Source organism: Budorcas taxicolor, chromosome 14, assembly GCF_023091745.1.
Source record: "Budorcas taxicolor isolate Tak-1 chromosome 14, Takin1.1, whole genome shotgun sequence".
Lineage (NCBI taxonomy): Eukaryota > Metazoa > Chordata > Mammalia > Artiodactyla > Bovidae > Budorcas > Budorcas taxicolor.
Genome location: NC_068923.1, coordinates 61,629,098 through 61,701,186, shown reverse-complemented (window position 1 = coordinate 61,701,186; position 72,089 = coordinate 61,629,098).

Below are 72,089 nucleotides of genomic sequence, written 5' to 3'. Positions count from 1 at the left end.
AAGCTTATAAATTTGAAAAGTTCCTAGCCTCTAATTTCTCAAAGGTATTCTTCTCCTTCTTATCTATTTTTAAAATTATTATTCCCAGAGAATAAATACAATGGAAGCCATTATTCCTTCTTTATTCACAGATTTCCTTCTTAATCTCCAAGATTTACTATCAACTTTGTTATGATAATCATCTGCCCCAGTGATTCCTGAACTTTGGAATTTTACCTAAGAGAAATCACTTCATACATAAATAAAAATTGGAAAGCAACATAAGATTAACAATCTTTTATTTTGCAAATTCACATATTACAAAAAGTCTGAGTAATGTCATTTTTTCATGAATCAAAAGACAGTTTTATACCCCCATTAAATCAATATTCTTGTCATGAAAAGTTTGCCACATTTTCCTTACTTTTCACATTCTGTTATTCTTTCAAAAACCAGCACAAATCCATGTACCGATCTATAAGAACTCTTTTCTACTATATGATCACATAATATTCTTTAGTTACCTTGTTAATTTCATACTATATCCTATTTAGCATACTTTGAAATACATTTGAAATGCTCTTATGTGTGTAAGGGCATTCCTTTCAGTGAGTCAGTCTCTTGCCTTCTAATGTATGTCTAAGTGGAGAAGCAGCTCCAAATGAATGAATAAAATGCAAAGATGGAAGTATCTCCCAATCCTCTTTACATAAAAGGAGAATCTCCTCTACTTGATAGAAAAATTATTACAACTAAACAGTGCTGTACATAGTTGTTAATTTTCTCATCAATATGCACACTTATTCATGGACAAGGAGGACTTGCTAAGGTGGCAGTCTGCTGTTTGAATTAGCCTCTTTCCTTTAGAAACACTGGATGCTCACTCAAGGTAGCTCTAGTTGGGGGGTACTTATGGTAAGGATTGGGAGTTTGAAATTGTCAGGTACAAACTAGCATATATAGGAAGGATAAACATCAAAGTCTTATAGTACAGCACAGGGAACTATATTTAATATCCTATGATAAACCAGAATGGAAAAGAATATGAAAATTTGTGCTGTGGCATGTGTGTGGTCAGTCATGTCTGACTCTTTACGACCCCATGGACTGTAGCCTGTCAGGCTCCTCTGTCCATCGAATTTTCCAGGCAAGAAATACTGAAGCAGGTTGCCATTTTCTTCTCCAGGGGATCTTACTGACCCAGAAATCAAGACTTCATCTCTCGTGTCTCCTGCACTGACAGGCAGATTCTTTAGCACTTGTACCAACCAAGAAGCCATATAGCAACCTGGCTTCCCTGGTGGCTCAGAGGTTAAAGCGTCTGCCTCTAATGCGGGAGACCTAGGTTCGATCCCTGGGTCAGGAAGATCCTCTGGAGAAGGAAATGGCAACCCGCTCCAGTATTCTTGCCTGGAGAATCCCATGGATGGAGGAGCCTGGTGGGCAACAGTCCACGGGGTTGCAGAGTCGGACACGACTGAGCGACTTAATTTTCAACTAACTATAACTATATAACTGAGTCATGTTGCTGTACACCAGAGATTAGTACAACACTATAAATCAACCATAGTTCAATAAAATGAAAAAAATGTGGGAAATTCCCTTAGAAATGCTTCAGAGGGACAATTGAGGGATAGAATCTTACCATCACCCCATAGGAAAGCTGTAGAAGGATCTTTCCTCAAGAGAACAGGATATCGGAGGCAATAAAATCTGGACTTCTAAAATAGTGACCCATAAGTTAACATAACTGTCTACCCTATAGCTTTAATTTTCTCTCAATACCTATTGGCATATTTTTTTTTTTTTTTTGCTTTGCTATGTATCAGTTAAACTTCTGCTTCTTCATCGTTTCTGTTTCTTTGCAATTCCAGTTCACAATATAGCATAATAATAAAGATCATGGGTTCTGTACTGATATAGATCTGGATTTGACTGCAACCTCTATAAATAGTCAACAGCTCAGACATATGTAATAAAATTTACCTCATTAAATTTTTAAAAATAATAATTAATTTAAATTAAAAGAAGAGATAATGCTAGTAAAATAGCTTCTCTCTTGCACTGGTCAATACTATTGATCATTATCTTATTACTCTTTTATTAGTTCCATATTGTGTGCATGCTAAAGTCGCTTCAGTCATGTCCAACTGTTTGTAACCCTATTGACTGTAGTCCACCAGGCTCCTCTGTCCATGGAATTCTCCAGGCAAGAATACTGGACTGGGTTGCCATGCTCTCCTCCAGGGGATCTTCCCGGCCCAGGGATCAAACCTGCATCTCCTGCGGCTCCTGCATTCCAGGCAGATTCTTTACCACTGAGCCACTGGGGAAACTGTATTTCCATATTACTAATTTAAATTCCAAAGGAAACTATCTTTTCACTGTCACCTCCCATAGCAAGACACTTCATGGGTATATAGCGAGCCTATAAATTGGCTGTCTTAGGGTAAGTTACCCAGTCTTCTCCTAATCATTATGGAAGGGACATAAAGTTAAGGTTCTAATAACTAATGTAAAATATAGTCCCATAGATTTACCCTCTAGCAGAAACCTAAGACAAGGCTGTTTTGCTTAGAAGAGCTGTGGGTATAATAGATTTATGGTATAATTGACACACTGAGTTCATTTACCAAGAAAGAATTCAGAAGATACTCTTTTGTGAAATAAGTGCACCTTATCCTATGATTAGCTATTTATGTAATATTGGGATTTGAGAGATCCTGGTATCTTACTAGTATTTCACTGGTATATACATATGACATGCTGAAACTAAGAAATGGAAACCAACCAAAGGGAACTAAATAAACAGGCAGTGCATGTAGTTAGAGGGTTTTGAACCTGTAGACATGTTTAGACCAGGTTCATTTCAACATACGGGCAGAACATTTGGTTAGTTTATTCTTACTGTATCCAAACCCATGATAACGCCCTACTTTGAAAGACAGAGATATAGAAACAGTATAATTACCGATGGAAAACTAGTGCAGATAAAATAAGAATAACCTAAGCTTTAATTCAAACCTCAAACCATAAGCCCAGCCCAAGACTTTTTTTAGGTTCTTATAGGTTCAGATAACTTTGGACTTTCAGAAAACTTTTTCTCAAAGTGACACTTCTTACTCTGTACCCACAAGAATAAGTGGGGCAAAAATAGAGTACAGGACAACTCCTGTTCAGAGCTTGAGTTCCTGGCTGGGCTTTTACAATTGCTTGCCAGCTGATGAACAAAAATGAAGAGAGAATGTAAGGGATATATGTAGGTAATCCAATTTAACATTCATTATTGACTCCCTGGAAGGCCCTAAAATGCTATCAGATGACACAGAATTTAATCTTAAAAATTAAGACTATGATTACATAATATCTAATCAACAAGAGCAAGTACAGAGTAAAATTCCCCGTCTGTATACATCTTTATCTTTCTTGGTATTCTACTTCCTGCCAAATCTCAGTGACTTTATGACAATAGGATTTTCTTTTTACCGACTTCTTATTTTTTTTCCCCTATTTTTTCTATATATCCTTTTCTTGTTTTATCTTTTTTCCTTTCTTTCCCTCTCCTGTTTTATTTCCTTTCTTATGTATTATATAAGGACTGAATGCACAGTACTCTACTAGAAAAGCTAGGGGAGAATTATAAGACCACTTCTGTGATCCCAGGAAGTATGTCACCATCTATCTGTTCCCTGAACAGAGGGGCTGCAGAAGACTTATCCAACACCTTTCTAATTTGACTTTAAATTGAAATAGTCTGTATCACTTTCCTTTTCCTTTCATTTTTTATCTATTAATACAAAATTGTATTACCAAAGCATCCTTCCTGATGAGACTGTAATGGAAAGTGTACTGTTTGCCTGCCTAGGCCCCTCCTTCCCTTAGGAACCTGTTTCTTCCCCACATCCTCCATGCGGTTCTGATGAGATTGCTATGCAAGCCACAGCTGACAGGTCCATATGCAGGCCCAGGCAGAGGTGGCTAGTCATGTCTTGTTTATCAAATGAGCCTAAATGAAGAGAGGCAGTCCCTTTCCAGTGGCCATGTTCCTTGTAATAGGGAGGAAGCCAGTCTGAGAATGAAACCAACTATCCACAGAAAAGGGGGTATGAAAGCAGAGGAGAGGGTCCCGATGGAAGTATTCCTTGCCTCAAATTGAGCCTGAGACAGAGGAGAAACCCTAACTTGCCACACTTGACTCTGGAAACTTATGGGACATTCATAAAGAGGCAGCAATAATTCAAGTCATGACCAAGCAGAGTTTGAAGCACTTTTAATTCTTTTTTCAGTTTGATTAGTTCAGTACAGTTGCTGTCATTATCATGAAGGCATCCTGAATGAGATAAAAGTTGAACGACAGACAGTTCAAGAGGGTGCTAAGTCTAAGAGAAAAGCTGCAATTTGTTGAGATGAAGAGGACTTCATTGTCCCAAGAGATGTGCCTGTTGGAGATTCTCAAAGAAAAAAGACAGGTGATTTTAAACCCTGAATTAATCTAGTGTCAAACAGAATTCCATTCAAATTCCAACTCTGTCTTTTAAGAACTGACTGACATTGGGTGAGTTACTTGACCTTTGTATTTCTGTGTCTTGATGTTTAAAATGAGACAAAAATACAACCCAAATTGCAAACTTATTTTAGGATTAAAAACACCACTTGTGTACAGCTCTCATGAAAGTAGGTGATACACAGTAGACGCTAAATAAATGGTAGTCACTGTTATTGACAAACATTTCTGAGAGAGCCATGCCAGGGCAAGCTCCTCTGGTCAATTTCATTCTCTTCAAATGAGCAGAAATAGTTTTAGATCCTGTGGTCTCCTGCTGGCTGAAGGGAGGAGTAGCTGCAATGAAACCACTCCTTCAGGGAGAGTGTTACAGCTGAAGTCACCTAACGTGAGACAGCAGTGGGGTGGTTTCAGGGAGATCATGGACCAGAGAGGAAGGGACATTTTTGAAATGGATTAATCAGACTTTGATTTGTCATCTTCTCTGGTTATAAGAGTGAGGTAACTATGTTTAGAGTGAACCCTTATAAATTGATATCCTTCAAATTATATGCACTGCAATTTTATGTAGGAACACCGGATCCTTCGTAGGAACAGTCCAAAAAATGACCTCCTGTTTAATGCTGCTTATTTATTCAATATGTATTCATTGGTCCCCTATTACAGGTCAGACATTATGTTTGGTACCATGATAAAAAGAGTTAAGATCCTCTGCCTTCATAGAGTTTCCTGTCAAATCTGTTTCTTTAATCCTTTGTTAGGACTGATACTCATTTCCAGGGAGTTCCCATCTATGACCTCTGTAACTATTTTATGACTAATTTTTCCCCAAGGAATACATTGTGTAATTGGATACTGGCCAGCTGCATTTATATCATCACAGGTTGAATACAATGGAAGAATCATTTCTAATGTGAGCCATTTCTGCTCTGTTTTTCGTCATAACTTTGGTAAGAACCTGGAAAATGGCCTGATGCTTCTATAATGCTTATTTTGATGTCTACTTTTGCTGTCAACTCTTCCAAATACCGTGTAACACTGGCACTTATTCTCAGTGGTTTGGCACAAAGCTCAGAAGCGATTAAATCAAAGTATATCATCCCCCCCAAAAACTGTTTTTGTACATTTTTGTCCTTCAAGTTTCTGGCCATATATCAGCACTACTCTTTTTGTCTTTTTACTCTTATTTTTATTTTTTCAAAAAAAGACATGATCACCATGTCTTTTTACCAAACTTATTTTAGAGTAAGATAGAGTAAAATATTAGAGGGAGGCAGTACACAGAATGAGAGACAGGTGATTTTTACTGTACATTTGAAATGCTCAAAATGTGATTTTGAATTGGTACTAGGGATCTCCAACTGGGGAAGAGAACAAGTATTCTGATTTCTATTTTGAAGATAAGAAATGGACACACCTCAGTTATAGTCATATGACAAATCAGTAGTGCTGTCCAGGAGGGAGTGTAGTCAAGATTTCTAGTCAAATGTACCATTTACTTCATCAAATGAAATTGAAATATATGAACACAATAATGTCAATTCAATGAATCACTTGCTTCATTATCTTTGAGTTCTGCCTCCCATGATCTATGTAGGCTATTAAGCCAGGTTAAATAATGAGTCACCTACTGAACTTTACAACAATTCAGGCATAAAACAGACTCTGCTTTGCCCCAAACTTACTTTACCCATTGCCGGCAGGAAGAAATACAGAGAATGGTAGTTTCTACCTGCACATAGGCATATACATACACACACACAGGTATATGAACATTCACACATGAAAGAAGAGAAAAAGTTAAGAAGTGGATGGTTAAAAAATCAGTCTTTCAAAGGACTGAGACTGACTCCATGAAATGAATGCCCTTTCTCTGCAGAGCTTATTTTGGAAAAAAAAAAAAAAAAAGGCTTGAGATACAGAGGAAAAACGAAGGACTAACAAAGAAGCACCAACTCTATTCCAGAACTTGAGGCAGGCTTGTTATACAGGTTATCATAGTGTAACCTCTCAGACACTTTGATGCAGCTCTTATATTCATTATGTTTACAAAAAATGTTTACAAATAAGGAAGATCACGTAGTTGCTAAAATCCACGTAGTGAGTGAGCGATATCTGTTATGCACACCGCATGTCGAACTGACTCCATAGCCCATGCTTCCCCTTTTCTACCATACTGTGTAATGGGGACTAACTATTAGGACAAAATAGTAAGGTTTTGTTTTTGCACTTGTTGAATAGGTGGGGGTTGACTATCAGCTTAAAAATGAAAGAATGCTTCAGAAATATGTTATATCTCTAGTAGTTTATCTATAACATGGCATCCAAAAGAAAATTCTTTGAGGATTTTTTCTGGATCTTTTAAAATTCTTTGGCTTTCTCACTGTGGAATAAATTGTGGGCTTCTTCTTTGCGTCTATTTTATGGTTAAAGTCCCTTGTGGAAAATTTATTTATATGCTTTATTATTTCATTTATATTTTTGTTTTTCTCCACTGAGACTTCAAAATATAACATTTTTATGCTAATTACTAAAAGAATATGGAAATACAGAACTAATTGATGCGTTACTATATTCACTAGTATTTCTTCTGATACGTGTGCTCACTTTGCCTTTTTCCTCTTATTAGTCAAATGTGATTATCTCTTACTCTGTATCCTAGGATGTTTGCACATATAAATTAGGAATATTGGGGTTAACTTCTATGTGTAATAAAGAGTAATGATTCATATACAATGGGCTAATCAGTCCAACTTTTGCTTCAAGGAGTTAAAATGTTATAGGCACCATTCAATTCCATATTGTTCATTTTCTCAGATGTTGTACTAATGAAAATATTGTCATTTTTTTAAACAATTTCATGACTTTCATACATCTTATTTTGTCAATTGGTTTTACAAAGGGCACACAATAGCATCATCTTAGCATGGTTGGGTCAGGCCAAATGAGGTGCTGGAAAAGGAAGAAGCCATGCAGGAATGCTGCCTCCTGGCTCTTTTAATTAGGTACAAGCTGAAATACCCAACGTTCCAGGAAAGAGGCTGCGTGAGTGAGTCATGTGTATATCAAGACTTCCCTTCAAACCCCTGCATTCTTTTCTACCATGTCTAGTGTACACTATGTTCTTCTATAATTATAAATGTATGTTTCCCATCACCACAAAGACTTCTCATTCCTTGAAGGAAATGCAGCTTCAAAAGGCTTACATTGTGAAGGGCAGGCCCCCTTCTGAGAGCTACCACTGCTTCGGGGTGATTTCTCCTCTAACTCATCCACAGTAATACCCCTGGCCAGCTTGGTGGCTGCATCTTACCATGTTGAGATTGGCCTGAGGCTTCGGCAGTTTCGACTTTTGAAAAGAGCATCTTTGAATTTTGATAGTGAAAAATCTCAGTATTGTCTAAAAATATACTTATATAGCATGCTCCCTTACTATCTAAAGAAAGAAAGGGTTCCAGGCTTTCGTGATTCCAAACCTCACACATAAAGGATTTTAAAGGAGAACAGGCACTTTAATTAGAGGATAAACTTCACATTGAGACTGTTTCAGTTTTTAGTTGCTGAGAGTCAAAAGCAAAGTGACATCCAACAGAAGAAAGGATCTAGAAATATAAGTTTAAAATGTGATGATCTAAAAACACATGTAACATACTTTAAGACAGTAGCAGTTGGAGAGGAAAATATGTTCTATTTTTAACCAACTTTTTAAAAACTCTAACAATTACACTTTTTGAAAGTTTCTCCAGATAGCAGCTTCCAAGTATGAAGTCATGTCTGTCAATAATTATAACAGCTTACACAAACTTGTGCCAGGCACGGTGCTAAGCTCTTTTTAGGAGTAATCTTTCGTAATCTTTTCAATTAACCTATAGAATTACTAGTATTATCTCATTTAACATATGAAGAATCTGAGGTGCACAAAGGTTGAGAAAGTTGCCCAGAATCACACAGTTCCAAGGTTGTGTAACTAGGTTTAGACACCAGACTGTAAGACTTTATCACTTGTGCTTATAACATGTATGCTATGCTCTCACAAATATTTAAGGCACACAATGCAAAAATTGAAATCTGCCTCTACAGATTTGTGGTGGTGCCCAACCAAATAATATCCCCCCAAGTGTGTTCTCACAGTGGCGTATCAGAACTGACTTATGGCAGTCCCTCCACCTTATCGACCGTTTTGCTTTCTGCGGTTTCAGTTACCTGTGCTCAACCATGGTCTGACATTATTAGATGGAGAATTTCAGAAATAAAAATTGTTAAATTTTAAGTTGTCTGCTAAGTCACATGAGGAAATTTTGTGCTGTTTTGTTCTGTCTGGCCCAGGATCCCCAACCATTGACATCTTCTGCTCCTGACATCCAACCATGGACATAACGGCTCGATGATTCAGGGTCACCTGCAGGAAATGATCCCCACAATGTAGCTCATCGCGAACGTAGGTATTTTATCATCTTACCTCCTCACAAGAAGCACGCACAGCACAATAAAATATTTTGAGAGAGAGCGAGCTATCACATTCACATAACTTTTATTGCAGTATATTGTTCTATTATTAGTTATTATTGTTAACTGTTACTAATCCCTTACTGTGCCTAATTGACGAGATAAATTTTATCATAGGAAATATGTATTAAAAAATACAGTACATAAAGGGTTTGGTACTATCTGTTGTTTCAGGTATCCACTTGGGGTCTTGGAACATATCCTCCACAAAATCCAACAGAGAAATAATCTTTCCTAAATGAGGATAATAATAAAAGAGGTATCATTTAATGAGTGTTTACCATATCCTAGGTAGTGCTAAGTGCTTTAGAGAAATGTTCTCATCTTAATCCTCTCATAGCTCTATCAGTCAGGGGTTATTATTTCCATTTTGAGTATGTGGTGATTTTGGCTTAAAGAAATTGTTTAACTTGCTCAGAGGCACATGGTAAGGTGTGGAGCAAGAACGGAATGGGCACCTGCTTGTTTTGATTCCAAATTCCATGCTCTTGAATTGTAGCACTAAATTGCTTTCACACAGAAGGACACAAACATACACAGATCCATTTACTGAACATACACATTGAAGCAGACATTCTACTGGGAAGTTTATATATGGAATTTCTTGACCTTACATACCCCTTTTATCAGTTTTCATTGTATTCATTTTTCAGATGAAAGGATAATCCTCAATCACTGGATTTTTTTTCCCCCACATAAAGTTTGGAGAAAACAAGAGGTAAGGTCCAAAGACCAGAGAGAGGAGACTCCAGTGCTGGTCTGACTGGGGCCAGTTCTCCTTTATCTATTCTATAACGCTAGTTGGGCAAAGGAGGCCCCTGCAATCGCACACCCACGAGCAACTAAAATTGACAACCTCCTTTGAGAATTCATGGAAATTTTCACACATCAACCTTCACCATCAGGAAGGTCACATTGAAACTTTAATGTAAATAATACACACTTCTCTCTTTAGAACTCTGACAACCACAGCAACTTTCACCCAATAGTCAGTAGTCAGTAGTAGTTATAATAATAATAATGGATTTTTATTATCCTTTCACTGTTCAAAATACGATTTTCACAGTGCTGCTGAAAGGCAGTATTCTCTCTTCTGCTTCACTAATGTGCTTGGTACTGAACTGGTTTTAGCACAAACTGCTTTTATGACCTTATACTATGCCATTGGCTAGGGATGAGAAGTTTTTATTGGCCTCACCACCGAATCTGCAATGTCCAGATAAGTAGAATCATTTTTTATGGTATCAGATGTTTTTTAGACACTCCTTCTGATACACTCTTATTGATGAATTTGCTTCCAAAAATACAAATGCAAGGAAAAATGCAGAAAAATTATGAAGTGTTTTTCCAATTCTGTGTAGCTTGAAGAAGATGGAAGCCATGTTGTGAGTGACAGCAAAAGTTTCAAAGATGTTTCTTTCTCTTCAGTAGCTAAGTCATGTCCGACGCTTGTGACCCGATGATGTTTATCACTTCCCAAAAGCTGAAACCCACCAATGACTATGCTGACTTAAACTCTAAGAAGGCAGAGGATTAAACAGTAGAAATGGAGATACAAAATATCAATCAGGAAGACCCATAAAACCTGGGAAGACAAGCACAGCCCAACATGCCAACATGACAGGAGCCTCCAGATAAAGTGAAGAATCCAAGCTCCCACATGTGGGTGTGTTTGAACCAGCCATCAATGTCAAATAGAGTATCCTGAGTCATTTTATCTCAGTGATTCACAAGCAGGTCTGGGCCATCCCAAGGAGACTTTGCTTGATGCGCAAAATAAGATAATGAACCTCAAAGCAGCCTGAGATCTAGGCTTTACTCTAATCTTGGCTTAGATTCTGGCCTCATCTGTGATAACTTGCCCATCCTGAAATGATGAGGTTGGCACTGCCAAGCCCTGCCCAGCTCACCCTGGATGGTGAGACAGTGGTCAAAACCACCAACTGTAGGCTGAAAAAGACCCCCTCATCCTGCCCACCTCTGAACTGATTTTTACCCCAGGCAATTGGAATTAAGAAACATCATTCTAAGGTTGTCAAACTTAATCTCAAGTCACTCTCACTGCCATTTCAGCCTTGACCTTGGAATCTCAGTCTCCATCCACGTTGTTATCCAATTCAGGTGATTAGATCTGTGCCTGAGTCTCACATTTAATAACTTCTCCAATCCCCTAAGATCGATAAGCCTAGGAACCCCCTTAAATTTTCAGACAAGAGAGTTATGCTCTTAAATACCATTAGGTACTGTTGGCCTGCTGTCGATTGAATTCTTTATCAACATGTCCCACCAGCCTGACTAGAGCAATAAACCCACTCAGTTCTGGATAGCAGGTCTGACCTTTAAATATCACCTGCCTTACTGCACAGGTATCTATGGATCACAGCACAGGTTCTGGGTTCAGACTCTGTGGGCTTGCAGTTTCCCCATTTCCTGGCAGGTGACTTGGGAAAATTCATTTCCTTTCTATAACTTAGTATCTTTGGCTAGAAGAAAATTAAGGGTAATAATAACTGTGCCCATCTCATAAAGCTGGTGTGATTAATGAACTGATGTCATCAAAGTACATAATTATTCATTTTCAATAAATAGTCATCATTCATTTCTCATTAGAAATTATGCTACAAATGGGTGTAAAATTCCATTCGGATTTAAGCATTTGATCATGTTAGATGTTGTTCTGTTGTTCTTTTCCTTCCTATACCATGTTCTTTCTCCTATGTCTTATTGCCTTCTAGAATTGACGCTTCTGTATTTAGGACAGGTCCAGATTCCTCCTCTTCTATGCCTGTCTCATTCTACTGTAATCAGTGTTGTCTGGCCCAATAAAAGCTGAAGAATTGAAGAGATTAGGCCTTAGAATAGAGCAGGATAATATCCTAGGATTGATTTCTGAAGACTTTTTACTTATGTGGTTCTGGAATGGAGAAATTGATGAATTATTGATAAATGATGTTTGATGAGTTAAAGGTGTGCTTTGCCAAAGTTACTTGAAAATAATGCCCTCTTCTAAATATTATTATTATTTTATTTTATTTTCTTGGGCTTTATTTTATTTTCTTGGATTTTATTTTCTTGGGCTCCAAAATCACTGCAGATGGTGACTGCAGCCATGAAATTAAAAGATTTGCTCCTTGGAAGCAAAGCTATGACCAATTTAGACAGCGTATTAAAAAGCAGGGACCTTTGCCCAAAAAAGGTCCGTCTAGTCAAGGCTATGGTTTTTCCAGTATGGATGAGAGAGTTGGACTATAAAGAAAGCTGTGTTGAAGAATTGATGCTTTTGGACTATAGTGTTGGAGAAGACTCTTGAAAGTCCCTTGGATTGCAAGGAGATCCAACCAGTCCATCCTAAAGGAAATCAGTCCCGAATATTCATTGGAAGGACTGATGCTGAAGCTGGAGCTCCAATACTTTGGCCACCTGATGTGAAGAACTGACTCATTTGAAAAGACCCTGATGCAGGGAAAGTTTGAAGGCAGGAGGAGAAGGGGACGTCAGAGGACAAGAAGGTTGGATGGCATCACCAACTCGATGGACATGAGTTTGAGCAAGCTTTGGGAGTTGGTGATGGACAGGGAAGCCTGGCATTCTGCAGTTCATGGAGTTGCAAAGAGTTGGACATGACTGAGCAATTGAGCTGAACTGAACTATTATTCAGTCCTGTGTGCTTTCAAGTGCTATCAGAAGAAGGGGAGAGAAAACAGTCATGTACCATTTCTTCATATTTTCCAAGAAAATTTTATCTTCAGACATACTTGCCCTTCTTAAGTTTAGCCAAAAGCAGCTGATACACTGGCTAGATCATGATTCCTGTCAGTCGATCAGACACAAGTCACTGCCTCATGTCTTAGACACTGACTTTTCAAAGCAGCAATATAGCAACTCTGTTAGACTCAAAGAAACAGGGAATGGTATCTTCTTAATGCTTTTTGATTCAAAAGAAGTTGCCATTCTTACCTGCTGACATAGGAATAAATCTATAGGAAGCAAGTCAAGAAAACTTATGTGCAATTTCCATTAATAGGATCTCTGTGGCAGGGAAGAAAGAAACAAAGCCAAGAAGAGCCATCAATAAATTTTTCAGTGTTGCTGAATCAGGAATTGGTAGTCTGAAGGGTTTACTTAGCTCAATTTCTGATTGAGGATTATGGCATTATGGTTCAACTGGATAAAGCTTAAAGACTTCCTTTTATACTATGTTTAGTTTCCATTTTTTTCTTGTGTTTTCTGCCTATTTTCTTTAATGTTCAAATATTCTTCCTTACAACACGAAAGTTTCTTATTGATGGAAGATTGATTCATTACTTTATGGTCTTATGAAAGCTATTTCTTCTGAACAGAAAAAAAAAGGTATAAATGTATATATTCACTACTTCTAGTGTATTGAAATCACAAAAACATTGTATATTCCCTCAACTTAATCCAATTTCAGTAAGTGATAGATAAGCTGTCTAGGTTTTGGTGGGCAGAAAGCTTTATCACAATTTGATTCAGGGACCAGGCTTTGTAAAAACAATGACAGAACAAAAAGAAATGGCAGCTATAAGAACATTTTTAAAAATCGAGATTGCTTAACTTGGAGAGAGAAAATGATAACAATGCTTAAATATATCAGAGTGAAGATAACCAGTTTCCTTTTCTGTTTTCCCCAGAAAAGATAAAACTTGAAGAGAATGTTTAGATTTTAGTAAGAATGTGGGTTGACATATGGAAGAATTTCTTCACTTAGAAAAATTGAATTCTAACTCATGGTCATGGGCTCTTGATCTCCAAAGACACTGAAACAGCCTTCCACGTCGGATATTATTTATATAAGATTATAAGATGGCAAGAGGCCAGATCATGTATTTTCTCAGTGTTTGTCTAATTTTGTAGTAAAAGTCATGGCTACGAAGCTTCGAGCCCTTTCCAGGTGCCAAGTACTTTTTATTCATTATTTCATTCAATTCTCAGGGTGACCCTAGGAGGTTAGTATCAGTAGCCTTTTCAGACAAAGGAATAGGTTCAAATAGGCTGACTAAACTGCCCAAGGTATCAGGGGATGGAGCTGAAACTTGATCACAGATCACCTGTGTCCCAACCTTAAATTTTTAACCATTAAGTGTAAATGTACTGTCATTATTGTTACCAAAAACCCAGCCTCTCTGTACACCAGTGCCCAATCAAATCCCAGAGACAAGAGTTTTATGTGAAGTAGAAAAGGACAAAGACAGTAAAGAATTCACCTGCAATGCTAGAGACCTGGGTTCAGTCCCTAGGTTGGGAAGATCCTCTGGAGAAGGGAATGGCTACCAGCTCCAGTAGTCTTGCCTAGAGAATTTTATGGACAGAGGGGCCTGGTGAGCTATACCCCATGGGGTTGCAAAGTGTTGGACATGACTGAGCGACTAACACTTAGAAAAAGAGAGCTTTATTGCTTTGCCAGGCAAAGGAAGACACATCAGGTTTCTGCCTCAAGAACTATGTGTCTCCACCCTGGAGGGTTTTTATAACAGTGTTCAAAGGCAGGGAGTCTGACAAGATTAGGGTGTGAGAAGGGTGTGCACTCACTTAATCTCACCTCAGGTGGTCTGGTCTCCTAATCTCATCTCCTGATGAGCTTCCCTGGGCCCTTTAATCTTGCCTCAGGTCCTTTCTTGGCTGCTCCTCCTTGATTAGCAACTGTTACAATACACCCTTTGGAACTCAGGAAAGGTCAGGGAGGCTGGAGTTCTGCCTACAAGAAATGAGGGACAGAAAAGCCTCCATGCCTGGGAGCCCCAAAAGGTCCCATTCAGTCTCACTGTAACACTGACCACCATATTGAAAAATGTCAGAGTTTAATTTTGAAACATAATTTTGAAAACCTGTTTCACAATCAAGTTTTTTCCTACCCTCTGTCCATACTCAGCTTCACTCTGAATTTCAGTTGTTGTTTTTTTAAACAATGCCTTTTTTTTTTCAATTCCTATTTCAGATGTCAAGATTAGAATCTGCCATTGAATCAACCTTTTCAGCCCTATCAATATTTCATATTTGAAATGTAACTCAGCTGGATACTGAAAGGATAGGTGTGTCATGGCCAATTCAATCACTGAGACATAGAAACTGTAGAAATAAAGCTCAAAGCCTTTGGTTAAGAATAACCAGCTTGTTCCTGATAGCTACACCCCAGGCTTTTCTGTCTACTTTTACTTCCCTGTGAAACAGGCTTAAGCCACAGCATCTCAGATTAGAAATATTTTTCAGGCAAATGCCTGTCTGTAGCATAAGCAGGGCTGGCCTGAGAAAAATCATAAAGTAGGTCAACTTCAGTTTGATCCCCACCCAACTGTTTTCTCAGCATCCTTGTCCATGATCCATTTCAGGTTCTGCTTCTATTCTTCCTACCCCAGTGACCAGTGTTTAAAGGCTTGAGATGCTTGATACAGTCTCACCTTTGGTTTCCTTCGATGCCACTTCATATCCATATCAATGCCTGTTTGGGTTTCTGTTTCTCCTGTTGGCTTCACTATTAGGAAAAGTTAAAATTAGTTGAAAGTTAAGTCGCTCAGTCGTGTCCAACTCTTTGCAACCCCGTGGACTGTAGCCCACCAGGCTCCTCCATCCGTGGGATTCTCCAGGCAAGAATACTGGAGGGGGTTGCCATTTCCTTCTCCAGGGGATCTTCCTGACCCAGGGATCGAACCCAGGTCTCCCACATTAGAGGCAGACTCTTTAACCTCTGAGCCACCAGGGAAGCCAGGCTGCCATATAAGGAATCTCCTACCAGCAGGTTCAGAATCACATTGTACCTATTGCCTGTTATTCCCGACAAAAAGAAGATGATCTCTTTAGAAGAGGCTGTATGTCAAATTAACTTAACATCTGCAACATACCTATCTCCAAAGCAATTCTACTTGTTAGGGAAACAGAGGATCCTGGTTGGTTGACCCTAGGTCATGCCTCATTCCCCTAGCAGGGAATGGGTAGAAATATACTGGTAGATTCACCTGAAGTATACAGAAGAAGTTTTACAATAAAAATAGATTTCTATCACTGAAATAAGTGATAAATGTCACCATAAAGGGGAAAAAAACCCCTTCTGTTTTGCATAACCTTGGCTATTTTTCCTGATTTGGGAAGATCTTTTATGTCTTATTTCACTCTTGGTTTGTAGAGTAATATATTGGACATGATATTTTAGTCAAGGATGAGTCAATTGTAATAAAAATGGAAACAATCTAGTTTTGATGCATCATTCAACCTTCCTTTCATTTGGAAGTCAATGTCAGATTATGTCTTTATTTAATATTATTAATAAACCATTCTATTTTATTCATGAAAATTCAGATTTTGAATTTCAAGTATACAAGTACATATTTTAAAATATTTGAAAGTCAAAACTGATCATTTCTGTTTAGAAAGTGAAAGTGAAGTTGCTGAGTCATGTCCGACTGTTTGCGACCCTATGACTGGAGCCTTCCAGGCTCCTCCATCCATGAAATTTTCCAGGCAGGATACTGGAGTGGGTTGCTATCTCCACCTCCAGGGGATCTTCCTGTCCCAGGGACTGAATCTAGGTTTCCCACACTGCAGACAGACTTTTTACCATCTGAGCCACCAGGGAAGCCCAAATCCCACAAATATTAGATTGAACCAGCTGAAGTTACTGATATTTGACTATTTTTGACCTATACATAGGGCAGTCTCTTATGGATCAACCTGATACATATTTACCATCTGGCTGGGTATATAGGTATATTTTTTATATGCTCCATGTGTTGCCATATTGTAGTCATTAAATGTGTGACAGTTTTTGGAGAAAAGAATAATCAGATTAAAATGATTGTTGGTTTGATGATGAGTCACTTGTTAATCAATTCAATGATTAGTACAGATTAAGTGATGAGTAGCCAAACAACTGTGCAAAGAAGTACTATTGTTATTTGATCATTGAAAATAATCAAAATATAACTTGGCACCAAGGCTTTTTTTCTCTCTTTCTCTCCCCTAACAGCAATGTGAGAGTAATCAATTAAAAATTTAATCTACTGTTTAGCACTTCGTTATTGTAATAATTAAAATGAAATAATTCTATGTACTGTATAAAACAAAGCAAGTGGTTTCCTGAAATTTTAGATACAGATGGTTTCTGTAACATATCTATTTCGTTCATACCTAAAGTAGGCTTTCCTAGGGCAACTGGGCAGAAACAAATATTCTCATTCCCCAATGTTTTCAGCTGTGGGTATGGGCTATATGTGAATGTTATAAATGACAGGTAGTGGCATATACTTCTGAATTGCATGATATTGTGATAAAAGAGATAAAACAAATTCTTTTAATATGCTTTAAATAATGCATTATTTTACTAGGTTTTCTTCAACAGTATTAGTAAATTCAAACTCTCTACCAACATTCGGTAGCGTTTGAAACTGTCTGACTATTCTATGAATATCTTAGGAGAAAGAGATGCTATGTATTTTTGATATGCCATGTACATTAAAGGCTGGCGGCATTTCAATATGTGAAAGTATATGTAAATCTTCAATTATAGAATGATAGATACCTTAAGAAACAATAACATTTTCTGAACTGATATAGATTTGTTTGACATAGGGAAGAGAAATAATTGTTTTAATGAAATTTTAGGCAATAATGCTGGTGAAGGAATTGTATTAAATTTCAAAGGAAAACATTTGTATTTTGGCCAGATCATATGTCATAGAGCATTCAAATTTTTACAGATAGAAGCTGTTTCAAACTGTACCATGTTGCTCTATTATATCAATTGGTGGTTTCATTTATGTAAAACTTGAGCTCCTCATATCTTGATAAATCACAGATGACTAACACTTGCCTCCACTGACATTTCTACCATTCTCTGCTGCCATACTTATTTACACTATGACTTATTCAGAACATGTAGGCCAAACAGTGTTGCCATGAAAGACGAAGAAAAGAAAAGCTAATTCACTATTCAATGCTTGTCAACATACACAAACGAGATCCATTCCGGATTTTGTAGAGAAAAGGCTATGTAGATCAACTCAAGCTTTGGCATATAGCCATGTTATTTCTGCCAAATTAGATAATTAATGAATTTGAGTGGAATACATCAACATTTTTACAGAAAAGTACTTCTATTAGAGGGGGTGATATATCTTTTTATTTTCATAAGCACTTACATCACACTAAATAGGTACTGGATATTGTTCTAAATGACTTACATATAATAATTCACTCGATATTCATAACTACTGTATGTAGTAAATATTATTTTTATCTCCATCTTGTAGATGGAAGAACTAAGGCACCGAAAGGGTAAGTAACTTGACCAAAGTGACACCATTAACAATGTCATCTGATTAAGAAAATACTCTCAAGTACTTCCTTGGCCAAACCTAATGGAACTTGGTTTTAGTTGCTACTTTCTGCTTGTTTCTTCCTAACACTGAATCTAAGCTCTAACAGCTAAATATCGGGTTGTGTCCTTATATATGGATTTCTAGTACTCTGGTGGAGGCTGAGCTAAAGTTCTTTCTCATCCGGTCCATTGTCACCATCCATGAAACGGATTTCTACTCTTGACTTAGATTCAGCTGGGTGGCAGTTACCTGATGGGTGACTGGTTTGGTCTCTGCACCCATCACTTAGACCTCTAAGCACTACCTGTTCGTGAAGACTTCTGGTCAGTAACTTCCTATTAATATTCTACCTTGATGGCCTACCTGAACTCCCATCTGTTCACTTTCTTTCTTTAGATGTAATGATAAAAATTGCAATTATTCAGAATGATGTAAATTGTAATTACAGTGGATTTTTAACATCTTGCCATATTTGATTAAAGCTATTCTAAAATAAATTATTGTACATAAAATTAGAACCCTTTGCATATTTTTTCCTAATTGTATTCTTTTCCCTCTCCAGTGATAAATAACCACTAACTTGAAATAGATGTACAATATTTCCATGTATGTATTCTTTTCCTTAAATGTGGGTGTATCCACAAAAAAATTCATGGAATTGCTCTAAGTATGTGTTAGCTTCGAATAAATAGCATCACACTGCATATATCATTTGACTTGTTTTTATCTATGGAACTTTTTTTCAAATTTAATTCTGTTGATGATACAATTCTATTTCATTTTTGTTAATTGATGTATACTACTGATTATCCAATTTTACTAATATTTATTTGTTCATTATAACATTGGTAAGTAGTGAAGGCACTTCCAGAATGTCTCTATTAAAATTCACATTCAAATTAATAAAAAACTTTATATCTACTTGTATGCATGTGAAATTTTTCATGTGATCAATTGTCTTTAAGGGTTTCGACTTTATGCCCCCCACCAAGAATTTTTAATCTTTTTGAATCTCATACACTTTTTAAAAACTAAACTCCAGACTGTGTTTGGATTTCACCTATTGCTCCACTGGTCCTCTTGTGTGTGTGTGTGGGGGGGGGGTGCATGTGTATGTGTGTGGGTGTGTGTGTATGTGCCATATCCAGGCTTCCACACTGCATTTTGTTGTCATGTTGCCCCAGTTTCCTTTGGTGTGCGATAGTTTCTCAGTCTTTCCTATTTTTCATGATTTTAAAAACATGGAGGAATATTGGCTAAATAGTCTGTAAAACTCAGATTTTCCTGATGATCTTCCTCATGATTAGCCAGGTTTAAGGGTTTTAGAAAAGACTGAAACAAGGGTGATATGAACTTCTTATCAAATCAGCTAGTACATGATAGCCATATGATAGCATGGTAACGTTAACCTTCATCACTTGATTAAGCTAGTGTCTGTCAGGTTTCTCCACTGTAAAGTTATTTCCCCCATTCTATACTTTTGAATCAAGTTCCAAGTCTAGCCCACCCTCAATGGAGCCAAGGAAGATGTAGCTCCAACAATAGATGAGGGAATATTTACATATAATAAACTGAAAGTTAAAGTGAAGCCACCCAGTCATGTCTGACTCTGTGATCCCATGGACTGTGGCTACCAGGCTCCTCCATCCATGGAATTTTCCAGGCAGGAGTATTAAAGTGGGTTGCCACTTTCTTCTCCAGGATATCTTCCCGACCCAGGGATCAACCCAGGTCTCCTGCATTGCAGGCAGATGCTTTACCCTCTGAGCCACCAGGGACTCTTCTTAGAAATCTTAAGAATGGTATCTAAAATTGTTCATCTACAGATTTAAATAGTTAAGAAACTCAGTTTTCACCATTTCATAATACTGACATCCTTAAATAAAATGGCTACATCAATAGAATCCAGTAGAATTTAACTGCCATGGCCATTTGATATTGATTATAATGCATTTTATAATATCACATTAAAGAGTTCTTTTTTAGCAATCAGAAATTTTACATTGTTCTTTTTTTCCTTTGACTTCATACTCCCATTCCTATCTCCTTGGAGAAGAATTTAATTAATCTAATTCTTGAAGTATTTTATTAATGCACTTTTAATTTTAAATGTATTTTTAATTTGAAATTATTTCTTCGAACTGGAAGATTCTAATTGTTAAAAGCAAATCTCATTCATGAACTGAGTTTTCACTGCAACTGCTTTTAGTAGACAATTGATCACAGCAACATACACATATTATAAATTTAAAAATGATTACTAGACAAAACGATAAAATATTTCACAGGTTGTCATACTGCCACTCAGATATAGAACCAAGCTGTTTCTTCATCCAAAGCCTTCATGTTTTTGCTATTGTGGTGTAATTTCAATATAGTAAGATAAAAATTGTTTCAGTGTTTCTGTAACTTGCATTTCAAATGCAGTGTTGACTTCGAAACAAATCCAGAAAAGAAGATGGTTATAAAGAACATACTATATTTGTAATGATTATATAAATATTAAAATTTACTTTGCTTTCTATGGTTCAGTCAGGCTTCCCTTGTGGCTCAGCTGGTAAAGAATCTGCCTGCAATGTGGGAGACACAGGTTTGATCCCTGGGTTGGGAAGATCCCTGGAGAAGGGAAAGGCTACCCACTCCAGTATTCTGGCCTGGAGAATTCCGTGGACTAGTCCACAGGTTGCAAAGAGTCAGACACGACTGAGCAACTTTCACTTATGGTTCAGTTCCGTTCAGTTCAGTTGCTCAGCCATATCTGACTCTTTGCGACCCCATGGATTGCAGCATACCAGGCTTCCCTGTCTATTACCAACTCCTGGAATTTACTCAAACTCTTGGCCACTGAGTCGGTGATGCTATCCAACCATCTCATCCTCTGTCATCCCCTTCTCCTCCCACCTTCAATCTTTCCCTGCATCAGGGTCTTTTCCAAAGAGTCAGTTCTTCACATCAGGTGGCCAAAGTATTGGAGTTTCAGCTTCAACATCAATTCTTCCAATGAATATTCAGGACTGATTTCCTTTAGGATGGACTGGTTGGATCTCCTTGCAGTCCAAGGGATTCTCAAGAATCTTCTCCAACACCACAGTTCAAAAGCATCAATTCTTTGATGCTCAGCTTTCTTTATACTCCAACTCTCACATCCATACATGACCACTGAAAAAACCATAGCCTTGACTAGACGGACCTTTATTGGCAAAATAATGTCTCTGCTTTTTAATATGCTGTCTAGGTTGGTCATAACTTTTCTCCCAAGGAACAAATCTTTTAATTTAATGGCTGTAGTCACCATCTGTAGTGACTTTGGAACACCCTCCCCAAAACAATAATAAAATCTCTCACTTTTTCCACTGTTTCCCCATCTATTTGCCATGAAGTGATGGGATCAGATGCCATGATCTAAGTTTTCTGAGTGTTGAGTTTTGACCCAACATTTTCACTCTCCTCTTTCACTTTCAAGAGGCTTTTTAGTTCTTCTTTGCTTTCTGCCATAAGGGTGGTGTCATCTGCATATCTGAGGTTATTGATACTTCTCCCAGCAATCTCAATTCCAGCTCGTTCTTCATCCAGCCTGGCATTTCGCATGATGTACTCTTCATATAATTTAAATAAGCAGGGTGACAATATACAGCCTTGACATACTCCTTTCTCTATTTGGAACCAGTCTGTTGTTCCATGTATAGTTCTAACTGTTGCTTCCTGACCTGCATATAGATTTCTCAAGAGGCAGGTCAAGTGGTCTGGTATTCCCATCTCTTTAAGAATTTTCCAGTTTGTTGTGGTCCACACAGTCAAAGGCTTTGGCATAGTCAATAAAGCAGAAGTAGATGTTTTTCTGGAACTCTCTTGCTTTTTTGATGATCCAGTGGATGTTGGCAATTTGATCTCTGGTTCCTCTGCCTTTTCTAAAACTAGCTTGAACATCTGGAAGTTCACGGTTCACATATTGTTGAAGCCTGGCTTGGAGAATTTTAAGAAAAGAAGCTGGTTATAAAGAACATACTATATTTGTAATGATTATATAAATATTAAAATTTACTTTGCATCTAAGGTAAAAAAGGTATTAGTGAATTTACAAACATTCTAGAAGTCAGCAAAAATGTACGATCAAAAGTAATTTGAATTTCCACAGATTTTGTTTTTTATAACTCCATGAATTATATGTCTCTTGAAACTCTTTTTATCTGAAATATAAACTCAAAAAGGTTAAAAACAAATTCTTTTATATTACTAGTTGTAATTACCAGTTGCTGAAAAAGTGGTACCTTCATAAGTCATTTTTGGAAGTACTTAATATTTGCTAGCAAAGAATAGTAATTAAATTCAAAGTTATTACTATAGTTAGCAAATCAAATACTGCATAAAGAAATGACTTTGTAATTGATGATAATATCTAAGAATTAAATATTAATTATATGTTTTACAAACAAGAAAAGTACTTTACAATGTATACACTAGATGTCTTTTTGTGGAAAAGAGAATAATTTAATATAATTTGGTAGTTATAGCTGAGGACTATTTCACGTATAACTGAAAACCTCTAAGGCTTAGAAGAGTATGGGGTCAGGAATAGCCAAGAAAATAAAAACAGTCAATGAACCAAATTATCTGAGAAAATGCCTTAGTTTTGATCTATAAAAAACTATCAAATAAATAGACAAAACCTTTTCCTTTTATGAATGTAGAAATGAAGTAAAAACTGACTTTAACTTTCATGTTTAGAATTTGAATTGCTTTCTTCATGATTTTGTTTCTATCTACTAAATTAATAGGCATATCTAATAAGTCTAAAACATTAGAGACTTAGCTCTCATTTTTAAAAACTTGAAAATATAATAAACATTTATTCAAGCAATCATTCATTCATTCAAACAGACTTATGGTTTTTCTCCTAGATCTTCCTGCTTAGGGAATTGTCATTAAACAAATTAATTTCTAATTAAATATACAATTTTACCTGTAATTGTGATCATTATTATTAGAAAATTGTACCTTGAGAATGTGTATCTATAATAAACACAGAAAACCATGTCAAAATCTTAGATCATATCCCAGCCCCAAGCAAATCTTCATTGTAGCTCTGGGTTGGAAATATTCAGGATTGTTTTAAAATTAAATGCCTAAGACACATTTTTACTTTATGCATGTCAACCCTATAAGAATGTGTTGTTCTGTTTAATAATACAATTCCTGTGCTAAAAATGAATCTAAATGTAGGATTATTTTTTTCAAGCAGGGGATTTGTTTGTTTATTTATTGCTAGATCACCTTGTCTTAGAAAGGATTTACAGTGAATCAATTGAGATTAATTCATCATTATATCATAATCAAGACAAAATATTAAGGAGTTTTTTTGCATGTAGATGTTTCATGATTATATCAGTTAAACAAATATCTTTGGGATTAAAAAAAAATGTATTGCTACATACACTTTTGTCTTAACTGAAAATTAAGCTTTAAGTCTAAATTAAAGATAGCAGAGACATGGTTGTATTCTAGATCAGCCACATTTCTCGCTAAGATTTCCTAAAAAAGGCTTTGCATCTACTGGTAAGGATTTCAAACAGTTGAAACATGCTGAAAACCTCTCCTAAAACTGAAAGATAGAGTCACTTTCAGGGATTTTACCCTCAAAAAAAAAAAAAAAAATCAGCTTTTGCAGCATTTATAATTTCTATTCTGGAATAGAATAGAACACTTAACATAGTGTTTCTGTTCAGGCTCACGTTCAGTTACCATGCACACTATAAGAAAATGATAATTCCACCTGTTTAACCATGATATTCTACAAGATGTAAATATGTTGATTTATATTAGGTTAAAGCCATTCTTTGCCTTGTTTGTGGTTATTGGACATGAGCTAATTTGTGAAAAGCTGGATTAAAAATAAAATTAGGAATTAATTTTGAGAAGCGTCTCTAATGCTTTTAAATTCTCTAACTGACTTAGTTTTCTGACTGCTTTATACTGCTCTTTGGCTGCTTTAAATCAGATCAAATTTTTGCCAAGTTTATCATCAGGGAAGGTTCTCACAGACTCTCAGGTTACTAACGGCAGCATTGTCAGAATCAGATATCTGCTAGAGGTCCTTTGAAAGTCTTCTTACAGAGAAAACATGAAGAAAGCCAACTAGTTCTAGGTACTGTCATCTTGGAAGTATCTTTACGAGGTTATGTGGTGGACACACAGGCACAAATGTTGTAGGATCCTCGTCTGCCAAGGAGAGAAAGACATTCCTGAGGGTTTGCTGAAATTACTCACACAGTTTACTTTAAAATTTTATTTTATTTATTTACTTCTGACAGCACCAGGTTTCAAGGCATTTAAAGTAATTTTAAAATAGCATGAAAACTTGAAGGGAAGCATGGTCTTGGGATAAGGTAGAATATAGAAGATATCCAAAGTTTAGTTTTTATGTTAGTGTCAAAATGTGGTTAATTACCAGTTTAGTGAAGATGATATGGTTGGATCCTCTGTTTACTGTATTAGCCCCATTTATTTTAATGAGGTCTTATGCTACATAAGCATGAAATCCATACTAATGCCCTATATCCACCATGATTGGGGTCTCTTTGTTGGTCCTATGTTATTTGAGGGAGAAAAATAGAAGCATCCCAAGTATCAACTGGGGCTTCCCTTGTGCCTCAGTGGTAAAGAATCTGCCTGCCAGTGCAGGGGACACAGTTTTGATCCCTGGTCTTGGAGGATCCCACACGCCGCAGAGTGACTCAGCCTGTGCACCACAGCTACTGAGCATGTGCTCTAGGGCCAGGAAACCACAACCGCTCAGCCCACGTGCTGCAACTACTGAAACTCGAGTGCCCTAGAGCCTGTGACCCAACAGGAGAAGCCACTGCAATGAGAAGCCCACACATCCCTAGAGAGTAGCCCCTGCTCCCTACACCTAGAGAAAAGCCTGAGTGGCAATGAAGACCAAGTGCAGTCAAAAGCAATACATAAGTAAATAAAATTATATTTTTAAAAAGAGAGCAAAAAGCTTTCAAAGTAGGCTGATAAAGATGAGGTGATCTGATATAGCCTTCAACCCATTTCACTGCCTAAATATAGAAGGATACTATGATTTATCAAACCTCTGTTTGTCATATCTAATATGTGTTTCATCCTAAGAAGCAATCATAAATGAAACTTAAATTCCTCAACTGGTTATAATCTGATCACCATTTACTGTTGTAGAGTCAACTTGATCCATTAAATCCAAGTAGTAGATTCAATTGTAGACCCTCACAATATTGAAAAGCAACATCCCCAGGATTTCTAGGCTCTCATCAATTGCCCAGAGTTATTTCCGAAAAGTGCAGATACTATTTTCTCTGTTCTTCTTAGACACAAAATACTTCAGGAAATCTTGATCCTTATCTCCTTCCCATTTATACACCAGATTCCTGCAGCCAAATCTCATAAAACAACTCTGATGTTTTCCTGAAGAAAAAGAGTGTGAGTTGAGGGTGGTAGTGAGCAATTTTGTTTCTCAGCTCAGAATCTCTGTGAGAAAGTCAGGTTTGACAGGTATTTGTATTAGCCAATTATCTCACTTTTGCCCACTTTTCTTCCATTTTTAATTTATACACTTGCCCCAAGTGTAAAACACATGTTATTTTTGGCTGCCAAGTTCTTGTCCTATTCCTGTGCACTCATCTGTGTGCTTGTTCCACCTTTAGGGTCCAACGTTGAACTAACATCAACTACAAGGGAAACAAAGCCACCTCTGAACTTTAGCTGTCAGCATAAATTGAAAAGAGCAGTAATGGGAGCAAGATGTGGTGTGGGATGTATTTTTGAGGATGGAGCCTCACCAGGGTTTATTAACCTTTCTCACTCTAAGCTTAGGCTAGAACCCATGTCATAGTGTCACAGAACTCATTCCGTACAATGTCATTCTTGTCATTCGTCTTACATTTATTACCACTGTGTTGTCAGAAACTTATTAGGTTGGTGCAAAAGTAATTGTGGTTTTGCATTGCTAAATTTTGCCATTTGATATTGGAATGCATTCTTAAATAAACATGGTTATGTTATACATCATTTTAATGCACATTTCTACTTCATGCTTTTTTGCTAATGACTTATTACTTGCTGTGTATTTTATATTTATTTTAGACCATGGAAAAGATGTTAGACGAAAAGCAAATTCAAGTGATTTTCTTATTCAAGTTCAAAACGGGTTGTCAAGCAGTGGCGACAACTCACAACATCAACAATGCATTTGGCCCAGGAGGTGCTAACAAAAGCATAGTGCAGTGGTGGTTCAAGAAGTTTTGCAAAGGAGATGAGAGCCTTGAAGATGAGGAGTGCAATGGTCTGCCATTGGAAGTTGACAATGACCAACTGAGAGCAATCATCAAAGCTGGTCCTTTTACAAATATTATATTTTAGTCTTCCCTTTATTGAAGCAATTTCCTACTATACTTGACTTTGTTACCATTTTAGAGCATTGAGCCCTTGCATTTTAATTGGTAGACGTGGACTTTCTCTAAAGAAAAAAAAGCACATTTGAAAAAGTGGACAATGAGAACTAGCAAACCAGAAAAGGGTAATATAAAGACTCATTCCACATCATAGAAACAATTGTTTCTTTATAATATAGAAATTACAAGAGAAGAATTTCTTCATGCTATTTAAGTAAGCCAATGTTTGCAGAGGTATGAAGTGGAGCCACTGCTAGCTTTTACCATGGGAACTCTCTATAGCCAACATTTTCCTGATAAATCAGAGCTGAAATCCTTGGATTCTGCTCCACAGATTCTGGTCTACTGTTAAATATTTTTTAAAATTATGTAACCATATTGGGGTCAGAAAAAAACAGTTTTGGGGGAATCTGGAAAACATATCATGATGTCCAAATCAGTTTCAGATCCAGGCTAAAGGATCTTTGACTCAAAAAATATTAATTGAGAACTTACTACATGAAATACCTTTGCTGTTATAAACAAAAATGAATATATTAAGTTCTCTGCAATAAAGAAGGCAAAATATCTTGCAGGTCAATCAAGATATACATAGAACTATAATAAAAATAAGAATTTTTAAGTCCCAGCATTTACAAAAATATGCTACAGTCTTCTGAGGGAAAATAATAATTTCAAGCAAATGTGAACAGAACAAATGGTAAAGAGACAGGGATGAGTTGATTAAAAGTTGTCAAGATTTAAGCAGATGTATATAGTGTGGTTAAGAAGGTGAGGATTTCATGGAATGACTGGAATTATAGTATTTCAAAGTTGGAAAACCTTTAAAAGCAATGTTGTAGTATAAAAATTTTTGTAGTACAGTATGAGGCTTGGTATATTTATAGGCGAATAATGGCATAACATGGGGTTTCCCAGGTGGCTCAGTGGTAAAGACTCTGCCTGCATTGCAAGAGATGCAGGAGATGTGGATTTGATCCCTAGGTTGGGAAGATCCCGGAGCAGGTGGCATGGCAACCCAACCCAGTATTCTTGCCTGGAGGATCCCATGGACAGAGGAGTCTGGTGGACTACGGACCATGGGGTCACAAAGAACCAGACATGACTGAAGTGACTGAGTATGTATGCACACAATGGCATAAAGTGATTTATGCTAAGTTTACCAAAGGGTGTTTTCTATTCTGTGAGGAATGCTCTTTTATCCTTTAAAAATTACTTTGAGGTATCATTATTTTCTATGAGTTAAGTTTATCCAAATATTCATTTTATAGGTGCTATCTTATGCTCTTATGATCTGAAACATACCAGGTAATGATGGTCTTTGGATCATTCAGATGGTTAACTGCTTGGCATTCTGTTGTGAAACAAAGGCAGAATGGGTGAAATGCTGTTATTTTTAACTCATGGCTTATCCATGATATTTTTCTCCTAACTTTAATGATCGAAGCTGCTGTCTGTGACTCAAGTTTTTGCTGGGTCTGCTCACCAAGCAGGAAGAAACTAATCTTCTGCGGTTCAATAATTTTCTTCCACATTTTGGCACTCCTGCCAACACGTGTGTTGAGGTCCCCCATGACCATCAGGTTGTCAGATGGTAGAGCAGCTGTGAGGAGTTTATCCAGATCTCTGCAGAATTTCCCACTCATTGGAATGTAGGAAAGTCAGGATGTTTGCACTGACAAAAAAATAAATGGTCATTTAATAAGTCTACACACTGACCAGGCGAGCTGGAGACAAGTAACCACTTAAACACTCAGTGTCTGAAAATCTTTTCCCCGAAAGTCTCATTTCTCCTCATGATCTGTCTGTAATCACTGAGGAGAATTATTCAAAATATTTTGTTTCTAATACGATTCCTTAACAGGAGTTTCTCCTCATGTTTTTGCAATTAACAAAAAAGACCAACAGAGAAGCCATATTTCCACGATCAGCCTCCCGGAGTCTGAAACAACCCCACCCTAACTCCTCTGCCATCTTGTAGTGTCAGCTCTAAAGAAGAAAATTAACCCATTGACACCTCACAATATACTTCTAATTGCAAATTGCAATTTACCAGGGTCCTACACCAATTTAGCAACAAACCAGACTGAATACTTCTGCAGACCACACTGGGTTGAGCAGTGAGGCAGGTTTTTGCTCTCTGGGGAGAATCTTCAGAATCCCTGGCCCATGTTATGTCTGTAAGATAGGTACAGAGTCTCAGGAGAATGAGTATTGTGTTCATTAAGGTGTTTATTTTATTTTCTGTCTCTTGGACTAGGAAACAGGACAAAAAACATATGTTGGGGAAATGGAAGACATTTCATAGCTTACAATATTAGGATTAAAAATTATAATATTTATTATAAAAAAAAGGACTCCAATTACCATTTTACTGGGCAGAATCTTTGCAAGATGTATGCAAACGAGAAACGGAATTTCATCTTTAACTCATTATATTTCCATAAGAAGCCACATGGCTTGACTTTAAAGCATAATTCCACCCTTTAGTGAAGAATTGGCTTTTATTTTTTGTTGTTTTTATTTTTGAATTAGAACAGCAACTTCATTCTTTGTAAGCAGATTTTACAGTACATAGAAGTATATTTCAAATTTCATTTTTTAAAATATAAAATGTAATACTAATTGAGGAAAACAGGTAAAACCAGAGGCTAAAGTCAATTTTTTAAAGAAAATAAATAAGCTTTTGATATCAAACTGTCTTCTGAAGTGAATTTTCTCATTAAGAAAATATCCCAGATGCTTTTTTTATGGCATTGTGTCTAAAAGGAGATGACTTGAGAAATTAAAAAAAAAAAAATTCCTGACTTGCTGATGGCTGCTAATCTCTCAAGATGTTATTACATAGTCCCTTTCTGTGAAGCAAACTTAGTGGGGAGGAAGAGTACAGAACTTCTGCTTAAGTATAAATAAATGAAAGCTTTTTGTTTAAAGTAGAGGAGCTGGTTTTCCCCTGTTTTTATGAGCAGAGAAGGAGCTTTGAGATCTTCATTGTTCATAATGGAGCCAGAGGTTTTGAAGAATCCACCTGTGCACAAGGTGCTCTCAAACATCCTTGAGGGAAGCCTTTTGCTCACCCCTCTTATTGGTAGAACATTCGTCAGCCTGCAAGGTGCTACATTCATCAAATTTTTATTTTTTGCAGAGGATACTGACTAGATTATAGAATCAGCAGTTCAGTGGTGGGCAAATGTTTTCTGCCAAGGATTTGATAGTAAATGTCTTGGCTTTGTGGACCATACAATCTCTGTTGCAACACTACTCTGTGTTTTCTAACAATGAAAGCAGCCATAGATACCATGGGAATGGCCGTGTTCCAATAAAACTTTATTTATAAAAACAAACAGTGGGCCAGATTGGGGGGCAGAGTTTGGCAAGCCCTGGCTTAGTCCAAGAAAACATATTCCTCCCATGTCCTGCACCTCCTCAGCCCCCATACATGCAACATACACACATGTACTCAGCCTCACAGAGCTATGAGCTATACAGGCCAACAGAAAAAATTCTTTCACTGTCTAAAATTAGTTTCCATCCAAGTTTTACAAGCTGGTTAAGCTTCAGTGTCTAGATTTAGGCAGTTTCTGAACTGTATGATTCTTTCTGTGCACTAAGATAAGGAGAGATAAAATAGGTTATGTGGTGTTGGTAGAGAACTTAAAAGAACTTTTTCCCCTGTGCCCAAGAGAATTGGCACCACTATTTGTTTCTCTCTTAAAACGTCAATATGATTTAGAAATGCATGTTTAATCAGGAAATTAAGTTATCTTAAAAAGGAATTGCTAATGGAGATTCTGTCAGAATCCCCGCTGCCATTATTAAATGGGAGAGAACTGCTCCTTTCAGCATTTTTCATACCCTCATTAGTCTCATCCACTAAATCTTACCCAAAAAAAGATAATTTATTTTTGGCCTCATTCCGAAATGTTACAGTGAGGTAATCAAGGTGAATCTTTTACCTTGTCACATCCTAACCTGATGTTCCCCTTTTGTGTTATTCCATTCTGTATAGAAGAGCTCCCAAGGATATTAGTTTTTGGTTCTTTGTCCCCTTTCAGCTTCAAACACAAAAGATGTGATGTGTTTATTCAATGGTCACTAACAAACCTGAGGCACATTCTGACTCTGTGCATTGCACAGAAGAGGCTGCATGGGACAGACAGGCATCCAGATGAGGAACACGGGAGAGGCAGGAAGGCTTGAGAAGCCTCCCACCATCACAAAGCTTCAGGGACTTCCCTGGTGGTCCAGTGTTTAAGAATTTGCCTTGCAATTAAGGGGAAGTGATTTTGAGCTTTGGTCAGGGAACTAAGATCCCACATGCTGTGGGGCAACTAAGCCCATGTGTTCTAGAGCTCATGTTCCACAACTGGAGAGAAGTCTATGGACCACAACAACGACCCAGGGCAGCCAAAAAAAAAAAAAAGGATCAGGCAGAGGGGGGTCACCTCCTTAGTCTTTGTTCCTATTTGCAACTCTTGCTATGTTCTTGGGAATGCCACAGCAATTCCTCCACCAGAGGTATTCCCTATGACCACCTACTAAACTCTTGTACACTTCCTCCATTCTTTCTAGACACTAATGGGAAAATTTCAGAGCTGAAGAAAAAGCTTGATAGCTCATCTGACCCAGTGGTTGTCAAACCTGGTAGAGCATCAATACCATTCAATGTCTTTGTTAGGATGAATGTTTTCAAACCCTTAAGAAATTCTGATTAAGTAAGCCAAGGGATGGAGAAGGCAATGACACCCCACTCCAGTACTCTTGCCTGGAAAATCCCACAGATGGAGGAGCCCGGTAAGCTGCAGTCCATGGGGTCGCGAAGAGTCGGACATGACTGAGTGACTTCACTTTCACTTTTCACTTTCATGCATTGGAGAAGGAAATGGCAACCCACTCCAGTGTTCTTGCCTGGAGAATCCCAGGGACGGGGGAACCTGGTGGGCTGCCATCTATGGGGTCGCACAGAGTCGGACATGACTGAAGCAACTTAGCAGCAGCAGCAAGCCAAGGGAAACTTTATTTCAATCCTAGTCCATGCGTGAACGTGATGCTTCCTCTAACTGTGGACCAGAATTTGGAATTGTTTATTTAGTCTGTCTCCTCATTCCAGAGATGAGAAAGTACATTTTGAGAGGTTAGGTAAATCACTAAAGTTCACCCAGCCAGTAAATGGCAGAGCTGGGCTCTGGATCAGTAAATACTGACAGAAGTGCAGCTACTTCTTAAGGGTGGACCCACAACCAACTTCCCTTATCAAGACTAGAACTCTTTTGTCTGTACTTAGCAGCCTTCTCAGCACAGTATTCCAGGCAGCTAGTACTGATGGCGTGAGTTGTCACATAAGAGGAAACATTTGTTATTCTAAGATAGAACACTAGAGTTGCCAGGTACCCATTTTTGAAACAGATGGCCTGATATTTTACATTTCTATCAGGTAAAAGGAAAAATCATGCAAATTCTGCTTTGATATTTTTAAATTGTCTTGATTATAAATCATGACCCTTTGAAAATGAACGTCAGTGTTTATGAACCACTGATGACTGGGTGGGGGAACAGAACAGATTTTGAAAAAGACCAAATATTTAAATGGATCTATCATATGGTTCACCCAAGCCCATAGCTGTTACTGGTGGCAATCTGCCATCGGTGGAAAATTATCCTTATACATTCAGTTCAGTTCACTCAGTCATGTCCAACTCTTTGCAAAACCATGGGCTGCAGTATGCCAGGCCTCCCTGTCCATCACCAACTCCCAGAGCTTGCTCAAACTCATGTCCATAGAGTTGGTGAAGCCATCCAACCATCTCATCCTCTGTATCTCCTTTTCCTCCTGCCTTCAATCTTTCCCAGCATCAGGTCTTTTCCAATGAGTCAGCTCTTCGCAGTAGGTGGCCAAAATATTGGAGCGTTAGCTTCACCATCAGTCCTTCCAATGAATATTCAGGACTGATTTCCTCTAGGATTGACTGGTTGGATATCCTTGTAGTCCAAGGGACTCTCAAGAGTCTCCTCCAACACCACAGTTCAAAAGCATCAGTTCTTCGGTGCTCAGCTTTCTTTATGGTCCAACTCTTACATTCATACATGACTACTGGAAAAACCATAGCTTTGACTAGATGCACCTTTATCGGCAAAGTAAAAGTCTCCGCTTTTAAATGACCTGAAATAGCTTAAATGAATGCCTTAAATGAACTTAAAATGACTGTTCAAAATGAACTGAGGAAATCTGTTTATTGTTGATCTTAGGCATGAAAGGAGAAACTTATGTGGGACACAGAGTTTTTGAAGGGATCATTTCTGAGAACATTCAAGTTTGTACAGGTATGAAAAACTTCTCATGGTCCTAGGGGATTACCAGACTTGGATATAGGGATGCAAATTCAATCCCTTTAGGCTGTGTTGTGAAACATCCTGGGTAATAATACAAACTGCTGTTTGAAAGCAAGAGAATGGGTGTACTTTTAGGCATGTAATAACCAATTAATGTACACAGGAGATATTAACAAAGTATCTGAAATCTGCACAAAATTACATGCCAGAATAATATTCCCAAGAATCTGGGATAGGGGGTCCCAAGTGAGTACAGGTGAATTTTAAGTTTATGAAATGTATCTTGTAAAACAGAACAGATTTTGAAAAAGACCAAATATTTAAATGGATCTATCATATGGTTCACCCAAGCCCATAGCTGTTACTGGTGGCAATCTGCCATCGGTGGAAAATTATTGTTAAAACATCCCTCTAGCCCTTCATTTAAGGCAAGCTGAGTCCATACATTAAATATATATATGCATATAATGATATATATTCATTGGAAATGAATATGTATGTATGTATGTATGTGTATATATATATATTCATTGGGAAAGACCCTGATGCTGAGAAATATTGAGGGCAAGAAGAGAAGGGGGTGACAGAGGATGAGATGGTTGGATGGCATCACTGACTCAATGGACATGAATTTGAGCAAAATCTGGGAGATAATGAAGGACAGGGAAACTTGGCATGCTGCAGTCCATTGGGTCTCAAAGAGTCAGACATGAGTGAATGACTCAACAACAGTAACAACAAGCCTATATATATAGGCTTTCCTGGTGGTGGCTAAGATGGTAAAGAATCTGCCTGCAATGCAGGAGACATGGATTTGATCCCTGTGTTGGGAAAATCCCCTGGTGAAGGGGGTAACCCACTCCCAGTATTCTTGCCTAGAGAATCCCATGGACAGAGGAGCTTGGCAGGCTACAGTCCATGGTGTTGCAAAGAGTCGAATACGACTGAGTGACTAACACTTTCATATATATATGTATGTATGTATATAACTATGTGCTGTGCTGAACTTAGTTGCTCAGTTGTGCCCTACTCTTTCCGATCCCATGATTATAGCCGGCTAGGCTCCTCTGTTTTGGGGGATTCTCCAGGCCAGAATACTAGAGTGGGTTGCTATGCCCTCCTCCAGGGGATCTTCCCAACCCAGGGATGGAACCTAGGTCTCCCACATTGCAGACGGATTCTTTATCATCTGAGCCACCAGGTAAGCCCATATGTAACTATGTCTACCCTCAAATCCCCACAAACAAAAATTTCAGACTTCTTTTCATCATGAATCTGTCCTGGATTGTACGTTCTCTAACGTAGGCACTTTTATGTTCACTATTTTCTTCAGCAACATCCCCATTGCCTGGGATACAATGGGAGCTCAAACATTTGTTGAATGAGTAAATATTTGAGTAAGTGGATTCCCATTATTGATTTTTCTTTCAAATACTATAGTTATTGCTCTTTCTGCCAACAACTTCTGCTTTTCCTTCCCAATTTTTTCCCTCCTGCTTCCTATCACCTTCTATGCAGACAGTGACTTGACCATCCTCATAGTGACCCATACTTGCAAAGGGGTTAGAGGCGATGCAGGTGTTCCACTGGGTCCCCATCATAAAGCACATTTATCCTCTGGATAGAAATAATCCCTTCCAGTTGCTCTTCGTCTCTTGTGCATTTATTAGTCTAATACCATGACAAGACTTCATGAGGGTGATAAACTAGTGTGCTTGGGGAGCTGTGGTTATTTCTAAATGTTGAATTTGATTTGCCATTGACTGCCAATTCCTCCCTGGACTCAGCAATGTCCTTGAAGAGTCTTCCTGTCCTTCTTAACAACTGTCTTCCTCTGTCTTACAGCGACTGATTTGTAACTATGGGTCACTATTTTGACCGGCTGCCAAGTACGGTATGGCTGAATTCATTTTATCATTTGTTAGGGAGCCACAGTATGCTTGACCATATATTTAGCAGGTTTATTGGACTAAGTTTTAAGAAAACTCACTGGAGCAAATAAATGAGTACCTCATCTGATACACAGGGGAAATGCTCACACTCTAGGTCAAGAGGTGTACGGAAATGAGGATACCAGCAGTCTGAAAGATGAAAGCACTTTGTCCTTGAAATAATGAGTGGATGAATGCTCCTGATAAAATTCAGGAAACAGAGAAAGTTCCTATTATAAGTAGAATTCTTCTGAAAAGTAAGACTGATCTTAAAGACACAATTATATCAAGTGTATCTTTGTCCCATCATTTTTCTCTTTTCTCTTTTCCTTTCTCCTTTTCCTTCTGAAAAATAAAGAATTATTCATATTCATTTCCCTAAACATGAATACTCATTACAGTGTATATTTGCTTGTGGTTTCTTCAATGGTGAATGTACTGTGGAAGTCATTGTTTTCATTGTGTGTCCATTATTTGATGTTAAGGGCAGCATGTTGTACTGCATGTGAAATCTGTCCATCCTCTATCTATGACATTTGTAGCAGGTCCAGAATTTGCATCTTGCCGACTGCTTGCCTAAATGTTTAGATTAATTAAAGGATTATGACATTAGAATATAGTTCAATCTATCTCAATTCCCTAGATTACATTAACTAGTCATTACTAGAAACCTTCTGATTGCATTAGCATTATTGGGGGTTATGTAGGAAGAAGAGTGGATCTTGAGTATAGAGAATAGGGCTGAAGATAGCAAAGATGGAGTAGGAGAAAAGGCATTTTCAGTCCTACTTATGGACCCATGCAGGATGTCCTGACATCAGTGCCTGTCTCCACATTGTTATCCCAGGAGACATAACTATAAATCCCCATCACTTCATAAGTTCTGAATAAAAGAGAATGTTTCAAAGTGTAAAGGGTTCCTTTCCTTGGTGTAAGTCTTCCTGGACAAAAATAAAAATAAAATTCATCTAGGTATTCAGTCATTTATCAAACATTTACAAGCAGCCTGCTAGGTTCCAAAAACTGTTCTAGACACTTGGGATACATCAGAATACAAGACAGACAGGAATACCTACATTATGGACCTGTCACATTTAAAAATAACAAGGTGGCTACTGATGTTGAATTTCTGGTTCAACAAAATCCTGTTATTTCATGTGTTTATGCAATAAACAGTAAATGTGACTGTGTATTAGTCCCTCAGTCATGTCTGACTCTTTGTGACCCCATGGACTGTAGCTTGCCAGGTTCCCCTGTCCATGGGATTTCCCAGGCAAGAATACTGGAGTGGGTAGCCATTCCATTCTCCAGGGAAATGTGGTTAAGGAAGCACAAATTTCTCAAACTCAATGCTAAATATATCTCTTCAATTACTCATGATAATGCTTAAAACCACATTCCTATTGGGCAATCTTATAGTGAGTTATCAATCTGTTTTAATCTTTGAGGGCTCCCAAGTATGATGTAAATAGCCCTGGGAGGACTAGTCTCCAGGATCCCAACCCAAGCATCCTCATGAGTGCTGGGGAAGAAAGCAAGCACAAGGCAAAATGATAGCCTGGCAGGAGAGAGGAGGAAGGACCTCCAGGAGAAGAAAACGGGCAGTCACTGGGGAGCAGGGAAGGTCCCAGCTGCCAGCTTGCATCTTACTTAAATGTTGCCGAGAGCCAGCCTGGATTTACAATATTCATTTCTAATTAGTATCTCAATATCATTAGCAATGCCAGATTTCTGTTAAAAAGTTACGTCCTAGAGACTGTTTCAGGAAGTCTTCCCCTTTTCATCCTCCCAATGTTTCTTTATATCAATATGTTCTTCTATATGTTGTGCTTACATGGAGAAGTCAGTAATGATCTGGAAGAGTATATGAGCCCTTGAGAACAGGTGACCATAGTCCTGTTTATAAACTTTGAATTTAGATATATACAAACACTGCATGCAAATCTCACACAGACATCTGTGTCCTAACATCTTCATGCCTAACTTGGTCATGGAATATATCCTACCAGTAACTAGGATTCTCACTTGAAAAAACTCAACTCTGCAGCTTTAATAGTTTAAAATTTCATTACTGAGAAGTTCACCTGAAAGAATCTTTTTGAAAATAAATTCTGATGTGATCAACAGAAATGCATTTTTCTTTGTCCCTCCACCCCCCAATTTCTGGAACTGGAGTGTTTTTACATGTTGAAATGTTATAAATAGGTTTACAGGTGTAGCCATATAGGCCCAAAGGCATTTACAAACAAAAACTAAAAACAAAAAGCAAATCACTCTAATCTCCTTTGTCTTTTAAAAGGACCCCTGACATTGAAGATTGCCAAGTCTCACATGGAGATGGAATGAATGGATGTCATTAATGATTTATCTTTGGAGATTGAATTTAGAATATGATTAAGCCTCAGGATTCCTCTATCTTTCCCACGTCATCTAAGGCTGTATGTTGCCTTCAGCAATGGACACGCCATTAATCTGTTACTGATTTGTGACTATTTGGACTTGAATCTAACTCATTTCTTTTGTTCACTTCCACCCTATTATTTTTGGAAATTGGAAAGGAAACATGTAAGTTTCATTTGAAAAATTTAGTCATGGCCTATAAGGATGGCTTTGCTGGTGGCTCAATGATAAAGAGTCTGCCTGCCAATACAAGAGACGTGGATTCAATCCCTGGATCGAGAAGATCTCCTGGAGGAGGGAATGGCAACCCACTCCTGTATTCTTGCCTGGGAAATCCCATGGACAGGGGAGCCTGGTGGGCTACAGTCCAGGGGATCACAAAAGAGTCAGATAAGACTTAGTGACCAAACAACAGCAATGTAGTAATTTCCTGTTTCCTTTGATGGATGCCTCATTGATATAAGTATTTTCTCTGAATTCTTTTCCATCCCAGTCACCTCTGCCCCCATACACAACATGTCTGTATAAGGGGGAACAAGTTATTTCAAGACACTATGAATTTATGAACAATGATTTATTTTTGCACCTTGGATTTTTCCTGTAAATGAGTTATTATACAATATAGGTATGAAGGGCAGTCACCTCCCAGTGGCAAAGTATCTGAGAAAACAAATTCTTGAAGACAAATTTGCTTGGTGACCATTATACCAAAGGGAATTGGGTGGGCACAAGGGATTTGTAACTCAGCAAAGAAAAAGGCCAATTATTTATTTTTGTTGAGAATATTAATCAAAATATCCTCCAGATTTAGAATCTCTTATAAAAAGTATTGGTTCAGATGCCTTGGGTTGCAAGTATCAGATACCCTAATTCAAAATACTAAACTTTAAACAGTAAGAACATAATACTTAAGATCACCGGAAGGCTTTAAGTAAGGAGGCTTGAGGTGAAGTACAGCCAGCAGCTTCTAAGAACCAGAAAGAAGTCAGGTTCTTTTCATCATCATCTCTAGCTTGAACCTCTTCAAGTTGCCAGTACTATATGTGAATTATCATTGCCAAGCACATAGTGTAGAACAAATTGAGGTCAGAAGGGAACCAGATAGATCTGATTCTGGCACCTTCCAGCTGTCTCAACCTTAAGCAAGTTCCTTAATCATTAGTAGCCTTAGTTTTTATCATCTGTGTAGTGGTGACACCTTCATTAAGGGGTTGTTAAAATAATTGGAAAGAGTAGGTACACATGCCTGAGTTAGACACAATGCTTGAGTTATAATAAATTTTCATGAAATAGTAGCTGTTATTTTTGTTGTTAGTTCAATAAATAGGTTGCTGGTTAGAGAAACTATACAAGGGTGCTATTTTGGCCCCATTGCGCAACATGTTAAGAAATCATTCCTCAGGATGGGTCATGTTTAGAGCTTGCTAATCTTACCCATGTTGTATTTATTTTTCTACCTTAGTTTGACCCTGTATCAGCTAGAATTCAGTCAGGATAGCAAAGTCTCTATAAAGACCTGGAAGGGAGGTATTAGAGAACCAGAGAAATGGTCATTAACTACTCTGCCCAAAGCACAGTTCGTTGCTTGCTGGAAAAGCCAAGGTGCCAAGCAGACCTGGCCACTGTGGTGGGGCCAGCTTGAAGAGGAAGATGGGGTCAACAGAAACTGCAGCTTCTGGGGAAGCAGTTCCTGTTGAATAACTACAGCCTTGGACCAGGTCTGGGGACATAACCTTCTGAGAGGAAAGGCTTTTGCTTTGTTTCCACCTTCTAAATCTCACGCCAGCTCCCTCTTTAGCCAACTGTCCCCTAAAACAACACAGAGAGGGGGATTCTGGTACAATCTTACAATCATTTAACCAGCTCTAATTGCAGGAGTCGGAGTGGGAAAGAGGTTCCCTCCTTTCATATATATATATATATTTATATTTTATATATATTTTACATATATATATATTTTATATGTATATATTTATTTATTTTTTAACTCATTTACTCCTTCTCTTGTCCCCAGCACTGTTTGAAAAATAGTGTCTAGATTACTGCTGAAGGAGTCTACTTTTTGAAAATGTAACTCATTTTTGCCTTAGCTTTTAAAAATAATTTAAATATAAACTAGGTGTATATATATATATATATATATATATATATATATATGTTTTCAAAATATAATCAAGTGCAAACTAGACTATCTGTAGGGCTTCCCAGATGGCTCAGTGGTAAAGAATCCACCTGTCAATGCAGGGTATGTGGGTTCGATCCCTGGGTCAGGAAGATCCCCTGGAGTAGGAAACACCAACCCACTCCATTATTGTTGCCTGGGAAATCCCATGGACAGAGGAGCCTGGCGGGCAACAGTCCAGAGGGTCGAAAAGAGTCAGACATGACTAAACACGCAGACTATCTCTATACTACCCTGATATTTTAGCAGGTAAGTACCACTGATGGTGTTCAAGCTCTAAATCTTGAAGCTTTCCTCCTTAAGGTATATCCCACCCACAGGGGCAACTGACCAGAGACTCAAGGTTTCCTTCTTCCTCTGCCTGCAGGAGGAACTGCAGATGCTTTTGCTATTGGGAAGACTGTATCTCTCTACAGACCAATTTTCATTTTACTGCCACCTGCCACATATAGCTGCCACCACCCCAGGCTTTCTGTGGTTCATTCCTGTCCACATTCTTGGGTACAGAATATGTCCTGGTCAACCCCACTTTCTTCTTCCTACCAGGAAAAAAAAGAAGAAAACAATTCTGATTCTTTATGAGCCTCAATCAAGAAAGGTCAGTTCTTCCATCATATCCTGAGAGCTAAAATGGAGTGCTAGAGATATATTCAGACATAACAGGGAAGGGATCTGGGATTTGAAAACACACACAACTTCTGTTTCAGGTCATTTAGAAAGATTTTTGGATTATAGGAGCTGATGGTGGACAGATGTGTCTTTATAGTTCTGAGCTTAAAAAAAAAAACAACTTTGCAACATCTGATGAGAGTTTAGGAAATCTACATCTACCATGATACAAATGGATTTGAGCTAGTATGTTTTTGTCTTTTTTTTCTCATGGGCAAGAGACTGGATGAATGGGAAAGTACTTACTAAGTGCTTTGGAATAAAGGTATTGTACACAACACACACACACACTTCATCAGGCATTCTAAAGCAATACTGCAACTGCCCATTCAGGACCACACTTGCTTAACTAAGACAATGAGTGATATTTTTTTTCCTGGTGCATCTTCAGGAGCATACACATAGGTTTAACTGAAAGATTTTTTTGTGGGTGGGGGGGCTCTGTTTTATCTCTATGGTTACTCAAATAAAGCTACAGAAAAGGCTGCTATACTCTGGTCCGTTACCCAAATCCAGAAAGGCATATTGGGAGATACTGAACATACGCAATTATTTCAGCACAGAATTTATAAAACTTCAGTCACACAGAACCTGGATGGAAAGCATCAGGTTCTCATCCTGAGTTTGCCACTGTTTTAGCCACAAGAGCTGGGACTTCACCTCTCAGCTTTAGTCCTCCCATCCTCATATCCCTTATTCTACCTACTTTACAAATCTTTCATGTGAAGACCTCATACGGTGATGAATATGACAATGCTCTAAAACCTCAGGAAAGCTATCCAAATACAAGATATTATATGTTACTATTTTTACTGACTGTCTCTTACTGAGCAGTTTAGAGAACCAGCAATGTTACAAAAGATTAAGATCTCAGCTTTGCATCTCAGTGAAAAACAGCACTTCCAGGACTGCAAGGCCCTTCTAACATCTCTCCTGGGGGTGGGGTGGGATGGGGGAATGCCTTCTGCTTAATCATCAGCATCACCACTTCCTCCACTGAGAGTGATATCTCATGATGAATTACTCTAGAAGTGACGTAGCCTCAACCCTTTCTAAGAGGGAGAAATCTAAGCTAGTCATAGTATTTGTCTTCAGATGCAACAAAAACAAAAATCAAGGTCCACAGAAACATTAATTTTGCCAGTATGTCATCGGATGCTTTAGGTTTACTTGTTCCGTATGCAAAGTTGCTCACCGTGTTTTATAATACTCATCTGCCCCGCTCCGGCTTCCCTGAGAGCGCAGTTGGTAAAGAATCTGCCTGCAATGCAGGAGACCCCGGATCAATTCCTGGGTCAGGAAGATCCCTTGGAGAAGGGATAGGCTACCCACTACAGTGTTCTTGTCCAGTGTTCAGACATGACTGAGAGACTTTCACTTCACTTCTGTCCCACTTGTCTTCTTTTCTTCTAGGTAGTAATGAACAATGATCACTTCCTCATCTGTACACTCATTCCACCCATTAGGGACCGATTCTGGGCTGAGGACTGAATTTAGTCTTGGTACACATGATGAACACAATCTTTGTCTTCACAAATATCATAGTCTAGAGCCAGGGAGAAGCAAGTGTAAGTGTATTATAGAAAGAGGATATGTGCATATTTGAACCCAGGACAGAGAATATTTGAGGAAAAATTAATATTAATCTCTGTTTGCCCCACTACTAGGCTGAGAGCACTTAATGCAGTTTTAGGGGATTCCCTTGGATTTCTAAACTGAGTCCTAAAAGCATGAGTAGGACTTGGTCCTACTAATTTCTAATTTAATTTCCCTTATATTATCTATGATCTCATATTCTCTTGTTGACTATATCCACCATGTTTATTTGGCCATAAACAACTGGCAGTCTAAGCCACCACTGTAATTGCAACTTTCAGAAATAGTTTTCTGGTATCCACCAGATAGATGTAAGCCTGAGTTGAAATCACTTAGTTGCCTCTGGATTATTAGAGGAAAAAATTAATAATACTGATGACAGAATTACTTAATAAAGCTCTCCAATAAATTATTATAGTATCACTTCATTGCTTCTTCTGTTCTCAACAAAATGTTTCTGAATAACCCTTCTTCGGAGTCTTCAAGCCAGCACATTCCAATTGGACCCCACTACCAACTCTCAAGAGGTACTCTGAATGTCCAATGTTAGTTTGAGCTTCATTAAGGATATTTTAGCAGTCTTAAGATATGTAATAAAAATTATACACATATTTTGATACATTGATACCTACTGATTTGTGCAGATAAACTTATTTCTGTGCAAACCTCAGAGTAATATCTACTCTGTTACCCTGCAAAACTATTTAAAAGCTGTTGCCATTGCAACTTCCTCATACATATGAATTAGGACTTGCTCAATTTTATAGGAAGAAAACAAAATGTATCAATACATTGAATGCTAAAACTTACTTGGCTGTCATCTACAATACTCATTTTCAGAATTTTTATTTATCACAATGACCTCTTTATTTTAAATGACTTCATGGTGCATAATTGCTAGTAATTTGAACCTACAAATAGAAAAATATGTTTTCATACATTGGTATTCTGTCAAAGAATTTTGCTTTGTAAAAAGATCCCTTTGCTAAGTATGCTTGAAAACTGTTGAGCTAAACTCCTGTCCTGGTTCATTTCTCATGCACAGTAATCATCTTTGCAGGGTTTGAAGTTTCAACATACAAATACAATTCAAATAAGAATAAGCTGCTGTTGTTGAATCGCATGGATTGATTTTACCTCCCAATGCTTCTCACAGGAGTCACAATATTGTTGCTTTTAAGGGTGACATTGATATCTGATATTTGGCCCTTTGCTTTTATTTTAGAAGTATTTTTATATATTTTTATAAGTTTAAGAGTGCAAAGAGTTGGACACGACAGCAGCTGAACAACAATAAAGAGTGTTACATCACATGATTATGCAAGGCAATTTGTTGCTCCACGAAGTTCGGGTTTTCCTTTCTTCTGTATACCTTGTCATCTCCATGCTTCTTTTATTTTCTTCATTCATTTGTCATGTTATTTTTGGCTATGCTGGGTCTTGGGTGCTGTGTGGGCTTTTCTCTGATCACGGGGAGTGGGAGCTACTCTCTGGTTGTGGTGCACGGGCTTCTCACTGCAGCAGCTTCTCTCATTGCAGAGCATGGGCTCTAGGGCACACAGGCTGCAGCAGTTGCAGCACGTAGGCTCAGTAGTAGTGGCTTACAGGCTCAAGAGCTATGGCCAGTGGACTTAGTTGCTTCTCAGCATGTGGGATCTTCCCGGATCAGGGATCGAACCCGTGTCCCTTGTGTTGGCAGGTGGATTCTTTACCACTGAGCCACCAGGGAAGCCCCATGCCTTTTCATTGTCATGTTTTAGGACTGCCTGGTATCCAGGTCAGTTGCTATAACATGAATTGACTCTTTCAGGTATTAGTTCAACTCACTCTTACCAAAACCAAACTTATTATGTGTCTAACTCTTCCAGAGTTGATGCTAATTCTGCTCTTTGATAATGAATAAATACAGTTCCCTTTTCATTAAAAAAAAAAAAAAAAAAGGCATTTTAACCTAAAGGGTAAAGTGAAGTGAAAGTGAAGTCGCTCAGTCGTGTCCGACTCTTTGTGACCTGTGGACGGTAGCCCACCAAGCTCCTCCATCCATGGGATTCTCCAGGCAAGAATACTGGAGTGGGTTGCCATTTCCTTCTCCAGGGGATCTTCCCGACCCAGGGATCGAACCCAGGTCTCCCACATTGCAGGCAGACGCTTTTTAAGGTTAAAGCTCATGTGTTAATATTGACTTTCATTGTCTGTGACTTCACAGTCAATGACTGCAAATGACTCATCAAGGGGTAGGACATTCTGACAGTGTAGGCAGCCATGTGAATAGTTCTTGGTTACTTAGCGCCAAATTATCACAATATATTGTAAAAATACTACTTATTTCTTAATTCCCATACATGTACAAGTCTAAAAAATTATGTCTCATTACCGTTAACTAGGTTCACTCCAATTTTGTCTGTTAAGTAAAGACAGATTTTTGGTAGTGATGAATGTCAATATTTATTGACAGAGATAACTATTATCACAGAGGAATCAAGGGTCAAACTTTATATGAAAATATGTTCTCCTGACAACCGTCAGTCAAGAAGCTGCTGTGACAATATTCTGTGAATTGTCCAATTATCAGATGATTTTAATTGTATGTATCCACACATTTTTCATTTTGTTCCTAAATGTTTTAATTTATGAAGTTATTATTAAAACTGCTTTTTAAGCATGGCTGGGAATTGATGGTATGTAAGACATACTTTTTCTACCAGTAAACCATGGAACAGGATTTTTTTTTCCCCTCTGTTATCATACTGTCTTATCAGAACAAAATATTTTTCACTCAGTTCAGCTGTACACAATAAACATGCAGATACCTATATCTACAGTCTAATTATTAACTCCACTCCAGATCATATTGCCACAGACTTTGGAGGAGCGCTTTCTATTTTGTTATGAAAATTTCTCAGGCATCTGAGACAGGGATCTTTTCTACTTGGTCAAAGTGGGAATTAAAGACCCAAACTCCTTTTCCTCCGAAATGAAGAGCTTTCTAGGGGGCACAACAGTAAAGAATCTGCCAGCCAATGCAGGAGATGAAGGAGAAGCAGGTTCGATCCCTGGGTCGGGAAGGTCCCCTGGAGGAGGAAATGGCAACCCACTACAGTATTCTTGCCTGGAGAATCCCATGGAAGAGAAGCCTGGTGGGCAACAGTTTGTAGGGTTGCAAACAGTCATACACGACTGAGCATGCACACTCTAAGAGAGAAGTTTTGCAGTATACAAGATCTCAGCAAAACACAACATCTAAACAAGAACACTTAATTATGTTTGAGTGCTGTTTTTTGAAGTTAATTGTGAAGGAGATGAATTTCCATTAAATCCTAATAACATTCCAGCAACTAACTTTCTAAAGAACACATACACTGTAGGAAGCTTTGGCATAGTGTTCCTATAGCACACACAGTGGTGTCTCAAGTCATTCAAAGCCCAAAGATTGGAGCAGAATTAGCTAAAAAGTTTTCTACTGTAGAATAGTTAAATTATCCATTTACAATGGAGTAAAACAAAAAAATAGTGTAAATAAAATTGTATTTAAATACAAACTGAACATTCTTGGCATTTCAATAGTCATAAACACAATACTTTTGGTTTTCTATTTTAGGGTAGCCATGTTGAAATAGCCTACATTATAACAAATTAAATGCAAACTCATTCTGATGTTACTCCAATGGTTTGAAAAATTTTAATTGCCTTCTTCTAAGAATATTATACTCCCAAAGAACAGCAAAAACAGGAGAGATGCTCGATTATTGTTGCCTATGGTACTCAGCTGGTAAAGAATCTGCCTGCAAATCAGGAGGCCCTGGTTTGATTCCTGGATCAGGAAGATTCCTTGGAGAAGGGATAGGCTACACACTCCAGTCTTCTTGGGCTTTCCTGGTGGCTCAGAAGGTCACACAGAGTCGGACACTACTGATGTGACTTAGCAGCAGCAGCAGCAGAAGGTAAAGAATCCGCCTGCAATGCAGGAGACCTAGGTTGGGAAGATCCCTCAGAGGAGGGTATGACACCCACTTTGGTATTCTTGCCTGGAGAATCCCCATGGACAGAGAAGCCTGGTAGGTTACAGTCCATGGGTTCACAGAGTCAGACACAACTGAGCAACTAAGCGCAGCACTTTGACTTATATTGTTTTGGTTTTTTCCTAGTAGTAAATGAATATACTTAAATAATTTTAAAAATTCAGGATTTGCTTTAATTCACTTGGCACCAAAAACATTTCCCAGTTGGTTGGAATGTGAAAGAAGACAGTAATACCAATAGGCATTTGTAATACTGTCAAATGCCTATGAATTGAAAAGAAAGCTGACTCTATGATCTAATTAAATAAAGTGGACGAGTATACTTGGCAATTCTGAGCTGAGAAGATTTGGATGAATTATGAGGATACATACAAAGGTAAAAAAGGAGAAAGTAGATAAGAATCAAAGTAAAGTTTACTTTCCTCCAATATGTTGTATTTTACCCTAGCGATTCACTCTTATAAATAAATAAAATATTTCACAAGTTCTAAGTACATAGTAAGTGCTTAATACATATTAAATATTATTACCTTATCATCATTATTATCAGATATCTGTTGCATGTTTTGTAATAAGAGATGGAACCTAATTGACTGTGAAAGAAGAATTGAATTGGTAATATTTTCACATAAATATTAAGGTGATGGCAACACGGAGCTCTCCTATGGTGCCACATACCATGAAATAAAATAAATTAAATGTATCGGGCACTGGACCTGTGCATTAGGAAAGTAGGTAGGTACCATTAGCCTCTTTTGCAGACTCTAAGTCTTTCAGCCAGGTTTCTGGGCACTGATCTGTTTATGTGGGGCTTCCCAGGTGGCATAATGGTAAAGAATTTGCCTGCCAATGCAGGAGACACAAGAGACGTGGGTTCGATCCCTGGGCCGGGAAGATTCCCTGGAGGAGGAAATGGCAACCCACTCTAGCATTCTTGCCCAGAGAACCCCAAGGAAAGAGGCACCTTGTGGGCTACAGTCAAGGGTGTCACAGTCAGACATGACTGAGTGACTGAGTATGCACACCCATGAGCTGCTGATGTAGAAAATCTGTTCTCTATGTGTGAAAAAGTAACTCGGAATCCCTGGGAACATCCTATACTGCTTACCCGTGACCTGCATCCTCGGCTTAAATCTTCATTCCATCACTTCACATGTCATGGCTTCATGTCAATGAACTTTAGTTTACTTTCAATAAAGTAAACTAGCAATTGATATTGACACAAAACAGTCTCACCATGTAATGGCTACCGGTTATGAAAATCAGTCAAAGAAACAGAGCCTTAGAATGTACTCCCTGAGTGACAAGGTGTTCTGACAGAGGATCTTTCAGTGTTTAACCATCCATCTCCACCTCACTCAGGAAGTCAATCTCACTGCTGAAGGTGTTACTGAAATATCAAGTGAAAAACTGTGCAAAGGAAAGATGACTCCTCCCAATAGCAAGTTCAGAAACACAAGATCAGACATCTGTGGTGAAGTGACTGAAATGTGTTCTCTACTGCTCTGTCTTATGCAAGGGTCCCCCCTGAAACCATGTTATAAAAAAGAATAAAATCGCTCATAGATTCTTCTAGAATATCTGAACCTAACTTTTTTGAAACAAGTCTCTTGAAAGGAAATGAAAAAACTGCATTCCAATATCAATATATAAGCCCTAAGAGGACAATTCAAATATAAGAAATATGGTGTGAGAGAGTTAAATATCCTTTTTTTTATTATTAAAAACTGCTTGAATTCAGAAATGGATACTAAAAGAAGCAAGGTAGACTTAAAAATAAAAAGAGACATTAAACTTTCTATTTAAAAAATATAGCAAGAAGCCCAAATCAGGATTGCTTTAGTAGGTCCAATATTTTGTCATTTGCACTATCCTTTGTAACATTTTTTAAAAGTGTAAAATAAGTTATTTTCCGGTCTCATAAATAATTTGTCTGTAGTATGTCTAATATTTACTATAGACTACTCGGGAAGAAAAATGAATCTCACCAAAATCTCAAGTCAGGATAAAAATGAGCTGCTTAAAGAAATTACCCCTGGGGAAGTATAAGAGGCAACATAGTTTATAAGTGATGGGAAGGCATGAGGTTGGGATGATTTTTTTTCACTGAGTAAAATAACTTTTATATATACATTCTTGAAAATCCCCATGCAGCTCTGGGAGAAACATTCCCCTTCTACTGGAATAAGACCATATAGCAATGGCACACTCTTTTATTAAGCTAAATTTCACACATTCTTTCTCACATTGCCCCCACTCCATCACTAAGTAACAAAAACTTCTCAGTTAAAAGTCTCATCGATGGACCTACGTATTATCATATTAAGTGAAGTAAGCCAGACAAAGACAAATATTATGCAATATTGCTTATATGTAGACTCTAAAAGGAAAAAAAAAAAAAAAAAGACACGAACTTATTTCCAAAACAGAAAGAGACTCACAGACATAGAAACCAAACTTATGGTTACCAAAGGGGAAAGTGGGGTGAAGGGAGTTAATTAGGAGGCTGGGATTAATATATACACACAACTTGTTCAATACATTTTTTTTTCAAAAATTCATTTCATCTCCATCATTTATAAGGTCTATCAAACAAGGAGATAACCATGAATATAAACATGATCAACATCCTAAGAGGCTAGAAGAAATACAGGGTGACACTTTCTAATGTTCTCAATAACATCATAGGTTAAACAAAAATCAGGATATATCAAACTGAATCAAGTGGTCCTTGTGAAAAACACTTCAGCACCAGCACCTCTCACCTTATCTATTAATTCTTCTAATATCTTTTCCTCTTTAAGAACAACTGTTGGAGCTGGCTTTCTCTCCACTTTGGATTTGAGCTGAACCAGGAAGCTGAGGGGTGCAGGAGGAGTCTGTCACCACTGTTTACTACCTCTTTTTAATGAAGCCTTCAGAAACGTCCTTCCTCTTCAGTGCTCTGGTTAAATATGTACTCGGGGCCAAAGCACCTGCTGACTGATTTCTCTATTTCACATGAAAAGAGTTGAAACCATTCTGCAGGCTTCCTGCTTGCCCTTCAAGTCCTGCTCCAGGTTATTTGCTCTGATTCTGTTTTCTCAGCATACTTAATAGGACACACACAGATGCTATTAATGGCCTTATTTAATCCTTTGCTGGTTCTGTGCAATTCCAAAAAAAAAAAATATATATATATATATATATATATAGTACACAACTTGAAACCAAATTAAATTTGCCCTTCAGTTTGTAAAGACCCTGAAGATTCTAAGATGGAAAGCTGAAGCAAAATTAGTGCCTCTACTTTTATGTCATCTATTACAAACTATGGGAAGAAGGTAAGCTAAGGCTTTCCCTATCGTGGTCTTCACAGAACTGGTGGGAGAAAATTCTATTTCTGATTCAGGATCCATTTTCTCCTTTCCTTTTTCACCCCCCTTTTACCTCTCCAAGCACTTCTGGAGAACATAAATGAATAGGAAATTCTGATAGTCTGATCATTTGTGTGTAGACCCAAGGTCATTTTTTTATTATGAGCTGCTGTTGCTCATTCCTCAAAGATGTGACCAATGAGTTATAGAAAGGCTTTTTCTTCTTGCCAGGAAGACAGCTTTCTTGCACCATCTTCCCTGACAAAAATAGACACTTCTGGCAAAAGGTACCCATGGATACCTATATATCCTTGCCCTAGATGTATGAACTATTATTTTACCAATGATTACTCTCTGTCCCCCTCTCTCTCTCTCTGTATCTCTCTTGTATAGAAAATATATATTTTTTCTGAATTATTCAAACAAGTTCCAATCATCATGAACTTTATCCAAGAACACTTTGGCATGTATTACTGAAGAACAAGGACATTCTTCTATAAAACCACATTCTCTCATAAGCCCCAAATTATAAATAGACACAATAATATTATTTAATATACATATTCCATATTGAAATTTCCCCAACTATCCCAGTTTTTTTTTATTCAGGATCTAACCAAGGATTATAAGAATTGTGTTTTGTTGCCATGTCTTCTTCATCATCTATCTTTTATGCCATTGAAAATTTCAACAAGTTGGCAGGTAAAACAGCTTACAAACTGTCCAATCACTTCCTTATGATTAACTGTTTCTCCATGGATACTACACACACAATGTTGTGAATTTCCCATTATGTCATTTTAGGAAGCACATGTTGCCAATTGACTCATGATTGATGATGCTAACTTTGGTTACTTGGTTGAGGCCAAGTCTACCAGATCTTTCCAGTGTGAAAGAACCTTTCTTTATCTCTTTGTAATAAGTAGGTAATCTGTGGGATGATACTATGAGACCATATAAATGTTGTTTCCTAGTTCCAATGTGCTTTATACTGTGTAGTGTGTAACACCATTCATTGATGGTCTTTGCCTCAGTTAATTACTAAGTTAAGATGGTTATTTTCCAATTTGGCTATTCTTCCTCCATTTGTAAGCTGTATTTTTATGTAACAATACTTCTCCTTTTTCTTGAGTAATACTATGGATATAGGACTCGTTCTTTATTCAATTATTATAACACTAAATATATATGACAACATAAGAAGATGATTTGTACGTATTAAAATTATCAATTATGAAACCCACACCTGGATTCTTTGTTATTCTTTTAAAATCAGTGGTCATGACCAGTATAGAACTCCTGAAATATTTATCCCATATTTATAGAGTTGCAAGGTTTTCAAATGAGAGAAAAAGAGAAATGAAGTCTTTGTTTCTTGGAACTTGTTACACTAATCAGATAGCCAGTTGGCTATGGGACTTTTCACTTATGGAGAAAACAGAACTAAGCATTGAATTTGTCAATTTGGACCATGACAGTTCTCTGCATTTACAGGAAAACAAGTCTTCCATTTTGAGAAGTTGAGTTCTCTGGGAAGATAAAAATAAGAAACTAATTAACTGAAATGAAGACAGAAAAATATCCAAAGAACCAGCCAACACACTAATAAAAGAAACCCAGAAGCAATCAGAATACATAATTTGACTTGTATAGGCTTATAAGAATGCTGATGGTGAGCAGGGCATTTTTAATAAGAAAACCAGATGTGAATACATGTGATCCAAGTCCTCCCTTTCTTTCCTGGCCTTATGCAGTTAGTTGCATAGTTCAAAACTCAACCACTGTATGAAGATGGCAGTCTTCCTCCATACAGTTTTAGGTAAATCTTGGAAGAGACAAAATGCAAAAGGGGTAGCTTTTCTTAGTCATAGAACTAAGACATTTTCCACAGGTTTTCCAGGTTGTTCAGTGGGTAAAGAATCTACTTGCAATGTAGGAGACATGTGTTCAATCCCTGGGTCAAGAAGATCCCTTGGAGGAGGGCACGGTAACCCTCTCAAGTATTCTTACCTGGAGAATCCTGTGAATAGAGGAGCCTGGCAGGCCATAGTCCATAGGGTGGCAAAGAATCAGACATGACTGCAGCAACTGAGCATGCGTGCACACAGACATTTTCACAGAAAAGTTCAACTACATTTAGAGTCCAGACAATTTTCAAAAAAAATTCTTTTTTGAAAAGATTACAAAAGTTCAAAAGGAATATCTTTAGTTATTATCTTTTGTGTCAACTTTCATTTACCCAAAATTGTTCTATCATCTTCTCTCTATGAAACAGTAATATGAATCATAAGTGTATAAACTTATTTTTATAAAGTTATGATGAGAAAGGAAGGAAGGTAAGAAGAAAAGATAGAAGAAAGGAAGAGAAAAAGAAAAAAACAACAACTTTCCATATCAAGGTACCTACAAAATCAAGTTAAAATGATGAAGTCCAATGGCTTACCGTGTGAATGAAAGTCACTGAAATAGAAAACAATGCAGTTATGTTTCAGAGGTCCAAACCTAGTTCCTTAAGGTATGTGATTGCTTCCATACTGGGGAAATGGTTCTTGAAACTTACAGAGGGAAGGAGACAAAGTGAGTGTGAGAGCTTAAACCTGTAAAGGATAGGCAGAGATGGAAGAGTTTTAAAGTAGTGAATGAGTATAGAGCCCGTAGAACAAACTGTGATAAGAGGTTATGGAAGAAAAAATAGGCAAAGTGATTTTAAATCACTGAGAACTACAAAGAGAAACAACAACAAAAGAGATCCATGCTGCTGCTGCTGCTGCTGCTGCTGCTGCTGCTGCTAAGTCCCTTCAGTCATGTCCGACTCTGTGCGACCCCATAGACGGCAGCCTACCAGGATCCCCCCGTACCTGGGATTCTCCGGGCAAGAACACTGGAGTGGGTTGCCATTTCCTTCTCCAATGCATGAAAGTGAAAAGTGAAAGTGAAGTTGCTCAGTCATGTCCGACTCTTAGCGACCCCATGGACTGTAGCCAACCAGGCTCCTCTGTCCATGGGATTTTCCAGGCAAGAGTACTGGAGTGGGGTGCCATTGCCTTCTCCAAAAGAGAGCCATACCATAAGCCTAAAATTTCACATAGTTATCTCATTTAATTCTCCCAACAGTTCTGCATAATAGGTGTTATGATTCCCATTTTACAAATTGTGAAATGAAGATTCATGGAGCTTCTCAAGGTGGGGCTCATGGAAAATACTTCCCTCATTGAGAATCATCCCCCCAGTGAATGATGGAGCTAGGGGTCTGATCCTAGCTCATCCCCTTGTCCAAATTTAGCTGTCCCAACCAAGTAGGCATTACAGGTGTGTGGTTGATTAGGGGGGTTCAACCTAGAGATATGGCTAAGGGGGGAAACGGAATTTCACAGCATCTGTAGCAACAGTGCACTGAGAGGTGAGCTACTCGCATGGTGACCTGGCTTCCTGAGAGCAGGCAGACAACTGTATCCAGAAATGAGTCCACAAAACACATTCTTTAAAAATAGCTTAAAACAGAATTATCACCTTCAAACTAGGTAAAATGATGCCATGTGATACAGTTAAAATTTAATTAATACAAGTTGTATGTGATCAGGGCCCTTCTGGAAAGATGCTTTGACATTGCCCATTCTGATGACTAGTGCCTTTCCTGGGATATAACTGCAATGTCCTTGTTTAAACAAAAAGCAATGAATGTCATGCACTCAGGGAAATGTTTGCTGCGAATTAGGGTTTAGAATTGTTCTTTCCTTTGGTCCCATTCCAGGAGGCAACTGACTGGTTTCATAATGGAACAAACCTAAAAGGATAAATCAGGGTGACCCACTTGGAGGCTTTCTAAAACAATGGCTACATCTGCATCTCTAAAAAGAAAAACAACTCAGAACATCCCAAATCAGAACCATGCCCAGAAACAAAAATATCCGCCTCGGTAAAGAGGATGAGCCCTGGAAGACATTTTAGCACCCTGTCATGTCAAGCTGATGATAATAGGTTTTAACTGGCACTCCCACCAAAGCCATATCATTCATTACCCTGTCAGAATAAACCTACCTGCTGTGTCACAGGTTCGATTAACAAGTCCTTACTCACTTGTAATTGCATCGTAATCTGAATTTGTGTGCACTCCTTCATACAAAATGAATGTTTTTAGATTACATATTACGGGGACTGGTGTTCTTAAAATGAAGGGCAGTTTTAAGAATCATAGGCTGGCATCAGGATTGGTCTTTTCTTCCCTCCACTTCAGTTCAGTTCAGTCGCTCAGTCGTTTCTGACTCTTTGCAACCCCATGGACTGCAGCGCACCAGGCTTCCTTGTCCATCACCAACTCCCGGAGCTTAATCAAACTCATGTCCATTGAGTCGGTGATGCCATCCAACCGTCTCATCCCCCTGTCCCCCCTTCTCCTCCCACCTTCAATCTTTCCCAGGATCAGCATCTTCAAGTGAGTCAGTTCTTCACATCAGGTGGCCAAAGTATTGGAGTTTCAGCTTCAGCATCAGTCCTTCCAATGAATATTCAGGACTGATTTCCTTAAGGATTGACTGGTTTGATCTTGCAGTCCAAGGGACTCTCAAGAGTCTTCTCCAACACCACAGTTCAAAAACATCACTTCTTCAGTGCTCAGCTTTCTTTATGGTCCAACTCTCACATCCATACATGACTACTGGAAAAACCATAGCTTTGACTAGGTGGACTGTTTTCAGCAAAGTAATGTCTCTGCTTTTTAATATGCTGTCTAGGCTGGACATAGCTTTTCTTCCAAGGAGCCAGCATCTTTTAATTTCATGGCTGTAGTCAGCATCTACAGTGATTTTGAGGCCCCCCCCAAAATAGTCTCTCACTGTTTCTATTGTTTCCCCATCTATTCACCATGAAGTGATAGGATCAGATGCCATGATCTTAGTTTTCTGAATGCTGAGTTTCAAGCCAAATTTTTCATTCTCCTCTTTCACTTTCATCAAGAGGCTCTTTAGTTCTTCTTCACTTTCTGCCATAAGGGTGGTGTCATCTGCATATCTGAGATTATTGATATTTCTCCCGGCAATCTTGATGCCAGCTTGTTCTTCATTCAGCCTGGCATTTCACATGACGTACTCTGCATAGAAGTTAAATAAGCAGGGTGACAATATACAGCCTTGACGTACACCTCTCCTGATTTGGAACCAATCTGTTGTTTCATGTTCAGTTCTAACTGTTGCTTCTTGACCTGTATACAGATTTCTCAGCAGGCAGGTCAGGTGGTCTGGTATCCCCATCTCTTTAAGAATTTTCCGTAGTTTGTTGTGATCCACACAGTCAAAGGCTTTGGGGTAGTCAATAAAGCAGAAGTAGATGTTTTCCTGAAACTCGCGCTTTTTTATCTTTAAATTAATCCTGGGAGGCAGCGTTAGTATCATCACTCACAAGACAGATCAGTTATTTCAAAAGACTAGCATAGTGATTCCTAGCTTATTCATACCCTGTTACTGTTACCCAGATTTTTTAAATTTTAATTATTTTTCCCCTTTGGCTCTTTAAGATTTCAGAACGTATCACAGCAAAGCTTCAGGATGCTTTGCTCCACATGGCAATTGAAAGTGTTTACTGAGTTAGAGTTGTTTGTGCCCATAAAATGCAGTTGAAATCTGAACTCTGCCTCATTTCCAGAGCATGGCTACCAACTGGCCACTGCAGGAGTCCATGCAGCTGGAAACAAACACTAAAGTTATTTGGACTTGAAAGCTCCCGGAAAGTATTTTAACAGCTCCCAAGGGTTGGCAGTTTGGCAGATAAGGCCTCTGGCTAAGAGGCTCTCTGATGAAACTCTGTCTGCACTAAGAGGTGGGAAGAGAACTCACAGTAAGTGGGGGCACACCCTCTGCAAGGCACTGTCCAGAACCGTTATTAAAGACAGCTGCCACCTCCCGACACATTCCTGTGGGCCACATGCTTTACAGTCATTTAACGCATTTCTACTGTTGAGGCAGGTACAATGATTCCCATTTCTCAATGAGGTACAATGATTCCCATTTCTCCCTCTTACTTAGGTTGAGAGGGTTGGGTAAGTTATCTAAGATGATAAACCTAATGAGTTGGAAAAGGGGATCAAATTTGGTTTTGTCTGAATACAAATGTTCTGGGTCATATACTACACTGCCACCTGATTGAGTCTTTTTTTATGACCCTCTGCACTTAAAAGGGAGTTGAGGGGTGATGGTGAAGTTAATACAGAGATAAGCTTTTGAAACAAAACTGCAGTTGGATGTGGAGCTGTCCCAAGAGGCTCCCAAGTCACAAAAGCCAGGTTGGACATTCCATGTAGATAGCAGGGGATCACTGGCATGCTTGAAGCTGGTCTGGTAAGATGTTGACTGGGGACTGGATCTGAGCATGCGTGAACGGGCGATTTTGTGACTGGTTGGTCAAGCAGCAGGAAAGCACCAATTAAACAATGCTGGTGGAGGCAGCAGGTAGGGCAGAGCTGAGAAATGTTTGCCATGCAATTGGATGGCAGGGCAGCACCTAAGCTCTATACACCCTGTCTGAACCTGCGGATGCACCAAACAAATATCCATAAAAAATAATAAGAAAAAAACCTGAATTCTTTTAGTTTGAGGTTGCCACAGTATGCTGGATCTTCTATTTTGGATGGAAACATCTTATTTTTCAATGGATAGCATACGACTGAAAGTTACTTTTCAAATGAGTGGGAACATTTTTAGAATAAAAGCTAACTGTCTCCAGGCAGTCAACAAGAAGAGCATATTAATCTAATAAAGATTGACTGGCCTATCGTTCCACCTTGAAATAAATGAGAACAATTTGGACAACCAAAGCTTTCATTCAAACAAAGTCGTGCTGTGTTTAAGATTCATCATTCGTCAGACATGCTGTAAACTTTCTCCCATTTTACCAGCACCATGACTGAGCACCAACAAAGAGAATTTTTCTATATTGTTTTTTTTTTGGTTTATATTGTGAAAGTTCCATATGAAAATGCTTTAGCACCATGTATCATAATAAATATTGGGTTTATTAAAACTGTAACAGATATTAATCATTTCCAGTTGTGAAGCAATTGCCTAAAAATTGTGATGCACACAAGTAGCTATTTTCATAAGTAAACATTCATTTCTTAAATTCAAAATTACTTATTAAATACTTGCGATATGCCAAACCTGCCTAAGGAACTTGGAATACAGCAGGAAGTCAACAAGTAAGAGCAATAGGTTAGAGAACGTGACACTCATTCTCCCCATTTGTCCTTCGCCTGCCAGGTAGAAACTCAGCAGTGGCTACTCTTTCCTACTCTCCAGTAGCTATAGCTGTATCTGAGCTCAGCTGACTCTGAGCTCAGCTGACTCTGCCTTCTTTCCTCATTCCTCTCTCCTAAAGAGTATTAAAGATGGCCCACTGTTGTTAGTAGCTGGTTTCCTTAAAGCTGTCTACACCTCTGAAAACCATGCCTTTATTAAACTCCCTTTAATCCAGCCACCTGAGTGAGCGCTCTCTCTCCCTGACTCACACCACTGTCCTGACTCACATGCCAGCCTTGCCTCCTATAAACCCAACCCACTGTTCCCAAAGTCTAGCCACACTCCACTTCTTGGCATCCTTTGAATGCACCATCAAGTCCCATTACTCTGTGTATTGTGTGTGCTCTTTCCTCATCCTGGATTGCCCTTGACTCCTGGTTCTACCAGTCCAACTCCTATTTGTTCTACAAGAGTTACTCAAATCCCATGTTCTCTATGAAACCTTTCAGAATCCCCCAAGGTCAAGTAACCTGTTATCCTCTCACAAGGTTTTGTTTATATTTCTATTACAATGTCTTCCAAAGTTTAGTCATTCAAATGCCACTTGTACAATTTTTATCATATTCTTCTACCACTGTGTATAGGTTAGTCTGCGTAAATCATTCCATGCCGCAGTAACAAAAATGTGAGATCTCAGTGGCTTAACAAAATGACATTTTCTGTTGGCTGATTCAAAGTCCAGCATGGACTTCTCTCTAGGGAAGAACAGAAGGCAGAGGGGATAGAATGGTAGAGGGTCTTACCCTGACAGTTAGACATGTCGCCAGGAACATGCCATACTCCATTTCTGCCCACAACTCACTGATCACCACTAGTTACGTGACCCTGCCTTACTGTAGGGTTTCCCTGGTAATTCAGGGGGTAAAGAATCCACCTGAAATGCAGGAGACCCTGGTTCGATCCATAGGAGAAGGGAGAGACTATCCACTCCAGTATTCTTAGGCTTCCCTGGTGGGTCAGCTGGTAAAGAATCCTCCTGCAAAGTGGGAGACCTGGGTTCCATCTCTGGGTTAGGAAGATCCCGTGTAGAAGGGAATGGCTACCCACTGCAGTATTCTGGCCTGGAGAATTCGATGCCTTACTGTAAGAGGCAGATAAACAAAGTCCTCCCAGGAGGCAGGAAGGAGATCAGATTGGATTCAGGTGAACACTAGGAGTCATTGCTACTTATCTGTACTAGACTTTGCAAAACCTGTGGGGTTTTTTTTTTTCTTTAAATCGACTCCTTTCTTTCTTTCTTCTTACAGAGATACATTTAAACAGGAAACTATCCATCTGTTAATAAAAAGCTTCTATTATATAATACACCTTTTCTTTTTAACCTATGCGAAACAAAATGACAACAATTTCAAGCTCATAGTCTACACGTCACTTAGATAACATCCTATGTGCCATCCTCTGGGAAACATCATTCTAATGGTAAAATAGCTAATATCTTGGAGCACTTGGCACCTGTCAGCATGAGTTCTAAGCACTTCACAGGTATGGATTCATTCTATTCTCCTAACGACTCACAAGTGGTAGATGTGTGTTATAATCCGCATTATAGAGACGAAGCATGAGAGACTCAGTGTTTTCCCTAGGTCACCTTAGTAGTAAGCAAAGCAGAACATAAACCCTAGCAGTCTTATTCCAACTAATTCAAGTTTCACCTAATCTCCATCACTTGTGTTAGCAACAATAGGGCCATTGCTCTCTTTGGATTCCCAGCACTAACCACACTGCCTGGTATGTTTCACGAGCTGAATTCATTTTTGCTTTCTTGCTGAACGGATAAAAAATGCCAGAACAAAAGTACAGGAATGACATTAATTTTTTTTTTTTTTTAGAGGCAGTTCAGTTCAGTTGCTCAGTCATGTCCGACTGTTTGCGACCCCATGAATCGCAGCATGCCAGGCCTCCCTGTCCATCACCAACTCCCGGAGTTCACTCAGACTCACGTCCATCGAGTCTGTGATGCCATCTGGCCATCTCATCCTCTGTCGTCCCCTTCTCCTCCTGCCCGCAATCCCTCCCAGCATCAGAGTCTTTTCCAATGAGTCAACTCTTCACATGAGGTGGCCAAACTACTGGAGCTTCAGCTTTAGCATCATTCCTTCCAAGGAAATCCCAGGGTTGATCTTCAGAATGGACTGGTTGGATCTCCTTGCAGTCCAACGGACTCTCAAGAGTCTTCTCCAACACCACAGTTCAAAAGCATCAATTCTTCGGCGCTCAGCCTTCTTCACAGTCCAACTCTCACATCCATACATGACCACAGGAAAAACCATAGCCTTGACCAGACGGACCTTAGTTGGCAAAGCAATGTCTCTGCTTTTGAATATACTATCTAGGTTGGTCATAAGTTTTCTTCCAAGGAGTAAGCGTCTTTTAATTTCATGGCTGCAGTCACCATCTGCAGTGATTTTGGAGCCCCCAAAAATAAAGTCTGACACTGAGGCAGAGGAGACAATTTTTTTCACTGCTCCAAGAATTTTAAGTGAAAACCATGATAATTTAAATTCCAAAACTGTGTTCCCTTTATGGCACTATCATGTCACTGACTCAATGGACATGAATTTGAGCAAACCCTGAGAGATAATGAAGGACAGGGGAGCCATAGACTGGGGTCACAAAGAGTTGGACATGACTTAGCAACTGAATAACATCATACAGCACTATATGATCTAAAGAGCTTGTTAAGGTCTATTAAATACACCTAGGGAAACCAGCTTGAGATCCATGTAGTCAGACCCTACTCCACACATCGTCAGGATCCCAGGTCACAATGCCTCCAGGCCCCATAGGTGACTGAGCCCTGTGACATTCACTGCTGCTACTGTGGACATTTTCATTCTGCAACTGTGAACCTCAGCTACTTTTTGGAGCAGGCAATGGCACCCCACTCCAGTACTCTTGCCTGGAAAATCCCATGGACAGAGGAGCCTGGTGGGCTGCAGTCCATGGGGTCGCTAAGAGTTGGACACAACTGAGCAACTTCACTTTCACTTTTCACTTTCATGCACTGGAGAAGGCAATGGCAACCCACTCCAATGTTCTTGCTTGGAGAATCCCAGGGACGGGGGAGCCTCTTGGGCTGCTGTCTATGGGGTCACACAGAGTCGGACACAACTGACGTGACTTAGCAGCAGCAGCAGTAGCAGCAGCAGCAACAGCAGCTACTTCTTAAGGAGGTCACCTAGATTCTGTTAAACATGACAAGTGTCATAAGACTATGCTACTTACACTGCTTGCTTTGTCCAGGCAATACCAAATGGTCAATGTAATGATCTTTTTAGTTTGTACAAATGGATAAGCAAATATTTTATCATTTAGCTACTTATTAGCCTGATGAGGGCAATAATTACATTTGACACCAACTTGGGTTTTCTCCTCTTGAGTTACCACAAAGGAAAATAGCATTAAAGTGATTTGAGGGAAGAGAAGAGGCCATGTTGGAGAATAAGAAGGCATTTACTATTATGTTAGGAGTATTACATGTTATCTCATTTAATCTCAACTACTCTGAGAAATAGATTGCAGGGTCTCCATTTTAACAAAGAGGAATTGAGCCTCAGAAAGGTTAAGTAACTTGTTCAAGGTCACATAGCTAGAAAAATCTACTCGGTTGTGTATTCTCCCTCCATCTAGCTTCTGAAGAAAATATGCTACTGTTTTGCTACTGTTTTTAACTGCTAGCAATAAGGAGGAACTTAAAAATTAAAAATAAGGTTAAATTTCAAAAAAGGAAAGTACTTGCCAAAAGTGTTTTCACTAGCAGTCCACCATAAATGCTGTCTTGGTTTCTCCCTAACTTTACCACTACGTCTTCTATTCGAGATCATGAAAGAGCCTTCTGCTCACTTTTAACAGGAGGCCAAAGCCATTTTTCATTACCTCTTTGTCTTTTTTTCTTCCCTTCACTTAGGAATTTTAGAGAAAGGTAAAAGACACATGGAAATAATAATAATAAAAATAATGGTTAGCATTTATTAAGTGCTTACTATGTGCCACAGAACTGGTCATTTAAGTCTCTAGTTAGACCAAATAAGATTCATAGACAATTCAAATAAAAGTTATCTTTTTTTTACACAAAAAAAAGGTATTATGAAGCACTTCATCTAAAAGAATAAAAATAGAGTAATGCAGAAAAATGAGATGGAGAGTAGCCAGGAATGGTGTCCACCACTGAGACTGTCAGTCGTAAGAAAGGATTGTTGTTGTTGTTTGGTTGTTAGGTAGTATAAGACTCCTTTGCAACCCCATGGACTGTAGCCCATCAGGCTCATCTGTCCATGGGATTTCTCAGACAAGAAAACTGGAGAGGGTTGCCATTTCCTTTTCCAGGGGATTTTCCCAACCTAGGGATCAAACCCATGTGTCATGCATTGGCAGGAGGATTCTTTACCACCGAGCCACCAGGAAGTCCAAGAAAGAGGATTATGAGATGTCTATTGCAGAAGTGGGAGATATGGATAACCTAACCCAGACTAACAGGATAAGGTGAGAAGTAAGGCAAGAATGGATCATAAAGAGAAACCCTAGTTTTAAAAGGACATGGGTAAAATAGAGATTTAATGAGAAGGAAATTCCAAGACCTAAAATGCATATGAAAAGGAACTCACTCAGTTGAGTAATGTTTAAGGGTTTCAGGGAAGCCTTGAGATGACTAGAAACTGAGTGATACAAAATAAACTTTTCTTTTATCTTAAATAGTGGGATTTAATTCTTCATATGGTTTTATGACTTCTGATAAGAAAGATTATGTTTTCATGTTAGCATGTCATAAAGAATTTAAAATGTGCAGGCTTTAACTAGATGCTCAAAAACTGGAGTTTTAATAGGTGTTTTGCAAGTAATGTACTGCAACCCTATATCAGAGGGTTGGAGGCAGCATATGAAAATAGCAAGGTTTGTGGGTGTGAAGCTCAGGAAGTCTACAGAGAAACTAGCCAGTGATTGACAGCTAGGCACATTCTTTAGCCGACTCAATATGAATTTCAATAAATTTAAGAATTGAGGGCCTCAAGTTACAAAAGTGTTCTCAGTTAAATAAAGTCCTTCGAGAACTAAGCCAAGTTGTGACTCACATTGCACTAAAAAGAATTTTTTCTTGGGGGAGGGGAGTGCTGGTGGTATGGGAGATGATTGTCCTTTAAAGTATTTTACAAAGCTAATCTTTGCATCTATGTTGAAGTCTCTTAGAACATACATAATTAAAGTTGTGTTTAAAATTATTTGCACACTATACATAACTGATATTAAATTTCTCAGATTTTAAAAAATGGCTAAAATGAAAAAAGTATTTAATTAAAAAAAACCAAAACACCAAACTTCAGAGAATTTCCAAATCAAAAATATTATCACAATTATCTGTGCCACAAAAGCCAAAAATTGTCTTAAAGGAACACAATTTAGTCATGGAAAGAAGCCACATAAAATTCCTGAAGAGTAAGATGGCCTCTACTACAGACTCTATATTCCATATTTGGGGAATGTTAGAAGAGGGGTTGTTTCTTAGCAGTAAATGATATGAAGGCATCAGGTGCTATAAAACAGGTATTTATGAGGGGTAGCACCTAAATCTTGCTCTTTCACAGTTTATTTTTGGCCCTTGTATGGGAAACTCCGTTCTTAGTGAATTTTAGGATCTACTCAAAAATATCAGAATTTCACTATGTAGTTGATTAGAAGAAAGCAAATGTGTGGAAGTTATAACAGTGCTGGAAGAGTTTACAAATGTAGTTGGATAAGGCAGTCCAGAGATTAGCAAAAGGAAGAAGAATCAGCTGTGATGGGGGTGGGAGGGTGCCAAGGAGGAAAACATAACTGAACCCAGAAGTCAGGCTGCTTGGTCCAAGCTGGGATCTTGGAGGACAGATAACAATAGCTAGTTCAGTTCAGTCACTCAATCGTGTCTGATGCTTTGCAACCCCATGGACTGCAGCATGCCAGGCCTCCCTGTCCATCAGCAACACCCGGAGCATGCTCAAACTCATGTCCATGGGATCGGTGATGCCATTTAACCATCCCATCCTTTGTAATTCTCTTCTCCTCTTGCCCTCAAGCTTTCCCAGCATCAGCGTCTTTTTCAGTGAGTCGGCTCTTTGCATCATGTGGCCAAACTATTGGAGCTTCAGCTTCAGTATCAGTCCTCCCAATGAGTATTCAGGGTTAATTTCCTTTAGGATTGACTGGTTTGATCTCCTTGCTGTCCAACGGATTCTCAAGAATCTTCTCTAGAGACACAGTTCAAAAGCATCAATTCCTTGGCACTCAGCTTAAATCATAAATTTGATGAAAAAGCAGTCATAGCCCACTTTGCAGATGGTAGCACTGAGTCTTAGAGCTGTAAAAGTCTTGTCCAAGGTATACATTTGGTAAATGCTAAAGCCATTGTACAGATCCAAGTCTCAAAGTCTCTACAAAGTATACATGCTCAAATTTTAGCTTTAGTGCTAATGTATATGTGAATTGTCTATAAATTATTATTGGATAGAAATGAAGTTTTAAAAGTATACACAACCTATGTGAGCAGAGGCATTGTGTTTCTTTTCATGCTTTTCAACAGCTTCAGCTTCCTTATCTTTTCATGAAGACTTTGCCTTTTTGAATCACAGATGTAGGACTTTGTTGGAGGATCCTCAAATTTTATATTTAAGATTATATAGAAAAGTCATTTATTTTCCTTAGCAACTAGAGCTGTGTTGATCAGAGCCAACAGTCTTCTCCCTTGGATTCATATTACCCATTTGAGAGCCTAAAAGTGTAAATTAATGGCAATATCTAAGTATATAATTAGACTGAATCCACAGTTCCACTGAAAAAATTTACCTTCGGATTTAATACTTAATAAAGTTAGCTTAGCATAGGTTCCACGGATATATTAACAGTAAAAGGAACTGCTAAAAAATTGGCAAAGGACTAGAAAAAATGAAGCATTATTTTTTTTGTACATTGTATTTGTTGAAACAGTGTTCTCCTGTATTTCAGGGAAATTAATCAGATGGCTCATGTGGTAAAAATCCGCCTGACAACACAGAAGACACAGAAGATGGGGATTCAATCCCCAGGTCAAGGATGATCCCCTGGAGGAGGAAATGGCATCCCCTCCAGTATTCTTGCTTGGAAAATCCCATGGACAGAGGAATCTGGTGGGCTACCATCCATGGGGTTGCAACGAGTTGGACACATCTTAGTGACTGAGCATAAGCATGCATTATAAGTCCTAAGTTAAAACTGATATTTCCCAATGGCAGTCTTTCTTAGCTTCTTTTTGATGATGTTCTATAGTTGAATATATTGCAAAATATTTTCATGTTCCAAATGATATCCAGACTAAGAATGATATATAAAGGCAACTTCCTGGCTCTGTCAAAATTTCCTTTAGCAATCAAGTATTTGAAATGTCTCAAAAACAGATTCTTCTCTGGCTATTCAGTTTTTATTACCATCTTTCCTCCATTCTTTAACAAGGTTTCAATTATACTTGTAACAGTCTCCGCTGTGACATATAATAGAAAAGCAATTGGCTTTTCATTTTGTCCTTCCCGCCTTTCTTACCATAGCTTTATGATCACATACTAATTTTAGCTATCATTTCCTTGTGTTTGAATGTACAAACTGATATTTTGCTTACTCCTTCCCTAGGGTTGTTCATCTGTATTAAACATCTAAATACTTTTAAAACAAGTTTAATAAATCCTTAATGAAATCAAATTGGAACCAATACAGACCAATCACTTGGAAAATTATGTAGGTGTGGTTCATGTCTAACTTATAGCCATTATGTTAAATCATGAGGTCTGGGGCAGCTGGTTGAATTTATATATTAAACATAAATTTTCTAAGTGACACTTTTTCTAATACATTATGATTTTACTTTTCTGAACTTCAAGTCTTATTTCATTAAAATGACTCAAATAACTACACTAGAAACTCACAAAAATTTTAATCAAATTTAAGGTTTATGGAACATGTCACCTAAAAAATGTAAAAGCTCTATTGTTCTCATTTCTCTTTTGTTCCTTCCACTTAAAATCAAAAGACTTATACTTGATAGAAATGGAGAGTAAAGGACTGAATGTGAACATATTAGAAATCCAAATAGGAACAAAAATTACTTTGTGTTCTACTCAAATGACGAGATCATTTTTTTTTTATTAAACTATTGAGAGAGATCAATTTATTTCAGGATGTGAACAATCTTTCTGTGAATACAGACTGGAAGAATAATTTATATATTTTCTCTTTGAATTAATATTAATTCAGAGGCTAGATTACCTGTGTAATATTTCATATATTAATTCTACAAGTGATTGAAATTCACTTGGAAAAAATTCAATAGGAAAAGGCAATATTGAAGTTGGGAAGCAGTATAATGTAGATGGTAGGAGCTGTGGGAAGCATGAAAGTATGTGTTAACAGGATGGTTGTTGTTGTTATTATTTTACTTATTATTATGCTTTTTGTTGCTCCAACTGCCTTGTAAGATTGACACTCTTCAGAGGAGGGCCCTTATTAAGCTAAGCACATTAGTATGTTTGACTGTGTAGTCCTGAAGCTTGGAATCAGAAGAGGTAAATTCGTCTGCATGGTAGTAGAAGGAAGAAGAGAAAAAAGAATGACCAACTTAGTGTAAAATGTAACTGCTTCTTATGACTCCAAATCTGCTCTGAATTCTACTAAGCTTTGAACAAGCATCTTAGGAGTGAATCTGCTGCAGAAACTTCTGAGGGAGCTGAGCTGTGCATCTGGGCGGGATGTGACATCCAGAGGTAGAGGGAGCCATGAAAACAGAATTCTCTAGAAATGAGAAGAATCATGAAAAATGCCATGGAATAGCAAGGTTTTAAAAGTCATTCCTTATCTAGAGTCCTTCAAGGAAGATCACAGCTAAGACGTGGGTAGTTTCCAAGAGGTCTGGAACTTTATCTTGTTGGCGTAGCATTCTTGGGGACTACTGCATAATAAGTAATCAACGTGTGTTTGTTTAATGAATATTCCTCTTTCAGTTCAAACTGTATCCTTATAGTAATAAATTTCAAAAGTAACCAGTACCCATTTATTCCTTTCCCTTCACTTCTTTTCTATACCCATCAATCTCTGGCACTTCTTCCCTTGCTTTAAGCATATAATGACAGCATCACACCAAATTATCTGAATGAAAAATAAAAAGTTCAGTGAGCCATAGGCTTACTATATTATAAATGAAAATAATATGAAATTAAGTAGTTCAAAAAGCATGAAGTATTTCTTCTTAAAATCATAAAGTATTTCTTCTTATTAACCAATCATCAATGTAGTTCTGTAGACAATGAAACCTATTTTTAACAATTTTCCAGTTCTCTGTCTCCTCTCCTGACATCAATACTAAAAGGATCAGTCATGCTGTTCAAATCAGTGGCGATTTAAAGCAATGTAGAAGAAACCATGAAAAGGAAACCAAAAATTCCACACCCGCCCACCTGTGTTTCAGCTGCAAAACTTCCAAGATGAAAATCAACAGAGAAAAAGAGACCAACAGAGAGAGAGATGGATAAAGAAAAAAGCTAGTCTATGGAATTGTCCTTGAATCAGAAATGGAATATCCCCTTTGACCCTTTGTCAAAGTGCTGCTGCAAAATTATATTGTTCCCTGATGCAGCTTTCTTCAATGAATCAGAGTGCATAATCCAAATGAAATCACACTGGGAAAAATCAAAGATTTAAAAACTTTATCATCTCACCAGAAAACAACTATCAAGACTGAGCTGTTGGTAACTTCCATAAAGATAAAGACTGTTTTACACATTGTTGTTGTTTAGTCACAAAGTTGTATCTGACCCTCCTGCAGCCCCATGGACTGTAGCTCACCAGGCTCCTCTGTCCATTGGATCTCCCAGGCAAGTATACGGGAGTTGGTTGCCATTTCCTTCTTCAGGGGATCTTCCCAACTCAGGGATTGAACCTGTGTCTCCTGCATTGGCAGGTGGATTCCTTGCCACTGACCCACCAGGGAAGCCTGTTTTATACATTATTTCTGTCAAATCAGAGGATTTGCTTGTTTGTTAGACCATACACCTCTTCAAAATGAATTATAATAAAATAATATCAAGGGGAAGAATATTAACATTTTGGCAGTGCAACTTCTTAGTCCAGATGGGGAACCACTTCAGCTTAAAATGTAATGAACAGGGAAACCTCTGTGCACTTTCTTCAATTCATAATCCAAATTTTCTGATGTGTGCCTCCTTAAAATGTTTCCAAGTCTAGGGTTTGTTTAAACAATATATTTTAGTAGAACTCCATGGATGTCCATTAATCTACTTGCAAATACACAGGTCATAGAGCAGAGTGAAGTTATTTCTTAAGTCTTCTATGTGGAAGAAACAGAAAAAGCAGTGTACCTTGTCTGTCCTAAAGAATAAAGCCTCAGCTCTCCAACACAACTGGTTATGTAGCTTGTCCTTCAACTACTTCAAGGATGGTGATTTCATAAGTTCTTGATCACTGAGTCAATGTTCATTTTATCTTCTTGCCTAGAATTCTCTTCTTATACATTTTAAATGATCATACTTTACATTGGGTCATTAGCCTGAATTCATTCCTTAGGTGGCTGACAGCCCAGAAGAATCTATTCCCAGATTGATAAATTGCCTTTATCCATATCTGTTTTTCCAAGTGAATGTAAACTTAAAAAAATTTTTAGAGATCATTTTAATCCTATAGAAAGTTGCAAAAATAGAGAAATTTCCCATATATCCTTTAGTCCTTTGTGTTATTATCTTATATAACCTTATACCATTAGGAAAACCTAATAAATGAAAATTGGCACAAACGTATTATCAAAACTACAAATTTACTTTGATTTCACTAGTTTCTCCACTAATGTTGTTTTCCACATTAATCCAAGATTCCACGTTACATTTGGTTGTCATGTCTCTCTATATATCTCCATTTCATGACAGAATTTTAATCTTGTCTTTCCTGATCTTGCTACATTTGATGAGTTGCTTGTTGTTTAGTGACTAAGTTGTGCCCAATTTTTTTGCGACCCCATGGACTGTAACCCACCAGGCTCCTCTGTCCATGGGATTCTCCAGGCAAGAATACTGAAGTGGGTTGCCATGCCCTCCTCCAGGATATCTTCCCAACCCAGGGATCAAACCCACGTGTCTTCTGTCTACCTGCATTGGCAGGTGGATTCTTTACCACTAGTGCCACCTGGGAAGCCCACAAGAAAGTATGGCGCCACCAAATTTGAAAGCGCTTGTTCAGTCGGCCCACTTTCATCCTTTATCAAGTATTTGATGATCTATGTTCTAGATAAATATGTGCAAGGGTTTGTCTCTCCTCAAATGTTGGTCTATTTTGCTTGCTACCACAGCTTTCTGAAGGGATCAAAAAAAAAAACGCTGTGAATTTGAAGTTAATCCGGCTCCTCTACTCATTGTAAAGTTGGTAGTGATGCTGTTCTAGTTTATTACACCCTAGAGGAGATCTGCTCCTTTTACTAAACAATCACACATGAATCTACTTCTAATCAATTTTTTTTTAATTAGAAAAGTAATTTCCATTTACTTGAAATTTAAAATGTACATATTGACATTTGGGGGGGGAAACGAAAGAAAAACAGTTTCAGAAGTTAAAGCTCAGTCATTCTGCCCATGTGGGAGAAAAGAAACAATTAAGTTTGGTTTAACCTGGGTTGAACTGTCATTTAAGTGTAAGACAGGGTGAGGGGAATACTTGCAATGCTAGAGCTGGAGCTGAAAATGAGATAGAGGTGATTCTGGAAACGAGGGTGAGAGGCTGCTGCTCTGTCACATGAGACCATGACTGAATTCCCAAGCGTTTCTCTGTCTCGACTATACTGGCCTTAGTAACAAGTAAGGGCTGGGGATAGGTAAGAAAGTCTATTATTCCCAAGTAGACCAGGAGCTGACTGTGGCTCAGATCATGATCTTCTTATTGCCAACTTCAGATTTAAATTGAAGAAAGTAGGGAAAACCACTAGACCATTCAGGTATGACCAGATTTAAGGGACTAGATCTGATAGAATGCCTGATGAACTATGGACAGAGATTCGTGACATTGTACAGGAAACAGGGAGCAAGACCATCCCCAAGAAAAAGAAGCACAAAAAAGCAAAATGCCTGTGTGAGGAGGCCTTACAAATATCTGTGAAAAGAAGAGAAGCAAAAAGCAAAGGAGAAAAGGAATGATATACTCATTTGAATGCAAAGTTCCAAAGAATAGCAAGGAGAGATAAGAACGCCTTCCTCAGTGATCATTGCAAAGAAATAGAGGAAAACAATAGAATGGGAAAGACTAGAAATCTCTTCAAGAAAATTAGAGATACCTAGGGAACATAATGGAAAGATAGGCTCGATAAAGGACAGAAATGGTATGGACCTAACAAAAGCAGAAGATATTAAGAAGAGGGGGAAAGAATATACAGAAGAACTATACAAAGATCTTCATGAACCAGATAACCAGATAATGGTGTGATCACTCGCTAGAGCCAGACATCCTAGAATGCGAAGTCAAGTGGGCCTTAGGAAGCATCACTAGGAACGAAGCTAGTGGAAGTGATGGAATTCCAGTTGAGCTATTTCAAACCTTAAAAAATGATGCTGTGAAAGTGCTGCACTTAATCTGCCAGCAAATTTGGAAAACTCAGCAGTGGCCACAGGACTGGAAAAGGTCAATTTTGATTCCAATCCCAAAGAAAGGCAATGCCAAAGAATGTTCAAACTATAGCACAGTTGCACTCATCTCACACGCTAGTAAAGCAATGCTCAAAGTTTTCCAAGCCAGGCTTCAGTGATACATGAACCATGAACTTCCAGATGTTCAAGCTGGTTTTAGAAAAGGCAGAGGAACCAGATATCAAATGGCCAACATCCACTAGATCATGGAAAAAGCAAGAGAGTTCCAGAAAAACATCTATTTCTGCTTTATTGACTACACCAAAGACTTTGTGTGGATCACAATAAACTGTGGAAAATTCTGAAAGAGATGGGAATATCAGACCCCCTGACCTGACTCTTGAGAAATTTATATGCAGGTCAGGAAGCAAGTTATAACTGAACATGGAACAACAGACTGGTTCCAAATAGGAAAAGGAGTACATCAAGGCTACATATTGTCACCCTGCTTATTTAACTTCTATGCAGAGTACATCATGAGAAACACTGGGCTGGATGAAGCACAAGCTGGAATCAAGATTGCTGGGAGAAATATCAATAACTTCAGATATGCAGATGACACCACCCTTATGGCAGAAAGTGAAGAAGAACTAAAGAGACTCTTGATGAAAGTGAAAGAGGAGAGTGAAAAGGTTGACTTAAAGCTCAACATTCAGAAAACTAAGATCATGACATCCGGTCCCATCACTTTACAGCAAATAGATGGGAAACAGTGGAAAGAGTAGCAGACTTTATTTTTTTGAGCTCCCAAATCACTACAGATGCTGACTGCAGCCATGAAATAAAAAGACGCTTACTTCTTGGAAGAAAAGTTACAGCCAACCTAGACAGCATATTAAAAAGCAGAGACATTACTTTGCCAACAAATGTCTGTCTAGTCAAGGCTATGCTTTTTCCAGTAGTCATGTATGGATGTGAGAGTTGGACTATAAAGAAATCTGAGCACCAAAGAATTGATACTTTTGAACTACGATGTTCGAGAAGACTCTTGAGAGTCCCTTGGACTGCAAGGAGATCCAACCAGTCCATCCTAAAGGAAATCAGTCCTGAATATTCATTTGGAGGTCTGATGCTGAAGCTGAAACTCCAATCCTTTGGCCACCTGATGCAAAGAGGTGACTCGTTTGAAAAGACCCTGATGGCTGGGAAAAACTGAAGGCAGGAGAAGAAGGGGATGACAGAGGATGAGATGGTTGCTTTGCATCATCAACTCAATGGGCATGAGTTTGAGTAATTTCCAGGAGTTGGTGATGGACAGGGAGGCCTGGCATGTGGCAGTCCGTAGGGTCACAAAGAGTCAGACACAACTGAGTGACTGAACTGAACTGATGCCGTCTTTTCTCTTTAGGGTAGTAAACATTTTCCAGACCAGGAGTTCATTTAGCTTTTCAAGGAACATTTGTTTTCTATCTAATGGCATGCACTACCTTTAGTGTTGGGAATAAGTAATGAATAGAATTTCCCAAAGCAGCTCAGAAAACAGAATGAAGGTGAATAGACATGTCAGCTATGTGATAAAAGATACAATAGAGCTGAACACAAGATTTAATACTGGCAGAAGAGTGACATATTATGATGGTTATGAGAGTGGTTCTTGGAGTTAGGCTCAGTAGGTTTGATTTGGGCTCTATCGCTTACTGATTGTATGCCCTGGAGCAAGTTAATGAACCTCTTCTGTGTCCTTTTCTTAAAATAGGAATAATAGGGTTACATGATAGAGATTTATGAACATTCAGCATGATAATATTGGATTGAACGATATGAAATTGTCAAGAATCACCTCCTTTTGATCTACAGAAATGGCAGTTTCATATGGTTGAACCCCATGCCTTAAGTACTCAGCACAATGCTAAAAAGTTCTGTAGTGTTTTTAATTGTGCCCTCTTTGTCAAACATATATATATATAATATAAATATATTTTATATAAAATAAAAATATATTTATTTTAATATAAATGTAGGTTTTATATATATATATATACACATGAGATCTATGGATGAGACCTTATTTGGAAATAGGGTCTTCACAGATACAATCAAATTAAAATGAGGTCATACTGGATTAACATCAGCCCTATAATAATGACTGCTGTCTTTATAAGAAAAAGGAGAGAGAGACATGAATACCCCAGCACACAGGAGACACACAGGGAGGAAGGTCATGTGCAAATGGAGGCAGAAATTGAAGAGCTGCATCTGTAACCCCCCAGGAACATCAAAGATTGCCAGTGATCACCTTAAGCTACAAGGAAGCAGGAAAGGATCCTTCTCTGGAGTTATTAAAGGGAGCATGACCCTGCTGACACCTATTTGAAATTCCTAGACTCCAGAAGTGTGAGTGAGTAAACTTCTGTTGTTTTAAGCCATCAAGTTTATGGTAATTTATTGCATAGCCTTAGGAAACAAATACAGGTAGTGATTGCTCAGTAAGTGTTATCTGTAGTTCATCATTGAAACAGAGAGGGGAAATTATTCATTTTGTCAGAGAAAGAGCTGCTCAAGGAAGACTTCAGTAGTGATCATTTAAAAAGAAGAGGGAAAGGTCATTCCAGATGAGGAAATGTCATGAACAAATGTATCAAGAAATAAATGTCTACTTCTACACAAATTCGATTGGAAGGTTGCAAGAGCCCTAGAAAAACGTGATTTTAGGCATGCTTGGTCTTTGATGGTCTTCTTAAGCTATGATAGCAATATGGTTTCTGCGCCATTGACAATAAAATTGCAGAGTCATTTTAAAATATAAGAGTTATGTGATCTAACCGATATTTTATAGACAGAACTCTGGCAGCAATGTATGTACTAGAGGAGAGAGGGGGAGGCTTCACAGGTATATTGAAATTGTCATGGATTATACAGTCAGGATTATACAGTCCCAGAAGGAGAATAGGCAAAGAAGAGG